Below are 59,833 nucleotides of genomic sequence, written 5' to 3' on the forward strand. Positions count from 1 at the left end.
CCCACGGGCTGCATGGCAGGCGAGGAAGGTGACATCTCGCCACCGCATCGACATCATCATCATCGTCATCCATAAAGGCCTTGTTACCCCCCCCCCCCCCCCACATCGGCCTCTTACCCCATCCTACGGTTGTCTTGCCACGAGTTTTCTTCAGGGCAGATCAAGCCCCAGTCACACACGAATGGCATGACATAGCGACTTGTAATGTTTCGTCTCGCGCAGGTAGCAGTGACGATGAGGTTGGACACTGCTGTCAGTGAACGGTGACAGATTAGACGGCGTTGGCGGCGTGGGACGGGGAGACCCAGATAGGGACATTGCAGAACGAGCTTATTAAACACCTGGGTTCAACTGCAAAATAACAATTCTCATGATCCATTTGTGATGAATTAAATGCGCACTTCGCCTTTTCTATTACGTGATTGGGTTTTCGGAGACAAATTCACGATTTGCACTCGGCCTTTCGAGAACATTGTTTGCAATGTCCATGTTAAGTTATGTACATTGCAAATCGGAGATGCGTGTGATGATATGGGGAGCGGTGGTGTAGCGGTTCGCGCGCTGCGGTACATACCTGGCCATCCGAGTTCGATTCACGCTCACGACCAACACCGATGACGATTATCTGAATCAGTCCTGGGCCTCCCCTAGGTCGACTCAGCCTCAAATGAGTACCTGGTGCGGTGTGTAAACATCGCCACTGGGGAGACAAAGGCGGCCGGGCGTGGTGCTGGCCACCCACCCCCTCGTGTGCCGTGCCGGCCTTTATAGGTGCTCGCTAACAGCACTTGCCCCAGCAGTCTGTTAAGGCTACACGGGGTATCTTTGTCTTTGTGATGATGCGCGTGTGATGATGTCACCGAGGCGCGATGGTGCACGCGGAGACGCGGGTTTGATTCACTGCTCCGCTTCCGCGAGGTGTTATACCTCTCCAGATGTGATCATTTTCAACCGCGCCTGCCAATTAGCCTCAAGCGGTCGCTTGCGCAATGTAACGATGATTGTGAACGTCTGGAAGGGCAGGATTCATTATTAATATATCGTTTCCACGGATGATGTGGAAACGCTGATATATAGCCGCCGGCTGCACGTACCTGCAGAACGTAACGATGCCGCATTCGCAGGCTACAGTGTATCGCGTGAGCGCAATTAGCTGCATGGCGAATGTACGGTACCCGATTTGCCTAATGTGCGATGTGTGCGTCATGTGCAATGCGTCACTTTGGAGATGCCACGTCGAGTCTGCATCCGTGCCAAAGACGCGTCTGGAATATGCATCCCTGCAAAAGCTGCTTCTATAGCAGCGACACGTTCTCAACATTACACTCAACGCGTTCGTCAAGAGGACCGTGTGGCCTCATGAAGAAACATACAATAGGCGACGTTTCGGGCAATTAACCTTCTCCACAGCACACACATTTAGAGAGGTCGTCTCTTTTTGTGTGTGTCTCTGGCCCCTCTACTTTGGGTGACAATCTCCAGATCAATTTTTTGTAAAGTTGGCATCCGGCCTTCAAGGTTCGGCTCTTACAAAACCGTGGCAGCAAGAAGCGCCTGGGTTCGATCCCTGGCCTGGGCAGGCGCCGTTCTGTATGAAGTTTGTTCTCCCCTGTTCTGCGTTGCTTCTCCAGTTGCCCCTCGTAGCTAATAGCTAAATAAATAGATACACAGTAATGTGACAGTATATATATGCAATGTAACCGGTATTGACCGTGCATTAAAATGCTGAATAATTGCCTGCAAATTATTCAATTGGGATTTCACACGGCAGCAGCAACACCCCTCCCCCTCCTGCAACAAAAAACAACAATAACAACAACAACACTTGGCAGGTCACACCTGAAGAATCCTCGTGACTCAGAGAGGCTTCTCTGAGTAAAACCAGCGTAGCTATAATAATATAATATAATCCCGGGCTGCTGAATTCTAGGCGCCACTCCAACTCCCGTCTTGGTAACCTGCCCTTTAAATATTTTAATGTTTTAGTTCATAAAAAATATTTACTTTGCATTCTACATTATTTACACAGCTCCAGTTCCCTGTTTCTCTACACGGATCTGCGCAATGCGGTGCGCCCATTAAAGCACGTGCCGCCCTCCGTAGTCGTATTTGCCTTTCCAAGGAGGACAAGCAATTAAAGCGAGAAATGTCCCATGGCCAGCGGATCTCATTGTTTCGTCTGCGACACCGTCTCTGGACAGACGTGGAATTTGCTGTTGCGTATTCGAGTGGGTTTGGTCCGAGGCAGAGTGTCGATCTTGAACAACGCGGACAAGACCAGAGCCGTGGCGAGAAACACCACGTTTCACCCTCCACCCCCCCTAGAAAAACTCCTCCACATGCAGTGCCGGATGAAGCTAGTGCAGGGCCTCTAGCATATTTTATAAAACACACAAATATTCAAACACATTTTAAACTTGCATAGTTAAGTTATTGTATTTTTGCATTTGCTATACAGCCAGATAATACGACAAATCGCTAACACCCGGTCGTTCGTAAAATTTGAAGGCGGTATCGTACTATAGTAATAGAGCAAGTGCAGAATCACTGAACCGGAATTGATAGCTTGAAAGCATTTAGCGCGGGGCCCTTGAAAGTAGATACCACGAAAGTAGCTACCAGATATGTAGCTACCACATATGTAGTAGCCGCTGTCGCTACGAGGATAATCCGCCAGTGCTCACGTTTCGTTCGACACAGCCGTTGCACCTCGGAGCCTCCACCCCGAGAGAGCCGCTACCGCCTGCCGGTTCTCGCGGTGACAATCCGGACTACGTATTTTGACGCTGCGGGTCCGCTCCTCGCTGTGGAGCCGTTTGCCCCGCCTCTGGAATTCGTAGAGCGCATCGGCAGCTGACCTTTACGGTTCATTTTCCCTTTTACATTTCATAATAGCGCCGTCAAACGTTTCCCCGAGCGGTTAACGCTTCCGCAAAGGTCAACAAAGCAATCCCATTGCCCTGTGACCTTGCGATGTGCATTCTGGTTGTAATAAGCCCGCGGCTTGGCCAACATTTGGTATTTTATGCTGCAATGCAAGGCGTGGCATAAAAAAACCAAAATACAGTCTATATATACACCCTCTGTAGTCTCTTATATATACACACACACACTCTCTAGTTTATTTATACATACACACACTCTGTCGTCTCTTTATACCGGAGGAATCCGATGAGCTATGAAGCTCTTTCTCACAGATGTCCAGCAGTCTTATAGATTGTTGGGCCACGTGGTGTTAGCGAGCACCTGTAAAGGCCGTCACGGGGCACGTGGTGGTGATGATGTGGCCATCATCACCACCACGCGTTTCGGTGCTCCAACACCCGCCCCTTGTCAACGGTTCCACTGCGTCTCCAACAGACGTCCTCTTCACACTGCGTCTCCGTGCTCCACGAAGACGCAGTGTGAAGAACCTTGGTGACAGTCGATGTTCGGACAGGCAACTGTTTTGAGACTACATGTCTTCCCAAACAAACCGTCCATGTTACCTTTCCAGCAGGAGGTCGGGACTTGAATTAGTTTCTTGTCTCGAGCATCTGCGTGCGTCCGACTCGCGCTCTGCAGCTCCGCAACAACGCGTCCCAGATTTGCCAGTAGAAAAATATGCTAATTGTTTTTTTACCCTTTTTATCTGGCAACAAAATTGACACCTTTTTTAAAGGAAAGCTGTCTCGGGTGTGGACCAATCAACTTCAAGGACAGTGCATACATTATCAGAGTTATGTTTTTTGTTTGCATTACGACTGCAGGTATTGTGGTCTATGCAAACATGACTCCTTGTAAAAAAGGTGTCAGTTTTGTTGCCAGATAAAAAGGGTAAAAAACCAATTATCAACGCGTCCCATCTGCATTGGTGGGCGATAGCACGAGACGACACACGCGAACCCTGCTCACATGAAGGCCTTTCACCGCGTGACTACAGGGACACACACACACACGCGCCTCTTCGACGTTCAACTTGTCCCGATGATTTATTGAATTCACTGCGCCCACACGCATCCCTCTTGCAGCTGACGCGTGCGCTCTTACTTCCTTCCTCGCCTGTCATCCAAAACCAACCTCTCAACACGAGTGACATTGGCAGGAGCTGAAGCCTCAGACGCCCGAGTACTTTATATCCTGATGGCAGCCACTCCGCCACTGCGTGAACGCTCCCCAGCTTCATCGCTGTCACCAATTGGCAGCGTCACTCTTCGGGAGGCGGGGGCAAGGGGGGGGCAAGGGGGGGGGGGCAAGGGGGGGGGGCAAGGGGGGGGGCAATGGATTCCGTGTTGCCGTTGTGCTCCTCGCCAATTCCCGCGCCGCCCCTCTGGTTCTAGTCGATGTTACATCCACCGGTGACCGAACGTCGTGAAGTCCATCTCTCAAACGCACACGCTAAACAACCAACCCCCACCCCCCCCAACCAAATCAAATCTACACATTTTACTTATTAAAAGCCTCAGATGTCATTGTATAAACTTGTCGATTTTCTCATGTGCAGTTGTGCAAGGGTGACGCAGTTCTTTATCACGTGCCGCGTCTGCCATCTAGCGGCAAACTATGGGGATGCAACACAAACGGGTCGCACGCGAATCAAGGGCCTGCTGGGTCGTGACGCATGCACGAAGCATTCTTCTGCTCGAATTGACAAACGTCGTCGTCAGCCATGGTCAACCCACTGCTAGATGAAGGCACCCTCTCAAGCCGCTGCCACTTCTCGCGACCCCGTGATGCATAGGTTCTAGAACTATTCAAGGCGTATTTTGCCCTCATGTAACACCCTAGTCACCTCGTGTGTGTGTGTGTCTATATGTAGTATGCAAACACTTGCAACATCGAGTAAAACGCGCTCATAATTTGTGTGCGGTTCTGGCATCACTCGCCACTTGGGAGACAAAGGCGGTCGGGCGTGGTGCTGGCCACCCACCCCTTCGTGTACCGTGCCGGTCTTCATAGGGAACAGCACTTGCCCCGCAAGTATATTAAGGCTATACGGGGGATCTTTGTATTTGTGTGTGAACGGTGGCGTAGTGATTGGTGTACTGCGCTACGAACCCGACGGCCTGAGTTCGATTCCCGGCCAAGGCGAACATCAGTAACGAGTGATATCACAACTGGGTTCTGGTCTCCCGTAGGTCGACTCAGCCTGAAGTGAATACCTGGCGCTGTGCGTAAACATCAGTACGAGGTAGACAAAGCAGGCTGGCCGGGCTGGTTCTGCCCGCGCCACTCCCCTCGTCAGCCGTTCCGGCCTTAATAGGTGCTCGCTGACAGCCGCGTCCCCGAGACTCTGTTAAAGGCGTGCACGGAGGATCTCTGTTGACGTGTGCGCGCATGCTTACTCCCACTCATCGGCGACGAATGCCTGAACCGCTTCCCCTAGGTCAACTCAGCCTTAAAGAGTACCTAGAGCGGTGTGTAAAGATAAGCACTGCGGGAAGACAAAGGCGGACGGGCGTCGTGTCGGCCACCCATCCCGCCGCGCGCCGTTCCGGTCTTAATAGGTGCTCGCGAACAGCACTCGCCCCAGCAACAGCGTGTCAAGGGCTGTAGGGTGACATCTCTACACAGTGTGCGCGCGCGTCATCTCACGGTTGCGTACACAGTCGGCATCCGCACGTGTTGCTCCTCATGCAGCAGCAGCAGCGGCGGTGTGAGCACGGCGTGTTGGGCCAGTCCATTGCCTCTGCTCCCTATCCCCCGTATAAACACGCACACACACGCGCAGACACATACGCGCGCAGACACGCACGCACACGCAGACACGCACACACGCACGCACACACACGCAGGGGTAGGAGCGCAGCGCGACCGTGCGCTCAGAGATCGCCTCTCCTCCTCCTCCACGCGGCGGATGGAGCCAAGCGCAGTGATGAGCGGTAAGCAGCATTTGGCTTCCACGCGACATGGGCGGGCAAGCGATACGATGCAATCAAGTTCATAGAATATTCACACGGACTAAATTGAAATATCACCGCCGTAATCTCGCGTCGCAATTTTTATTTTTTTGCGTTTAAACTTTCGTTTAGCAGGTTGCTAGAGCGTGTTAAATCACGCGGAGCGGTGGCGCAGTGGTTAGCGCACTGCCGACATGCGTTCGGGGCTCGATGCCGCTCGCTGGTGCCAAGTTCATGACAAATCGGAACCGGCCCCGGATCGCCGCCCGGTTTAACCAAGCCGCGCTGACCAGCGTGGTGAAGTATGGCCAACTCAGTCCGCTTCCCCTGGGACGCACTCTACTCATCCAGCAGTGGATTGACGAAGGGCTGTAAATGATTCACATTGGTACTGTTTAGAGTGTCTCGTCGCTACAGCGGCGTTAACACTCGCTCGCTACTCCGCGCGCCACTGAAGCGTGGCGTGACGTGAGCCACGCGCGCGTGTAGCACACGTGTGTAATACGCGTGTGTGTAGCACACTTCTGTAGCACACGTGTGTAACACGCGTGTGTGTAGCACACGCGCCGCGTGCAATGGATGGAGCGCGGGTTTTGTCAAGCGCACGGGAGTGTGTCTAGGCGTGCACGCTCTCTGCTTGTAGAACGTACAGCGATGCGCTTGTTTGTGATGCGCGAGTTTGCGGGGACTGTCGGTGTTGTGCAGCGCCCCGCGGCGAGCGGAGGCGCGCTGTGGTCAGCGCACTGCGCTACAAACTCAGCCACCAACATCGGTGACAAATATCTACACCGGTCCTGGGCCTCCCCTGGGTCGACTCAGCCTTAAATGAGTACGTGGAGCGGTGCGATGCGTAAACATTCGCACGAGGGAGACAAAGGCGGCAGGGCGTGGTGCTGGCCACCCATCCCCTCGTGTGCCGTGGCGCACCTTCACAGGTGCTCGCAAACAGCACTTGCCCCTACAGTCTGTTAAAGGCTACACGGGGGGTCTTTGTCTTCGCGTACTGCCCGTGCACTCTGGCGCGCGGAGAGTTTACGAGCCGAGAGGACACCGCGCATCCACGCGTGCGCGTACATTGTGGACATGCATTTGCGTAATGCTCGCTCTGCGTTCAACTAACAAGGGCCATCGCCCGAAACGTCGCCTATTATATATTTGAGTAATTTCAAGCCGACAACAGCGTTATTGGCGAGTGCTGTCGAGTTGTTTTTGCGGCTGTGAGCCACTTGCTGGAGCAGCAGCAGCAGCAGCAGAGGCAGCAGCGGCAGCAGCAGCGGCAGCAGTAGCAGCGGCATCGCCCAATGCGACCACGCCGCATGCTGCGGGGATGCGCGTGCGTGCACGCGACGTGGGGAGCGGTGGCGCAGCGGTTGGCGCTACGCTGCGCTATGAACCCGGCGGCCCGAGTTCGATTCACGCTCACGGCCACCAACACCACAGTGATGATTATCTGAACCGGTCCTAATCGTCCCCTAGGTCGACTCAGCCTCAAATGAGTGCCTGGTGCGATGTGTCGTAAACATCGCTACTGGGGAGACAAAGGCGGTCGGGCGTGGTGCTGGCCACCCACCCCCTCGTGTGCCGTGCCGGCTTTCAGAGGTGCTCGCTAACAGCACTTGCCCCAACCGTCTGTTAAGGCTATACGGGGGATCTTTGTCTTTGTATAAATGTCTACTCGTGCTGGTGCGTCAGTTAATGGATATACACGTGTATGTACGTCGTGAACGAGCACATCAGCACATGCACGGCGCGGTGTGTAAACACGAGCACTGGTGAGACAAAGGCGGTGGTCTTGACACCGCAGGGAACCGCTCTGGTCGTCATCTCTTGGTCCGCATCATCGTATACAGAACAGCTGGGGGGGGGGGGGGGGGGGGGGGGGGGAGCGGTGGCGGAGTGGTTAGCACGCTGAGCCTGTGCGTGGTCTCATTTCGTGCGACAAGGTGACGTCAGCAACGCTCTATGCGGACATGGTGAAGTATGGTCAAACCTCGGCTACCATGACCGACTTGGCACGGGTTGTCAAAGGGCTGTGCGTTGTTACGTCGGAGAGGGCTCAACATCCCCGCGGCAGTGACACGCGGTGCCCCTTCAAGCCGGGGGATTTGGCCGGTATGGTCAGATAACCACATTCATCATGTCGGGGGTCGGGGGGCAGTGGTTATTGCTGCGCTTTGTAGCCTGAGTTCAACTCCTGGCCACGAATTAACGTTGGTGACGAGTGACGTCTGAAGCCGTACCGGCACGGGGACATTGGGAGGCCTTCATCCAGCAGTGGACTGACGTCGTGGTAATTAGTGCAGCTCCAGTCATCAAGAAAATCTGACAGTCACCGATCTGCGGTCGCAATTCTCAACCCGTTGGACCACGCGGTCACTCGGCTGCCACATTCGCGTCTCCGATTTCGCACGGATGGATACGTCAGGCGCGACAGAAGTTCAAGATTCAAACACAGAGCGTCGACTATTCGCCTATGGGTGGGGTCTATGTAAGGCCATGGGTGTCTTGGCAAATGTCAGAATTTCCACGTGTAAGTCCGTATCCCAAACCACGCGCGGACTGCATCGTAACGCCGCAGCTCACTGAGCATTCGGTGAAGATCGGGAACGATCTTCACCGGGCTCCTCGTGAAGCCGTCCACTGACTCACCAATCTCGACGTGAGCACTTCGCCACGAGTGATCAAACCTCGCAGCCATATAAAACAAGAATACGATTGCCGTGTTTTCCAGCAGGTGTGAAATAACCTTGCCCCCTTAGCCAGGGAGCCACTGGATATGCTGCAGAATTAATGAACAGGCTGTGACACGGATTCCGTGCAGGAGAAACTTCGAATGTGCGCGCGTGGAACCTCGGGGACACATTGCGGTGACAAAGCGCGCTGGTGCACAACGCGAAACGAGTTGCATCCTCACGGCAGAAGGCCATGAACAACACGGCGAGAGCCACGCGGCCTTACGAACACCGCCTTGGCTCGAGGCGTGGACGTGGGATCATCTGCCCGTGCATCGAGGCCCTATTCGTAACACGTGCTATGAAGAATGGTCATTGAACGAAACGTCGCCTACGTAATACTCTTCCTTTCACGGCAGTGTTGTTCATGAACGTGTTTAGCTATTGGTGACCTGGGGGAGGGCAGTTGAGAAGCACCGTGACATGAACTCGAGATTCGCCGCGAGGCGACACTCGGTTCGCGGGTACTTCCACAGACGCAGCCGGCTTCAGGCGAGATTGTCTCTGCGGATGTGAATCCCGAGGTTCAACTACAAGCAAAAGAAACCGCGGAGAGAGAGAAAGACGGCGAGAGAAAGAGAGCGAGAAAGAGAGAGAGGGAGATGGGGCCACACACACAGAACTCTCATCTCTGAATCTGATAAAATATTTATACCGCCCGCCGTCCATTGCCGGATTAATTGCTCCAATTAGGGGGTCACGTGTGTGGCTCGGCCGCTCCGCGTGGCCCTGACTCGGGTGCAGAGGAGCGTGCGCAGTGCTCCATTGTTCAGCGCGGAGCTCATCCGCGCCCGAGCGTGCGTCTGGGTATGCACGCGTACGTGTGTGCGTGTGTCTGTGTGTGTGTGTGTCTGTGTGTGTGTGTCTGTGTGTGTGTGCTTCATAACGTGCGTGTGTCTGTGTGTGTGCTTTATTACGTGTGTCTGTGCGTGTGTTTTATTACGTGCGTGTACGTGTGTCTGTGTGTCTGTGTGTGATGGGGAGCGGTGGAGCAGTAATTCGCGCGCGCCGCGCTATGTAGCCGGCGACCCGAGTTCGATTCCCGTTCACGGCCACCAACACCGGCGACGATTATCTGAACCGTCCTGGGCCTGCCCTAGGTCGACTCAGCCTCAAATGAGTACCTAGTGCGGCCACCCTCCCCCGCGTGTGCTGTGGTGCTGGCCTTCAAAGAACTCGCTTAGAGCACTTGCCGTAAAAGTCTATTCAGGCTATACGGGGGATCTTTATCTGTGTACGTATCGATGTGTGTGTGTGTATGAATCGTGTGCCCTGGATTACAGGCAGCCACACGCGTATCCACCACACATGCCGTTATAACATCAAACGATCCAGGTTTTACATGACGCAGTCATCCCACGGAATATTCCCACAATACTCTGCAGCTTGCTGGGCCACAATGTCCCTCCATTCCATCTCCACGGAGGGGCGGGTCCCGGCGGCGAGGCCTCGACTCGCGCGCGCGCTTCCCCGGAGCGAGCGCGCAGACCACAGAGAGGGTCACCCGCCTCGCTACGGCGCTAGAGTCGGGGATTCATCTCAGCCGGAGCTGCCCGGGGTCGGGTCCCGGCTAGGAGGCACCTCGTGGACACGCTCCATGGGCAATGTGGCCCGGGCTGTAATTGTCTTCAATCTACGCAGCCCCCTCCCCCCACTGGCTACTACTGACTCAGGAACGAGTCGCCTGTCCATGTGTTGCTGCGTTACATGCACTGCATCGTCAGAATCAGAATAATTATTTGTACTGAAGGAGGAATCCGATGAGCTATGAAGCTCTTTTTCGCAGGTGCCCAGTAGGGGTAGGGTCAGAACGTTGCCAACAACAAACAGTACAACAACACGATCGGAGTGCAAAGAATGTTGAAATGTAATTAAATAATTAAAACAATATACAGATAAAACGACACTTCATATAAATGTCGCTTCTTATTTTCACGTGAAACTTCTAGCGGCCAAACAACCGCCATTTGTCATCACCTTCTTGAATGGGAGAGAAAAATGTCGCGGTCTCAACGATATGATCAAGATTTTGGTGCAACATTTAGTCGGTGTCTCTTAGCCATAGCTGGGCCCACTCTCAGCCAAGGCAGCCACAGGTGTTTGTGCTCCCTGGAGGTTGGATTGTGCAGTAGATGCTGTGTCCACCATGGGCTGTGAAAGAGATGCAGTGTCCACCATGGACTGTGCAGGAGATGCAGGTGCCCATCACTGCCTCCACCAGTGTCGCAGTGCGTGCGTGTGGAGGAGTATTCACTCGCTTCAGTCGACTGTGCTAACTTGCTTCATTTTAGACACCCAGCACTCCGCTCGTTGTTGTGAGCGTCGCTCCTCTGCCCTACGTTGTTGCTGGAGGGCGACTGCCTCCAACTGGCCAGCAGCAGCAGCGTCCTTCACGAGCCTCCTCCACTGAGACCGATCTTGACACCGCTAGTAACAGTCATTTGGCAAGCCCACTGAGCTCCACGTCCTCTTGTACCACGTCACTCCGTCTTTTCTCTAGCCCGTGCCGCGCCCGTTTAGCCCCCTCTATACGGCTAAACAAACATACGCTGCTTGGGCATGCGGTGGCTGGGCATGCGGTGGCTGGGCAAGCGGTGGCTGGGCATGCGGTGGCTGGGGCATGCGGTGGCTGGGGCATGCGGTGGCTGGGGCATGCGGTGGTTGGGCATGCGGTGGTTGGGCATGCGGTGGTTGGGCATGCGGTGGCTGGGCACGGGGTAGCTGGGCATGCGGTGGCTGGGCATGCGGTGGCTGGGCACGGGGTAGCTGGGCAAGCGGTGGCTGGGCATGCGGTGGTTGGGGCATGCGGTGGCTGGGCATGCGGTGGTTGGGCATGCGGTGGCTGGGGCACGCGGTGGCTGGGCATGCGGTGGTTGGGCATGCGGTGGCTGGGCATGCGGTGGTTGGGCATGCGGTGGCTGGGGCACGCGGTGGTTGGGCATGTGGTGGTTGGGCATGCGGTGGCTGGGCATGCGGTGGTTGGGGCATGCGGTGGCTGGGCATGCGGTGGTTGGGCATGCGGTGGCTGGGGCACGCGGTGGCTGGGCATGCGGTGGTTGGGCATGCGGTGGCTGGGCATGCGGTGGTTGGGCATGCGGTGGCTGGGGCACGCGGTGGCTGGGCATGCGGTGGTTGGGCATGCGGTGGTTGGGCATGCGGTGGTTGGGCATGCGGTGGCTGGGGCATGCGGTGGCTGGGCATGCGGTGGCTGGGGCACGCGGTGGCTGGGCATGCGGTGGTTGGGCATGCGGTGGTTGGGCATGCGGTGGTTGGGCATGCGGTGGCTGGGGCACGCGGTGGCTGGGCATGCGGTGGTTGGGCATGCGGTGGTTGGGCATGCGGTGGTTGGGCATGCGGTGGCTGGGGCATGCGGTGGCTGGGCATGCGGTGGCTGGGGCACGCGGTGGCTGGGCATGCGGTGGTTGGGCATGCGGTGGTTGGGCATGCGGTGGTTGGGCATGCGGTGGCTGGGGCACGCGGTGGCTGGGCATGCGGTGGTTGGGCATGCGGTGGCTGGGCACGCGGTGGTTGGGCATGCGGTGGCTGGGGCACGCGGTGGCTGGGCACGCGGTGGCTGGGCATGCGGTGGTTGGGCAAGCGGTGGCTGGGCATGCGGTGGCTGGGCACGCGGTGGCTGGGGCATGCGGTGGCTGGGGCATGCGGTGGCTGGGCATGCGGTGGCTGGGGCACGCGGTGGCTGGGGCACGCGGTGGTTGGGCATGCGGTGGCTGGGCATGCGGTGGCTGGGCATGCGGTGGCTGGGCATGCGGTGGCTGGGCATGCGGTGGCTGGGCAAGCGTTGGCTGGGGCATGCGGTGGCTGGGCATGCGGTGGCTGGGCATGCGGTGGCTGGGCATGCGGTGGCTGGGCATGCGGTGGCTGGGGCATGCGGTGGCTGGGCATGAGGTGGCTGGGCACGCGGTGGCTGGGGCATGCGGTGGCTGGGGCACGCGGTGGCTGGGCATGCGGTGGCTGGGCATGCGGTGGCTGGGCAAGCGTTGGCTGGGGCATGCGGTGGCTGGGCATGCGGTGGCTGGGCATGCGGTGGCTGGGCATGCGGTGGCTGGGCATGCGGTGGCTGGGGCATGCGGTGGCTGGGGCACGCGGTGGCTGGGCATGCGGTGGCTGGGCATGCGGTGGCTGGGGCATGCGGTGGCTGGGGCACGCGGTGGCTGGGCATGCGGTGGCTGGGCATGCGGTGGCTGGGCATGCGGTGGCTGGGGCACGCGGTGGCTGGGCATGCGTTGGCTGGGCATGCGGTGGCTGGGCATGCGGTGGCTGGGGCATGCGTTGGCTGGGCATGCGGTGGCTGGGCATGCGGTGGCTGGGCATGCGGGCTACGCAACCCAGCCAACGCAGCCTCCATCGGCTGCGGGAGGAGCTCGCCGAGTTGGGGGGACTGTGTCCAGATCGCGTCCCCTTTCGTAGCGATATTTTCGGATTCCACGCGGGGGGCAGTAGAGTAAGTAGGTTATGACATCGTGTTTGGGTGCGCTACGCGCAGTGTGCGTTTCGTGGGTTTGCATCCGGCCGTGCCGGCAATTAATCCCGGTACAGAAAACAGCGCGCGTGTTATGCTGTGTAATGACTTAGAGCTAGCTCCCTGTTGACCGGCGTGAGAGGAGAGAGAGAGAAGGGGGCTGATATCGCAATAATAATAATAATGAACACGTGTAGATCGCGGCGGTGGTGTCGCGCGCGAGGATTTAAGGAAAGAATTAAAACGGCGCTGGCGTATTTACTGCTAAATAATTTATATCTCGACGCAATTTACGGTGGCTGCCAGCGCGGGCTCCTCTGGGCGCGCTATGCGAGTCCATAAACGCGGGGCGCCGATGCACTCGACATCGACCCGCTCCTTTGTCACCCGCTCCGAGCCTTGTGTGCTCGGCCTCGCAGGCAGATGCGTTTGTTTTTATCACGCGCGTTATTTACGCGCGCACGGGCACGCCGACGACGTCTTTGTCACCGTTTGGCGGCTGCTGGTTGAGATTCGACTTTGGCTGCCGGTGGGTTGGGCCGACGGATCTCGTTCCTGCTGCGGGGATGCCCACGCCGCGGTGCTGCAGTGGGTTCGGCGGCATCCGCTGGACTTGCACTCAATCCAGATGCCGTAGATTCGAACTCTCGACTTGGTTCATACTTGACAAATAAAATAATGAAAAATCACGACGTTTCACAGCCAGATTTGCTGTGACGGTCCCACCTGATGACGGAGACTTGTGTTGCCTTCGAAACGTCGTGGTTTATTTTATTTTATTTTTATTAATTTTAATTTCATTTTATACATACGTGACTTTACCGAAAAAACTAAGAGTATGAATCCTTGCAGTCACGAAAGCTTCAAATCTAGAATTCTCGACTTGGTTGTTGAAATAATGGTGCAGGTTTTTATTTGTATCTCCCTCCTCCCCACCCCGCCCAACGCCCCTGTGTACACCCAGCACTATGCATGTGTACACCTGCAAGTCGCGAGCAATTCGTGTGTGGTGGGGTAAAGCGTGGGTACTCATTACGCTTTCGGCGTGGACGAGGAGGTGAAATGACCGTCGGGAGGGACACTTCGCTTGAGCTCCTCGAGTGGAGACCCTTCTGCCAGCAGTGGTGTGAAGCGGGCAATTGCAGGGCTGAGCCTCTACCTCTACTCTGCGTTATTCCTCGAAGCCAGTGGTTCTCCTTAGCCCCCTTTGCGTGCACCCCCAGAGGTTGCGAGATGCCCTTTCTGGGGGTGCGGGACACGGCCAGATTTGTTTAAAAGGTAATTAATCGAATGTCAGCACGGGCACGTTCGTAACAACGACTTTGTGTCATCAACCCCCGATGCATTTATTGACATTATTAAAATGAAAACAATTACGTTTAAGAAACCAAATGGGTGCAAGGCTGCAGTGAAGGCGAAGAGCCACTGCTCTGGATGTGTGTCACGAGTCACGTCCGTGGCGTTCCACCCCTTTGTGAACCCGTCGCTGGATGCACGACCATACTTCACCAAACTGGCGAGTGGCGGGTTGCTGGGGAGAGAGGTTCTGACATCTCCCGCTGCGACAGTTCGCCATGGCTGGGAAGCAAACTCGAGTGGTGGCCGAGTGAACGCTACGCGTACAGTGTCATCGTTGTTATTATTATGTATTCATTATTCCGACTCACAACGCGGCATTGCCTCCTTTCTCGCAGCGAGCCACCGGTGAGGGAGGAGAGCAAAGGAGCTGCGGTGCCGTGCGGGAGAGGAGGAGGCGGCGGCGGCGGCGACGGCGCGGGGAGAAGAATCCGCCGCGGTTCCTCCCGCGGACCCCACGGGCCCCTCCAGGCCCCGCTTGTCCTCCCCGCCCTCCCCAGCGGCCCGAACCACCGCCACCACCGCAACCACCAGCACCACCAGCACCAGCACCACCACCAGCACCATCACCAGCACTTTCACCACCACCATGGCACCGCCACAGCGCCAGCTGCGCTCTGGGGCGACGCGCCACCTCTCCGCGGGAGCGCCTCTCCATCCTAATCCACCACCACCACCGCCACCACCGCCGCCGCCGCAGTTGCAGCTGCTGCTGCTGTTGTCGCTATCCATCGCCGTGGTCCTGGCGCCGCTGTTGCCGTCGGCGCTGGCCCAGAACGACACGGAGCCCATCGTGCTGGAGGGCAAGTGCCTCGTGGTGTGCGACTCCAACCCCTCGGCCGACTCGGCGGAGGCGCCGTCGCCCTTCTCGGGGCCCTCGTCGCTGGGATTCTCGGTGCGCTCGGGCGGCGCCAAAGTGGCGTTCTCGGTGGTGCGCAGCACCAACCACGAGCCGCCCGAGATGAGCAACCGCACCAGGGTCATCTACTTCGACCAGGTGACCACCACGACGATCACGACGATCACGATGCTGCTGCTGCGTTGTATGGTGTATGGTGGCGGCAGGTGGGGGTGGAAGGAGGCCTCCGCCGTGAACTTTGGTCAAAGGGATTTCTTGCGCACACGAGACAATACCACTGCGAGTAAAGTTGAATGTTGGTAGTGTTGTTGTTGGTGGTGTTGTTGTTGGTAGTGTTGTTTGTGGTGTTGGTGGTGGTGTTGGTGTTGTTGGTGGTGGGGTTGTTGGTGGTGATGTTGGTGGTGTTGGTGGTGGTGGTGTTGGTGGTGGTGTTGTTGGTGATGGTGTTGGTGTTGTTGGTGTTGTTGTTGGTGGTGTTGGTGTTGGTGGTGTTGTTGTGGGGAGATTGGAGAATTTCCCATACATGGGCAGTGTGCTTATGACCGGCTCCAGTTTAACAGCAGAGGTCTCACTCAGAATCAGTCGAGCGGCATTATATTTTCATCGGTTGCGTAACGTTGTGTGGAAGCTACCTGGTCTGTCGCTCCACACGGAACTTCAGGTCTTCTCTGCCACAGTCATTCTCTCCCTGCTCTACGCTTGCGAAACGTGGACCCCCCTAGTGGAACATCTTCGCCGGTTAGAAACATTTAGGCTGGCCTGCCTACGATCCATCCTGGGTTTAACCAGGCTGGATTGTGTGAGGAGCTCACAAATCCTTGAAAGATCTGGGCAAAAGTCCCATCGGTGAGCTCCTCCGGCAGGCAAGGCTGCGTTGGCTGGGTCATGTAGCCCGCATGCCCAGCCACCGCATGCCTAAACAGCTTTTGTTCGGCCGGATGGAGGGGGCTAAACGGGCGCGGCACGGGCTAGAGAAGAGATGGAATGATGTGGTACAGGAGGAGGTGGAGTTGAGAGGACTTGCCCATGACTGGTACCAGCGGTGCCAAGATCGGCCTCTGTGGAGGAGGCTCGTGAAGGGCGCTACTGGGCAGTTGGAGGCAGTCGCCCTCCAACAACAACGGAGGGCGGAGGAGCGACGCTCACAACAACGAGCGGAGCGCCGGGTGGCTAAAGCACAGCAAGTTGGTACAGTAGGGGGCACAGGTGGTGCATCAGCCAGTCATCTCGGTCATCTCAATCAGTCGACCCGTGGCAACTGGGTCTGCCCCGTGACCTCCTGCCAGCGGGCGTTCGACACTTCACGTGGCCTCAAGGTGTACATGGCCTGGCACAAGCGTCGTGGTGACGTCACCGCCACTTAGTGGCGAATGGCGGTTGTTGTTGTTGGTGTTGTTGTTGTTGTTGCGAGTAGCGCCCTGACGCTGCACCACGTGGGTGGGGGGCTCACGGACGTCGGTGTCGCGGGGTCTTTAACGTTCCATTTTGCAGCCCCAGACAGAAGTCGAAGCATCGATTGTCCTGCCCAGCAAAGAGCGCTCAGGCACATCCAATAGTGGGAATTCCACATTACCATGGCGGGAGGAAGCCTCTCCATAGGATAACCACTGTCGAGCTCCCCGCGAAGTGGTCCTCGTTTTATTGTCCCCGGAGTGTGGTGGGATGATGTGCTGACTCAACCCCCTCCAACCTCCCTCCCTTCTGGTTGCGAGTTCTCCTCTGGCGCGCCACGTGGCGGCCGGTCGTGAAGCGTCACTTGTAGACACACGTGATGAAGAGCCGCTGAGCGGAACGAGTCACGAGTCGCCGCCGTCTCCTGCTGCTGCTGCTTCTGATCTGGCGCTCAGCCCCCACCCCCGTGTGTACGCCAGAGGTCGCAAACGGGTTTTGATTCCTTACCCGTACCCGGCCGCACCAGCGTCGCAAACGGGTACGGGTATCGGGTACCTGATTGCGACCTCTGGGATGAAGCCATGTTGCAGGCGCGGGTTGGTTGATTCTAGGAACTTGAATTGTGAGAAGAGACAAGACGTTGGGAAATGAGTGACTCACGGCCTACCCGTACCCGGCCTCACCAGGGTCGCAAACGGGTACCCGTACCCGGCCGGGTACGGGTAGCCGGGTATCGGATTGGGTACGGGTATCGGGTACCCGGTTGCGACCTCTGGTGTACGCGCGAATTCCGCGACGGCCATCATTTAATCGTAGTCCACTTTTGCATTTTTTTAAACCCAGCTCCTTCCAACTGCCTTAGGCAGCTTCTGCATCGCGAGTAGAGGGGGATGTTGCGGCAGTTGAGTCAGCGTGCGTGCGTGTCGCCACCACGATGTGCGGCTACAGTGCACGGATATTGCTTGCAGTTGTCCATGCGGATTTAAAGCCGGGTTTGGGTTGAAGTTCAGAGGTTATGAAATGGCTTGTTGGAGGACAGGGGTCAGAGGCGAGGCCTCATTAGTGGATATAGGTCAGTGGGTTGCGTCGTTAGAATGGCACTGTTTCAATAACGCCAGTTTGACAATAACAGCGACGCGCCTGTGGCCTGTGTACAAATCGCGTGGCTATTCGAGACGAATAGACAACGTTTGAGACATCGCCCGTGGTGAACTCTTATTTTGTTTCAGACCATATCTCCTCGTAAAATATTAACGAAGCATCAACAACCACAACCTCAAACGCGTGGGCCCTGGAGGCCGTTATTGTGGTTCGGCATTGATTTTGTTTCAGATCTCAAGACTCAAATGTGTGGAGGGCATCTTCGCATTGCTGGCGACTGCCTGATGACGCTGGTTGCAGCTACGAGCTGGGGGGTGGGTGGAGGACAGGCAGACGGAGACTCCCCAGACACTCGGTCTATGTCGCTGTTGGCCAGCAGCCCTGCGGGGGAGGCCGTCACGTGGTGCTGCCGCTCGTTGTCTGTGAGACGACAACGACGTCGTGCAAGGCTCAACGCGACCGCCTGCATGTTGCGCAAGGCGGGGGGCTCGTCACGAGCTGTCGTGTTCAGCTTGGTGTCCTTCCCACCGTCCCTACCCCCCCCCCCCCGATTAGCATGGTTTGGCTACGTACGGTGCGTAAGAAGTTCGACACACATACTGAGTACGTACATCCAGCCCTGTTAAGAGCGTGTCTTGCTGGGTCCCGACCCCAAGCTGTGGGCTGTAGCCAGGCTGTGCCACGCATCGCGCGGGTGCCTCTGTGCCCAGGAGTCATCCCTGTGCCCAAAGGTCTCCTCTGTGCCCAGATGGGTCCCTGTGTCCAGGAGGGGTTCCTGTGCCCAGGGGTCATCCCTGTGTCCAGGGGTCTCCTCTGTGTCCAGGAGTCATCCCTGTGTCCAGGAGTCATCCCTGTGTCCAGGAGTCATCCCTGTGTCCAGGAGTCATCCCTGTGTCCAGGAGGGGTCCCTGTGCCCAGGAGGGGTCCCTGTGCCCAGGAGTCATCCCTGTGTCCAGGAGTCATCCCTGTGTCCAGGAGTCATCCCTGTGCCCAGGAGTCATCCCTGTGTCCAGGAGGGGTCCCTGTGCCCAGGGGTCGTCCCAGCTGCGTGGTTCCACTCATGGCATCTCTGGCCGAGGTCGACGTTGAAACGAGAAAACGTGCTGGACGATGACAACGCGAGTGGATGTTTGGCTCGGGGTAGCGTCAGCCAAGGCGAGCCACGCGGTTCGCTGGAGGCGTATGAACGTTCGGATTTGTCCTCACAAGTATTTCACGAGCAGCACGGAAGCTGACGGGAAGTTGTTGGGATGAGCAAGTTCTCGTTGCTCTGTATTGGGTCTCCAGGATTTTTAGGAGAACCCTGAAACATCTGACCGGTGTTAGATTGGGCAAAGTCCTGAAGAGCAACACAGAGAGCTCGTGTACACACACGTCTAGACACACATAGACCACGTGCACACACGTCTAGACACACACAGACCACGTGCACACACGTCTAGACACACACAGACCACATGCACACACGTCTAGACACACACAGGGCACATGTACACACACGTCTAGACACGTCTAGACACACAGACCTCGTGTACACACACGTCTAGACACACGTCTTGACACACGTCTTGACACACGGGGCTAATGCACTGACTCTCTTCGCCATGGGGCTGATGCGAAGCATTAAAAACCTTTTTGTCATTTCTCTACGGCCGCTGGCAGTGGGGCGAGTCGAGATCAAGGATGAGCTCAGGGGGCCCTGCAGGGCACGCTTCGTGGTCTGCTTTCAACACGCTGTCGTGGAAATTGCAGAATCTAGGCCACAGCAGAGACAATTCGATCCACAGCTGGGCACGGCCGAGATTGGATTTGATGCAAGGCCCGTGGAGATTCCGCGGCATTTAAAGCGAGAGCCCAGTGAATGCAAATTCGTTTGTCTCGTCCGGCAGCAGCGCCGCTCGTGCCAGGCGAGACCGCGTGGGCTAATGGTGGGACGGGAAGCCTACGGGGCCGTGAGATGTCCCTCCGTACGACTGAACTCGCTGGCACGGCGCCTCGCTAGTGTTGACATCAACACAGTTCTTCGTCGGGGTTTGTGTGTGTGTCTGTGTGTGTCTCAAGGTGCACTTGGCCTGGCACAAGCGTCGTGGTGACGTCACCGCCACTTAGTGGCGAATGGCGGTTGTTGTTGTTGTGTCTGTGTCAGTCGACCCGTGGCATCTGGGTCTGCCCCGTGACCTCCTGCCAGCGGGCGTTCGACACTTCACGTGGCCTCAAGGTGCACATGGCCTGGCACAAGCGTCGTGGTGACGTCACCGCCACTTAGTGGCGAATTGCGGTTTTTGTTTGTGTGTGTGTGTTGTTCTTGTTGTTGCTGTTGGTGCATTTTCACTGAAATCCCGCAGCGGCGAAATTTATGTCCCCAGCCACTGTCGGCATGAAGCAAAATACAAAAATAAAACATCGCCAAAGTTGCTGAAACGCAGGAAGCGCCTCACCCCGCTTATCTCGCCACTTTTGGCTGGGAAGATTGGGTCTCGAAGGTTACGACTCGGTCGGTTTTGGCGCAGCCCAAAGAGCAACACCCTGACAATAACCAACCACTCGCTCATCCACCTCTGCTCAGTCGACTGCTGTAGCAAGCGAGGGTTGCAACCCTGTAGCAAGCGAGGGATGTAACCCTGCCCTGGGGAGTTTCTTGTTCTTCCCCCGACTGAGATCCACCCACCAGCCTGGCACATCTTCGGTGGACGTCAAAGTGTCCAGGGGTCTCGTGTTTGTTCTGTTTGTTTCGAGTTGCGTGATTAATAACCTTCTCAAGACGAGACTCTGTAAGGACCGTGGCCATTTAGAGACGTCGTTGTCAGCGTTGGCACGTGTCTCTCTGCTGCACGTCTGTGTCCATAGCCGCCACGGGCAGAGTTTGGGCACATTTATGATTTTATTCGAACCAGTTTACAAAAATAGCTATAAAAGAGGAGATCTATTATGTATTTATACCCCCCCCACGAGATTCCCCCAAATACAGAAGTCAAACTCCGCCCGTGGACTTGCTGCGTACGCGCGTCTGCGACGCTCAACGTTGACCCGATCGGTGCGTCGCTTGCCGCGGGTTGGCGGCCTCATCGTTGCCGCAAGGTGCGGAGTGCTGGGGGTGGTGGCGGCGAGGGGGCTGATCCACCACAACGATTGTCAGCCCCCTTCATGAAGCGCTCAGAGTCGGGGCTTTTGCTCGCAGCCGTGCTGCTGAACTTGCCGGCAGTTAGGCGCGAGGAGTCTGTCTTGGAGATGGGGGTCCTGCTGTGACGCGATGCCGGCTTCGCTTGGCCTACTCCCGCTGAACAACGCCACGGGGCCTTGAACGCCCACCCCACCCCCGGTGAAGCGGACAGCGCACGCGTTCGTGGTTAAGGCATCCGCAGTGTTGGCCAGGGTGGCCGCCAGGCGGAACCGCAATCCTCTGGCTACGGCGAGGCTGCGTCACAGCCCCCGATGGGGATTTTAACTGGAAACCTTCAGAGTGTGAGTCGGGTCCGAGTCGTCGAGTTCGCTGACCACCGCCATGTCGCGCGGCTGCATCCGCAGCGCTGACGAAGCTCTCCGTGGTCACATCTACCCCGCGCCTCTCTCCTCGCCTGTGCACGCGATGCTCTTTTCTTCGCTGGAATTCATCACCATTGCGGATCGCGTCCCCAGGAGGCGGGTGCCTGCAAGTAGAATTAATGAGCGCGAGTTGTTCCAAGGTTGCCGCGCTCCATCGGGACGAGATGCGCGCGCCTTCGAGCGCACCTCACGTGCACTCGCGCGCGTCCCACGCCTCCGAGTTTCACGTCAAGGAGCATCCCCACCTCGCGTTCAGTATTTAGCCGCTCTCTGTAGCACGAAGGGAGATGATTGTAGGGATGCGTAAAAAAAAAGTTGATTAGAATCCCATCGAGGTATTTGAGTCTTCTCCCAACCGCCGCATTGTTGTCACCCCCGATGTGACATCGACGTGGCGTCGTGACGGGTCACGTGGCCCACGGGGCAGCAGCGTCTCTCCTTGTCAGGGGACGGCTCGCGAAGTGACCGCCGATCGGGGGGTGGGGGCGGGCAGCCCTTCCCTGCCCAGCTGCGCACACGACGGTGATGCTCGTCGCATGGCGATGTTCGTGAATGCTCGCCGCCACGTGGGATTACATCGCTCCTCGTGCCGCGGTCAGACAATGGATGGCGCACACGCTCCAGGCGGCAGCCACAACGTAGCCACGGGTGTAGCGAGACCACAGCATGCGTGGCACACGTTGACATTGTGATGTTGTATTACTTACGACATGAAGCACCGACGTCGTCGTTTTAAATCACGTTCTCGTGAACTTTACTCGTGAATTGCTCCGCCCATGTGTCGACACAACTGACTGTTTGGTCTCATCAGTGCTGTGGTTAACCACCACACTGCAGGACACAACAACGCACTCACTCACCCACTCACCCACCCAACTACACACTCAACCAACGACTCACTCACTCACTCACCCACTGACGTACTCACCCACCTACCCACTCACTAAACCACTCACATAACCACTCACTCACCCACTCACCCACCCACCCACCTACTCACCCACCCACCCACTCTTCCAACGACTCACTCACGTACTCACCCACCTACCCACTCACTAAATCATTCACATAACCACTCAATCACCCACCCACTCACGTACCCACCCACCCACTCATCCAAACAATCACTCACCCACTCACGCACCCATCTACCCACTCATCCACATACTCACTCACCCACCAACTTACCCACCCACCCACCCACTCATCCACCACCACCACAACAACAACAACCGCCATTCGCCATTAAGTGGCGGTGACGTCACCACGACGCTTGTGCCAGGCTATGTTCACGTTCATCCACCTACTCACCCACGCACACATCCACTCACCCACCCACCTACCTACTCATCCACCCACTCACTCAAAAACGCACGCACCCATTCACTCACCCACTCACCCACCCACGCACCCACCCACCCACGCACCCACCCACGCACCCACTCACCCACCCACGCACGCACCCACCTACCCACTCACTCAACCACACACGCATCTATGCACTCACCCACTCACTCATGCACTCACTTACCCACCCACCCACCACTTACCCACCCACCCACCCACGCACCCACTCACCCACCCACTCACTCACTCACCCACCCACCTACGAACCCACCCACTCACCCACCCACCCACACCCACCCACACCCACTCACCCACCCACTCACTCACTCACCCACCCACTCACTCACTCACCCACCCACCTACGAACCCACCCACTCACCCACCCACGCACCCACTCACCCACCCACTCACTCACTCACCCACCCACCTACGAACCCACCCACTCACCCACCCACCCACACCCACCCACACCCACTCACCCACCCACCTACCTACTCATCCACCCAGTCACTTAAAAATGCACGCATCTATTCACTCACCCACTCACTCATACACTCACTCACCCACTTACCCACCCACTCACCCCCCCACCCACCACACTGCACTTTTGCCACCGCTTCATCCCTCCCACTGCTCCACTGCGAAGTCACCTCGCGTTGTTGCTTCTTTCTCAAGTTCCACGACCTCTTGGCTCAACTGCAGCAACGTCACCTCGTAAGCAGCGTACCCTCAACATTGGGCTCCCTGGGCCCTGTACTCAGCAACCGTTTCATTTTATTTACATTTTACGCAGCGTTATCGACGAACGTGCTGAGTTGTGTGTGTTTTTGCAGCTCTGGCAACGAAGCGTCGCCCAATAATTCACTTTAATTCCGAAGCCGAATGGTTGGTGTTTGAGGCTGCAAGGGACAGTCCAGGAAGATTATGTTGACTTTGTATTCCGGCGGGAGAAAAAAAAATGTTCGGCCAGATGATGGCGATGATGTCGGCTGTTGACTTGTCAAGAGCTGTGCGATCTGGCAAGTAGGATGGCCACGGTGACCTCTTGACCTCGGTGTGTGTCGTGTCTTTGATATTCTTGGTTAAAAAACGAGACGCCGTGGCTTACAGACGTGCGATCCGGAGATGTTAACTACCTCTCTCGGTACACAGGAGGTCGTGGGTTCGATCCAGACCCTGACGCCTGCTGCTGTATATTTGGAGTTTGCGTGTCTCTCTCCCCGTGGTCGCGTGGATTTTTCTCCGGGATTCTCCGGTTTTTCTGTCCACGTTAAGAATCAACAAGACGTGTTTCGAGTATTTGGCTGCTATGTATTTCCACGTGATGACAAGTCAACTTCGCCGGGCCATCATTTGTGGCCAGCTCGCTTTTGTTTAAGAGCTATTATACCTCGATGGGCCTTACCTGGTCAAGTAAAACTAATTGTGTTTTAGGGTTGATGGACCAAGCGACGATTTACAATGCGTGTGATGCACTCGGCTCAGATGCAGTGCAGCAAATAGGTTTGCCAAACCTCCTGAACGGATTGTCACCCCCCTACCCCCGCCAGTGTAAGTTGGTACGCAGGCTGGCCGCGTGTGGTGGGGTAAAGTGTGGGTACTCCTACTTCTTACAACGCCAACACGTCTCTCTTGCCAGCCTGGGAGAGGAGGCCAAACACCCCTTAGAAGGAGGGTTCTGCATCTACTTAGTGTGTATGCTGTTTACATGATGATCAAATTTTTACAAAAAAGGTAATGCTTGTTCTTTTAAACTTTCCATAGAATCATATTAATGAAGCATATTATATATTTAATAATAATATATAAATATGTATTGTTCTCTACCTGGTTAGCGTGCTACGCTATGAATCCGGCAACCAAAATTTGATTCTCACTCATGGCCACCAACACCAGTGACGATTATCTGAACCGGCCCTGGGTCTCCCCTAGGTCGACTCAGCTTCAAATGAGTACCTGGTGCGGTGCTGTAAACATCGCCACTGGGGAGACAAAAGCGGCCAGGCCACCCACCATTTCGTGTGCCGTGTCCGCCTTCATAGGTGCTCGCTAACAGCACTTGCCCAAAAATCACGCGCAGGCTATACGGGGGATCTTTGTCTTTGTTTATTTGTGAACCAGCTGTGAGACTCAGCCACGGCCAAGTGGTGTTTCGAGCTATTCTCGGGTTTCCCCTCGGGTCGACTCAACCTTCAGATACATTAATGGGACATTGCTTTTTGTATCGCATAGCTTATATTCTGCACAACGCTAATGATTTCTGGAGCGTATAATACAATTTTTGAGTCAAACTTTGACCGATATCTTAAAGGTTCCCTGCCTATAACATTTGGCAGTTCACCAAAATCGATCCGACTCCGCTGATGAGATACTCGATCGATACCGATCCAAGAGTTTGCTTGTCCTGAATCAATGCTGCTGCGATGCACTCCCAGAAGGCAGTGGGGCGATGGGTTGAGTAAAAACGACTTGAAATTTGCTTCAATGAGAGAGACAAATGGATGAATGAGGTGTATTGTCTGCTCATTTATTTTGTTATAATCTGGATAAAATTCAAACCCATTTGTGGCCGGATTTGTCCGGTTGCAATCAGTCCACAGCGGTTTTTGTACAAATTAATTCGGGTCAATCCTGCGACTGATAGACATTAGCGATAAATCTCATCACGTACAGATTTACCGTCTTCTATTAATTATAAGACGCGCTCCCCCCTCCCCCCTCCCTCCCTCCCTCCCTCTCCCCATCTCTCTCACTATATTTTGAGCAAAATTTGGCGGTGCCTTTTTATAATCCTGAAGACGTCTCTCTCCCGATTCTAAAACAGCGCGATCGTGATCATCTTCCGCAAGGCGGCTCGGCGTAGTACGGCACCGTATTCTCCAGATTATTAAACGACACTTCAGTATTATTATTATTTTAATCAAAACGTAACCCCCAAAAACATTCGGGTGCGTCTCACTTTGCGTGCGTGTCTCATGCGCCTCGAAACACGATTTAAAAACCATCCGGCTCCCTCCGCGAAACTCGTCCTCTGGGAACCTTCACTGGGCGGATTTCCCACGTGGGTAACGCTCATCTGTTCACGTGAAAATTGGGTCTCGAGTCAATTGCAAATTAGGGACAGATATATTCATCATGACTGTCAATGCAACCGCCGCCACCTGGGACACGCGGCGGTGCAACTTGCTTGAATATTTTTTGTGGAACATCGCACCAGTGTACTGCGGTTTTTGGCGAATTCCGCGAGTTGTTTTGTCCATGACGCTGCGACACGGAAAGGTATTGGCGTTCATCTTCTTGGTTCTTTCGGTAAAGTCACGTAGAATGGAAATAATAAAATAATAAACATAAAACATAATAAAATAATTCTCACGACGTTTCGGCCACAACGCAAGCAGCCGTCCTCAGGTGGAGAGCAGGTCTGTCGAGAAGACAGCGTCTGAATGAGTCTCATTCAGACGCTGTCTTCTCGACAGTCTCATTCAGACGCTGTCTTCTCGACAGACCTGAGGACGGCTGCTTGCGTTGTGGCCGAAACGTCGTCAGAATTATTTTATTGGTTTATTTTTTTTATTTTATTATTTCCATTCTACGTGACTTTACCGAAAGAACCAAGAAGATGGATCCCTGCAGTCACGAAAGCTTTAAATCGAAATTTAAGGTATTGGAGTTGTGTGCGACAGTCGCAACGATGGCTTTGCTCGCGCGCTCGATGGCAAGAAGTGGCAGCGCGCAAGTTGCTGACCCCCTCCGAATCGCCACTTGTCCGTGCGTGCATTTCCCCTGATAGGCGGTGTCCTCGATGTGCACTGTCAGTAGAAACCGCGGGGGCAATGTGACGGTGATATCGACCCCAACGTCTTCTTCACTCGATTACCTTTAGCTGCAAGCCGTGGGGGGGGGGGGGGGGCATAGGGGAACCAACGCGAGGCACGGAGTGGTGCTTGTGCTCGTAGCGACGCTGAGAGGCAGAGAGAAGGGCGCGCAGGGTGACGGCACCCGTGACACCGTGGGGAATACTGGGCTCGGGCAGGACACAGCGCGGCCTGGGGGTGACGTCATGGGGGTGACGTCATGGGGGATGACGTGTTGGGGGGTGACGTCCTGGGGGATGACGGTCTGGGGGATGACGTCCTGGGGGTGACGTCCTGGGGGTGACGTCCTGGGGGTGAGGCCTGGGGGTGACGTCCTGGGGGATGACGTCATGGGGGGTGACGTCATGGGGGGTGACGTTATGGGGGGTGACGTCCTGGGGGGTGACGGGACCCATGGGAGCAGGTCGTGTGCAGGGAGGTGCAGGTGGACAGTGACGTCGCAGGATCGTGAGAGATGGTGGCAGATTGGGGGAGGGCTTCATCCAGCAGTGGATTAACCACGGCCGATGATGATGATGACGATGATAAGTGAGTGCCCGTTAAGGCGCGAGATCGTGGGGTGTTCCAGGCTAGCCCAGCGGGCTGATACCCAAGCGCAGTCGACAGGGTCGAGATCCCGGACACGAATCCAGGCAGCCGCTCGTGACGAGCGCGTGCCGGATATTCGGAGCGCCGCGAGTTGTGGAGGAGGAGGTGGGCGGATGGCTCAGGTCGAGTCGGAGCGTTCAGATGGTGGGACCTGGGCAGGTGCCCGTGGCCAGAACATGGTCTCGTAGCAGGGTGTGGATGTGGCGCCTCTGCAGGGAAGGTTGGTGGGTCACACACAGATCCCGCCAGACTCTCTTCCTGTGCGTGTGGAGCAAGAGCGGTGCCCTGGCTCGCCGGGAGAATGCGGCACAGCAAAAACGCGGACGGATGTTACCTGTCCCTTCTGTGTGGGATAGAGTGGCGCTGCCCCCTCTCCCCCTCACACGCGTGGGTTCACTTCAGATGCGCCGGTTTCCTCCCACATTGGAAGCCGGTGGTGTGGTGGTGGTGGGCTCGCTGATGAGCCGTGTGTCGTGGAAGCTGGATGGTGTGTGGTGGTGGTGGTCTCGCTGATGAGCCGTGTGTCGTGGAAGCCAGGTGGTGTGGTGGTGGTCTCGCTGATGAGTGGTGTGTTGTGGAAGCCGGGTGGTGTGGTGGTGGTGGTCTCGCTGATGAGTCGTGTGTTGTGGAAGCCGGGTGGTGTGGTGGTGGTGGTCTCGCTGATGAGCTGTGTGTTGTGGAAGCCCGAAGAGACTGTCGGGAGAACCATTGTCTGTGTGTGTGTGCTGTGTGTGTGTGTGCTGTGTGTGTGTGCTGTGTGTGTGTGTGCTGTGTGTGTGTGCTGTGTGTGTGCTGTGCGTGTGTGCTGTGTGTGTGTGCTGTGTGTGCTGTGTGTGTGTGTGCTGTGTGTGTGTGCTGTGCGTGTGTGCTGTGTGTGTGTGCTGTGTGTGCTGTGTGTGCTGTGCGTGCACCGCGTGCGGCGCAGATCCTCGTGAACATGGGCAACAGCTTCGACGTGGAGTCGGGCACCTTCTCCGCGCCGCGCAAGGGCGTCTACAGCTTCAGCTTCCACGTGGTCAAGGTGTACAACAGGCAGACCATCGAGGTGCCCGCGACGCGACCACACAGCCACCACGCGCTGGGCTCCAAGCCCCTCCCCTCTCTCGGCCCCGCCCACTTCTCGATAACCACGCACACCCCCCCACGGCACCAACACCACGCCCGGCCGCCTTTGTCTCCCCCCAGTGGCGATGTTCACACACTGCAGCAGGTACTCGCTTGAGGCTGAGTCGACGTAGGGGAGGCCCAGGACCGGTTCAGATAATCGTCACTGACGGTGTTGGTGGCCGTGAACGGGAATCGAATTGTATTTGGTTGCCAGGTTCGTGGTGCAGCGTGCTAACCGCTACACGACCGCTCCCCGCTGATCCACGCGATTCATTTGTGCTGTCCGTGGCCGGGTGGCTAAAGCAGCTCATAATGCCCGCGTCGGGAGACGTGGTACTGAGAACGCTGAGTCCTGGGTTCGAGTCTAGGACTCGGCCACCCGTTTGGTGGAGTTAGTTGATGTGTGCGTGGCCACCAACCCCGTCTTGAGTCAAAATCGATGTTTGGTCCGGATCGCCGCTTGGGTAGAATTCCAAATGTGTGTCGTACATCCTACACCACGGGACACGCACGAATCAATACCGCAGTGGCGGTGATGATGGTGGTGATGGCGGTGATGGTAGTTGGTGGCGGTGATGGTGGTGATGGTGGTGATGGTAGTTGGTGGTGGTGATGGTGGTGATGGTCATTGTGCTGTTGGTGGTAGTTGGTGGTGGTGGTGGTAGTTGGTGGTGGTGATGGTCATTGTGCTCTTGGTGGTAGTTGGTGGTGGTGATGTTGTCACGGAATATGTTAGCCACAATTTATGTCTTCGTCCAGAAAGGAATGTTCAATAATCGCCCTAGAAACCATTACTTCGTAATATTAGTTCATATTCGGAATATTTGTACCCCCATATTTATTCTGAAAAATTCAATATTCATTTCGCATGTAAATATATTCTCATGCAAGTTCAAATACAATGTTCATGGAAGCCCACGCTCCAAACTGATTTGTCGACAGAGCGGCTTAGTTTGCTTTGAGCAGTTTTAGTTGTCTGGTCCCAACGTTGTCTGGACGAGTGGCAGCCCCGCCTGACACCCCTTGGACACCGCGTGGTTCGCTCACGTGGGAGCGTCCAACATGAAATCCTCCCCCTCACCTCTGCCCGCCCAGCAGTCACAACATTTGCCCGTCACAGCGAGTCGATCGGCGGCAGGCCACGTGTGTTGGTGCTGCTGGCGGGGTGGCTAACTCCGAGGCCTCTGGCCTGCGTGGCAGATTCGGCCACGATCGCCTCTGCTCGGCCACTCGAAAAGATCCCTCGCTAGTGGAGGTCCTTCCATCAGCAGGGGTGTCAACAGGCAATTGCAGGGCTGTACCTTTATTACGGATATTCTGAGCATATAAGTAAACCCTCACTGGTTAGGTAATATGGGCAAATGGTATGTTAAGTAAATACGTTAAAATGCATGTGGTGTGTATTCTAGTTTTAAAATTGGGTATTTAAAACTGTAAATACATTCTAAAAAAAGTTTTTATTTTTAAATTACATTTTATTTGGTGACGCAGGTGAGTGGCATTCAGCTGCTTTGCAAGAAATATCCGCGGAGTATCTTATACGAGAAGTTACATCGTTAGCATACAGAACAACACGTAATTACAAACAGAACAACAACAACACTCATTAAAACAACATTTAAACCTAAGATATGCGCTTCAACATTGGAAGGTGTACAGTTAGGGGCAACGACACTTTACATGGCACAAGTAACAACAACAACAACGGCAGCAACAACAACAACAACAAAATAAATACGAATACAAATCTCTATGGGGACCCTTTGATTGCCAGTATCAATGGTATGTACGGTGAACTTCGTTCGCACCGTACGTAGCCAGCCACGCTCATCGGAGATGATGATGATGATGCCTTGTGCAGTCGTCGGTGTCTTCGATGCGGTGTTTGACCAAGTTAACGCCTCCTGTATTCTTACCGGGTAGGCTGGAGCCGAATGGTTTATTTTAGTTTCCCCCATCGAGAACGTGTCCTTGTGTGTGTCTGTTGAACTTCCATGGGGAGCGGTGGTGCAGCGATTAGCGCTACGCTGAGCTACGAACCTGGCGACCCGGGTTCGATTCCCGCTCACGGCCAACACTGGTGACGATTATCTGAACCGGTCCTGGGCCTCCCCTAGGTCGACTCAGTCTCAAATGAGTACCTGGTGCGATGTGTGAGCATTTCCACTTGGGAGACAAAGGCGGCCGGGCGTGGTGCTGGCCACCCACCCCCCTCGTGCGCCGTGCCGGTCTTCAAAGGTGCTGCTCGCTAACAGCACTTGCCCCAACAGTCTGTTAAGGCTACACGGGGGATCTTTGTCTTTGTGTGCCAATTGGGAGGCGCGAGAGAGCGACCAGTGGCCACACGGCCGCGCCTGACGAACGCGCGGCGCTGTGTGGGGTGCTGTGTGTGTGCCCACCCTCACCCACCCTCACCCTCACCCACCCTCACCCACCCACCCTCACCCACCCTCACCCACCCTCACCCTCACCCACCCTCACCCACCCACCCTCACCCATCCTCACCCACCCACCCCCACCCACCACCACCCACCACCACTCACCCACCACCACCACCAACGCACCCTCACCCATCTACCCTCACCCACCCACCCTCACCCACCCACCCTCACCCACCCACACCCACCCCCACCCACCCTCACCCACCCACCCTCACCCACCCACACCCACCCCCACCCACCCTCACCCACCCACCCACCCACCCTCACCCACCCACCCTCATCCACCCCCACCCATCCACCCTCACCCACCCTCACCCACCCTCACCCACCCCCACCCTGATCCACCCACCCACCCTCATCCACCCACCCCAACCCACCCTCACCCACCCACACCCACACCCACCCACCCACCCACCCACCCTCACCCACCCACCCACCCACCCCTACCCACCCACCCCCACCCACCCTCACCCACCCACCCACCCACCACCACCACCACCCACCCTCACCCACCACCACCACCACCAACGCACCCTCACCCATCTACCCTCACCCACCCACACTCACCCACCCTCACCCACCCACACCCACCCCCACCCACCCTCACCCACCCACCCACCCACCCCTACCCACCCACCAACCCACCCACCCTCACCCACCACCACCACCCACGCACCCTCACCCACCGCCCACGACAAAGGTGGCGCTCGTGATGAACGGCTGGGCGGTGATCTCGGCCTTCGCCGGAGACCAGGACGTGACCAGAGAGGCGGCGAGCAACGGGGTCCTCCTCTCCATGGACAAGGGCCACCGCGTGCACCTCAAGCTGGAGCGGGGCACGCTCACGGGCGGGTGGAAGTTCTCCACCTTCTCCGGGTTCCTCGTCTTCCCGCTGTGATGCGGACCCGGCACGCGAGCAGCAGCAGCAGCAGGAGCAGCAGGAGGAGGATGAGAGAGAAGACGTCCATTGGGCTGAGGGGCAGTGGCTCGTGGTTGGGATTGCGATCACGTAGTGGCAGCAGTGACGATGGAAGCGTTTTATGAATTGTCCATTAAATATTCAGCGTGTACATAATTGCGTGCTGTGTTAGGAGCCCCCAGCAGTGCCCACAGACGCACGCACACGCATGTCAACACGCGTGCGGTCACGATGCAGACATCCACAATTACACGCGTGTGCGCACACGTAGGCACACAATACATGTGAGCAACAGACAAAGGTCCCCCGTATAGCCTTGACAGGCTGTTGGGGCAAGTGCTGTTCGCGAGCACCTATGAAAGCCGGCACGGCACTCGAGGGGGTGGGGTGGCCAGTTCCACGCCCGGCCGCCTTTGTCTCCCCAACGCCGATGTTCAAGGATATTCAAGGACACAAACAACTTAGCCGTAGAGCTCATCGGAAGAAGTGCTTGTGACAGTCAACACTGACGAGGCACACAGACACAATGGTGGTGGAGGTGGTCGTGGTGGTGGTGGTCGTGGTGGTGGTCGTGGTGGTGGTGGTGGTGATGGTCGTGGTGGTGGTGGTCGTGGTGGTCGTGGTGATGGTGGTCGTGGTGGTGGTGGTCGTGGTGGTGGTGGTGGTCGTGGTGGTGGTGGTGGTGATGGTCGTGGTGGTGGTGGTGGTGGTGGTGGTGGTGGTGGTCGTGGTGGTCGTGGTGATGGTGGTCGTGGTGGTCGTGGTGGTGATGGTCATGGTGGTGGTGGTCGTGGTGGTGGTGGTCGTGGTGGTCGTGGTGATGGTGGTCGTGGTGGTGGTAGTCGTGGTGGTGGTGGTGGTCGTGGTGGTGGTGGTCGTGGTGGTGGTGATGGTCGTGGTGGGGTAGCGGCGAGCGCAGTGCGCCACGAAGCACGGCGACCCGGGGTTCGATTCCCGCTCGCGGGCAACACCTGTGACGATTATCTGAACTGGTCATGGGGCCCTCCCTTAGGTCGACTCAGCGTCAAATGAGTACCTAGTGCGGTGTTGTAAACGTCGCCACTGGGTGAGACAAAGGCGACCGGGCGCGGTGTTGGCCACCCGACCCCTCGTGCGCCGTGCCGGCCTTCACTAGGGGCTCGCTAACAGCACTTGCCCCGGCAGTCTCTTCAGACTATACCGGGGAGCTTTGTCTTTGGTGTTGTTGGAGTTGCCAGCAGGACCGAACGCCCCCCCTCCCTGTTGTTGATGTTCACAGATTATCATTTAAGGCTGAGTCTACCTATGAGTGGCCCGGGATAGGGCATGGGGGGGGGGGGTCAGATATTGATTACCAATTAAGTGGATTTCCTGGGAAGTGAAACTTCGAGGTCACGGCGTGTGTGAACTACGTGCCATCAACAATTCCCATACGCAGACAAAACCCAAAGCCACCAACGACGCCATCAAGAGCAGCGCCACTCTCACTGCCACGGGCGCCACGCGGCCTCCTGCAATGCCACCGGCACCTCGAGACGCCTTGACAACAGCGAGGCGGTCGCGGCCACTGCGTTAGGACGCTGGGAGAGCGAGGGTTGGGGCAGGGGCACCACGGTACGACTCGCAGATCATCATCACCATCACCACAAGGACGAGGTGAATGGGAAGCTGCTGTAGTGCTGGGCTCGGGAAACGCGCGCGCGCCGCTGCAGCGATGGACCAAGTTAGAGGCGCAGCCCTGAAACGTCTCGCTCGCGGCACTGCTGGCGGCAGGAGCCTGCGCCAGGTAGAGGGTGTTTTGGCCTCCTCTTCCACACCGACCGAGACGCGCTGGGACGTACGCTGCGTCCATTGTTCACGCCGCCGTCGTTCATTGCATCGCACGCAAACAAAACACACACGGACACACACGCGTCTAGGGGCACACACACAACACACACACAACACACACACACAACACACACACAACACGCACACACAACACACACACACAACACACACACAACACGCACACACAACACGCACACAACACACACACACAACACACACACAACACGCACACACAACACACACACAACACACACACAACACACACACACAACACGCACACAACACGCACAAAACGCACATACACAACACACACAACACACACAACACGCACACAACACACAACACACAACACGCACACACACACAACACGCACAACACACACACCACACACATACAACACACACAACACACACACAACACACACAACACGCACACAACACACAACACGCACACACAACACACACAACACACCACACACATACAACACACACAACACGCACACACACAACACACACACACAACACACACACAACACACACACACAACACGCACACAACCGCGCGCAGAAAGGGCACGGCGATCGAATTCCAATGGAGCCGCTATTGAACCGGCTTGTTGTTGTTGTTGTTGACATTTTCGCGGAGTCTGGCCGAGACGCGCGACGTCCTCTCTGATTGAGCAGCGCCACTTTTGTCGAATCCCGCACGCAAGCAGTTGAACCCGCACACACCGCACACAACGCACCCACCGCACAGCGCACACCGCACAGCGCACACACCGCACACACCGCACACATCGCACAGCGCACACCGCACAGCGCACACCGCACAGCGCAGACACCGCACACACCGCACAGCGCACCCCGCACACTGACTCCGCACACCAACTCCGCACACCGCACACCACCGCACACAGCGCACACAGCGCACACCGACTCCGCACACCGCACACCACCGCACACACCACACACACCGCACAACGTACACCACCGCACACAGCACACCGCACACAGCACACCGCACACGTGAGAGGCACGGGGTCAAAGGCGCAGCCCTGCAGGCGCTCGCTCTCGGCCACTGCCGGTGGAACGGTCTCCACGAAGAGGGAGCTCGCGAGTGCCTCCCCTCTCCCCTCTCCCCTCTCCCCCCCCCCCCCCGCTCTTCAGCTCTTCCTTCCACGCCTTTGAAGGGGTGAGGGGCAGCCACGCGTCGACCCCACCGCGCGCGAGCCGCCGATCGACTCGTGGTGGTGGTGGTGAAGAGAGATGCATCTTTGCTGGCGGACGGGAATGGGCGAGTTAACGACTGGAAGGCAGCAAGAGAGGAACGAGCGAACAGTTGCCACGCGTGAGCTTCACTCCGACTGCTGCGCCGACACAGAGGAGACGCAACGGAAGCGAGGCCGATCGCCGGATGGATGGCTCCGTCTGTCTCGTGAGCGTGGGAAGGAGCGATTGGAGGATTGTGAATCGAGAAACGGACATTTGCCACCGAGGCAGCTCCTCGTCATCCGTCCGGACGGCGCCGCTCGTGTCGGGGAAGTGCTCCACGCACGGTGGAGAGGCTGCGGGTTCACATCCCCGCTGGGGAAGAGGTGGGGGGGGGGGGAGATTTCCAGCCCTTCGTAATCAATCACCACCACCACCACCATCATCCCTAAGGTGGTCATTAAACAAGAGAGAGCCACTTAGCGGCGAGTCAAATCGACTGTTTGCCCTGCAGAGGGACTTGACTTCTGCCGAAGAAATGTGGAATTTCCAACCGAACGGAGCTGAGCACCGCTGCTCCCCGCGCTCGCGTCAGCGTGCCGGGAGATGACTGATTGTGACTGGCCGCCCTTTACCTCGGCAACACCCCCCACCCCATCGCCCCCCCCCAACCCCATCGCCCCCCCCCAACCCCATCACCCCCCCCCCAACCCCATCGCCCCCCCCCCAACCCCATCACCCCCCCCAACCCCATCACCCCCCCCCAACCCCATCGCCCCCCCCCCAACCCCATCGCCCCCCCCCAACCCCATCACCCCCCCCCAACCCCATCACCCCCCCCCAACCCCATCGCCCCCCCCCAACCCCATCGCCCCCCCCCCAACCCCATCGCCTCCCCCCAACCCCATCACCCCCCCCCAACCCCATCACCCCCCCCAACCCCATCACCCCCCCCCAACCCCATCGCCCCCCCCCAACCCCATCGCCCCCCCCCAACCCCATCGCCCCCCCCCAACCCCATCACCCCCCCCCAACCCCATCACCCCCCCCCAACCCCATCACCCCCCCCCAACCCCATCGCCCCCCCCAACCCCATCGCCCCCCCCCAACCCCATCGCCCCCCCCCAACCCCATCACCCCCCCCCAACCCCATCGCCCCCCCCCAACCCCATCGCCCCCCCCCAACCCCATCACCCCCCCCCAACCCCATCACCCCCCCCCCCCACGCGCTTGCGAATGTTGCCCATGTGGACACTGTCGCCTGCATGACGGCGCCGTGGTGGAGTGGCCGTCACCTCGCGAGTGCTGGTGGTGGATGTGGTGGAGTGGCCGCGTTTCGCGAGTGTTGGTGGTGGATGTGTGGAGTGGCCTCGCGAGTGCTGGTGGTGGATGTGGTGGAGTGGCCGCGTTTCGCGAGTGTTGGTGGTGGATGTGTGGAGTGGCCTCGCGAGTGCTGGTGGTGGATGTGGTGGAGTGGCCGCGTTTCGCGAGTGTTGGTGGTGGATGTGTGGAGTGGCCTCGCGAGTGCTGGTGGTGGATGTGGTGGAGTGGCCGCGTTTCGCGAGTGTTGGTGGTGGATGTGTGGAGTGGCCTCGCGAGTGCTGGTGGTGGATGTGGTGGAGTGGCCGCGTTTCGCGAGTGTTGGTGGTGGATGTGTGGAGTGGCCTCGCGAGTGCTGGTGGTGGATGTGGTGGAGTGGCCGCGTTTCGCGAGTGTTGGTGGTGGATGTGTGGAGTGGCCTCGCGAGTGCTGGTGGTGGATGTGGTGGAGTGGCCGCGTTTCGCGAGTGTTGGTGGTGGATGTGTGGAGTGGCCTCGCGAGTGCTGGTGGTGGATGTGGTGGAGTGGCCGCGTTTCGCGAGTGTTGGTGGTGGATGTGTGGAGTGGCCTCGTCTCGCGAGTGCTGCTGGTGGATGTGTGGAGTGGCCTCGCGAGTGTTGCTGGTGGATGTGTGGAGTGGCCTCGCGAGTGTTGCTGGTGGATGTGTGGAGTGGCCTCGCGAGTGTTGCTGGTGGATGTGTGGAGTGGCCTCGCGAGTGTTGCTGGTGGATGTGTGGAGTGGCCTCGCGAGTGTTGCTGGTGGATGTGTGGAGTGGCCTCGCGAGTGTTGCTGGTGGATGTGTGGAGTGGCCTCGCGAGTGTTGCTGGTGGATGTGTGGAGTGGCCTCGCGAGTGTTGCTGGTGGATGTGTGGAGTGGCCTCGCGAGTGTTGCTGGTGGATGTGTGGAGTGGCCTCGCGAGTGTTGCTGGTGGATGTGTGGAGTGGCCTCGCGAGTGTTGCTGGTGGATGTGTGGAGTGGCCTCGCGAGTGTTGCTGGTGGATGTGTGGAGTGGCCTCGCGAGTGTTGCTGGTGGATGTGTGGAGTGGCCTCGCGAGTGTTGCTGGTGGATGTGTGGAGTGGCCTCGCGAGTGTTGCTGGTGGATGTGTGGAGTGGCCTCGCGAGTGTTGCTGGTGGATGTGTGGAGTGGCCTCGCGAGTGTTGCTGGTGGATGTGTGGAGTGGCCTCGCGAGTGTTGCTGGTGGATGTGTGGAGTGGCCTCGCGAGTGTTGCTGGTGGTGGAGTGGCCATGCCGGGCTCTCGCGACCTCGCCCCGGCGCCTCGGGACAATTCTCGCCGCTTCAAGACGCCGCCGCCGTCCGCCCGGTGCGGTCGGGCTGCAGACGGGACGCGGAAAGTTGTCCGCGCGTTGACCACGCGAGTTGGGGCGTCTCAGGGCCGCGTCTTGCGTAACACCACAGGCGGCGGTGGCCGAGGACCGAGCGACGTCGAGCACCACGAGGATGGCCCCCGGGGGGAGGGGGAGGGGGGACGCGTCACCGAGTCGCGGGGTCACCGCGCGCGTGCTCGACGCGGCGTGCGCGTGATCGCTCCGCGTCGGAACTCGAGAAGCTCCCGTGGCACGTGCGACGAAACGTCGGACGTCAACTCGAACTCTCAATTTTCAACTCGAACTCTCACGCGCCTCCAATGGAGAAGAGCAACGCGCAGCGAGGATTCGGTGGTGGGAGAAACACTTCGAGTGCGCGAGCGGTCGTGGTCGCTCGCTAGGATTATGGGGGGGGGGGGCGGTTATTAGATTAGATGAAGATTCAAGATAGAAGTTCAAGTTGTCATCTTCAACTATTACTCGGAATAATAAAAACATTGATTCGTGTCGGTTGGGATTTCGACTGAATCTCGTAACGCATTTTTGTGGGTAATGAAAGATCAAAATTCACCCCTCCCTCGCGAAAAAATCATCACGCGAATGCCACCACCGCTTGGCCATTTGCGTCTTTCCTTCTGCCACATCACGTCACCGCGCCACAGCGTAAAACACGACCTCCGCCAGCGTTCAAAACTGTCTCATCGTCATCATCATCATGATCGCCACCAGCGACTTGCTCCCGAGGCCCCTTCCCCGTGGGTCGCAGCGGACAGCTGGCTGCTCCTGCGAGGCGGCTGTCCCCATTGAAGCTGTTCACACAGAGACACACACAGACACACACACACAGACACACACACACAGACACACACACACACACACAGACACACACAGACACACACACACATACACACACACAGACAAACACACAGACAGACACAGACACACACAGACACACACACACATAGACACACACAGACACACACACATATACATACACAGACACACACACAGACACAAACACACACACAGACACACACACAGAGATACACACACACAGACACACAGACCACACACAGACACACAGACACACACACATACACACACACAGACACACACACACATACACACGCACAGACACACACAGACACACACACAGACACACACACACAGACACACACACAGACACACACACAGACACACACAGACACACACACACATACACACACAGACACACACACAGACAGACACAGACACACACAGGCAGACACACACACACAGACACACACAGACACACGTCCCACCCATCGCAACCACCTTCTCTTGGTGACATTTGCCACAAGAATGCATCGCCCCATGTCCTATAAAAAATGCCCAAATTGCTTACCCGATGCTGCGGCAATATTAGGGTCACGCTCGCGGTCGTTATCAATGGCGAGAGAATTTCACGTTGCTTTGGATCTCACGGTGTCGGAAACTGAATAAGAATGATCATCATCATCATCCTTGAGTGGTAATTCCGCGTGCAAACCGTGGCTGTAATACTCGGAGCGAGTTGTCCACCAGCCCTCGGCTGTGTAACTGCTGTGCATCGTGCGCGTGTGCCTCTACCCACCGCTCTTGAACGTATGCAAGTGTGGCGTGCGACTGGAGGTGTTTTCATTGCGACAGACAAACTGCGCGCGCGTGTGTCGGGTATCCAAGTGCAGAGTGTGCGCATGCAGCCTGTGGCGCGCGAACGCGAGAGTGCGACGGGGCGAAGCAAGAATACACACGTGCGTACATGTGTGTAATTTCTTTAGCACCGTACGCAGAGTTGGGGCGGGGAGGGGGGGTGATCGCATGATCTGGGTTGTGTGGTCACATGATCTGGGCTGTGTGGTCACATGATCTTGGTTGTGTGGTCACATGATCTGGGCTGTGTGGTCACATGATCTGGGCTGTGTGGTCACATGATCTGGGTTGTGTGGTCACATGATCTGGGTTGTGTGGTCACATGATCTGGGTTGTGTGGTCACATGATCTGGGCTGTGTGGTCACATGATCTGGGTTGTGTGGTCACATGATCTGGGTTGTGTGGTCACATGATCTGGGCTGGGTGGTCACATGATCTGGGCTGTGTGGTCACGTGATCTGGGTTGTGTGGTCACGTGATCTGGGCTGTGTGGTCACATGATCTGGGCTGTGTGGTCACATGATCTGGGTTGTGTGGTCGCATGATCTGGATTGTGTGGTCACATGATCTGGGCTGGGTGGTCACATGATCTGGGCTGTGTGGTCACATGATCTGGGTTGTGTGGTCACATGATCTGGATTATGTGGTCACATGATCTGGGTTGTGTGGTCACATGATCTGGGTTGTGTGGTCACATGATCTGGGTTGTGTGGTCGCATGATCTGGGTTGTGTGGTCACATGATGTGGGTTGTGTGTTCGCATGATCTGGGCTGTGTGGTCACATGATCTGGGTTGTGTGGTCACATGATGTGGGTTGTGTGGTCACATGATGTGGGTTGTGTGGTCACATGATCTGGGTTGTGTGGTCGCATGATCTGGGTTGTGTGGTCACATGATGTGGGTTGTGTGGTCACATGATCTGGGTTATGTGGTCACATGATCTGGGTTGTGTGGTCACATGATGTGGGTTGTGTGGTCACATGATCTGGGTTGTGTGGTCACATGATCTGGGTTGTGTGGTCACATGATCTGGGTTATGTGGTCACATGATCTGGGTTGTGTGGTCACATGATCTGGGTCGTGTGGTCACATGATCTGGGCCGTGTGGTCACATGATCTGGGTTGTGTGATCACATGATCTGGGTTGTGTGATCACATAATCTGGGTTGTGTGGTCACATGATGTGGGTTGTGTGTTCGCATGATCTGGGCTGTGTGGTCACATGATCTGGGTTGTGTGTTCGCATGATCTGGGTTGTGTGTTCGCATGATCTGGGTTGTGTGTTCGCATGATCTGGGCTGTGTGGTCACATGATCTGGGTTGTGTGGTCGCATGATCTGGGTTGTGTGTTCGCATGATCTGGGTTGTGTGGTCACATGATCTGGGTTGTGTGTTCGCATGATCTGGGCTGTGTGGTCACATGATCTGGGTTGTGTGGTCACATGATCTGGGTTGTGTGTTCGCATGATCTGGGCTGTGTGGTCACATGATCTGGGTTGTGTGGTCACATGATCTGGGTTGTGTGGTCACATGATCTGGGTTGTGTGGTCACATGATCTGGGTTGTGTGGTCACATGATCTGGGTTGTGTGTTCGCATGATCTGGGCTGTGTGGTCACATGATCTGGGTTGTGTGGTCACATGATCTGGGTTGTGTGTTCGCATGATCTGGGCTGTGTGGTCACATGATCTGGGTTGTGTGGTCACATGATCTGGGTTGTGTGGTCACATGATCTGGGTTGTATGGTCGCATGATCTGGGTTGTGTGTTCGCATGATCTGGGTTGTGTGGTCACATGATCTGGGTTGTGTGGTCACATGATCTGGGCTGTGTGGTCACATGATCTGGGTTGTATGGTCACATGATCTGGGTTGTGTGTTCGCATGATCTGGGCTGTGTGGTCACATGATCTGGGTTGTGTGGTCACATGATCTGGGTTGTGTGGTCACATGATCTGGGCTGTGTGGTCACATGATCTGGGTTGTGTGGTCACATGATCTGGATTGGGTTTTAATTCTCAACTCGCCGGGAAAAACCCAAAAGGTGGGGACCCTCGTTGATGCTCGCTTTGCCGACCGAGAACAGAGATTGAGATTGTTCAGTCGCTCGCACGTTTAGCCTCGTCGAGGTCAAGAGGTCAGAATGGCCGGTGCCGTTGATGCCCCTCATCGATTCCCTCCTCCTACGAATCCTTCAATTGCCGGAAGATTGACCTGTGAACCCCAGCGACCCCTGCGAGGGTATTCCAACAGCGTCGCTTTACCCCTTGGGTCTTCCCCTTTGCTGCCACTGTGTTTTGGTTTTCGCGCGTTGTGCCTTATGGGCTCTCCGGATGTGGTCATACCGCGGGTTGTTCGGTGCGACGGATGTCCGACGTTTCGCTCCACGTGCTGGGAGCCTTATTTGGGTGAACGTCGGGCAATGCGGAAGCCATCCCACAGGACGTACAGCGAAACGTCGGACAACACGCGGCACGTCGTGCGTGGCGGTCACAGGCACCGTAACCACGACTACCATTCCAAACCCATCGCTCCCCACCCACAGCGCCCTCCTCAACGACGCATGCTCGCAACATCGCTTCTCTTGAAGCATCGCTAATAAACATCGCTTATCATCACAGCCGCCCCCCCCTCCCCCACCCCCCACCCGGGCCACATTTCCACGATGCATGTCGCTTAACCGTGCCACGCGATGGAGTCGCTAACTTCCTCTGCATGCGCCTCAATTCGAAGGCCACAGGAAGCTTGTCTCCTACTTTAAAGTCCGACTTTCTGGGCCGCATGAGGGACAGATGTGACCCCCTTACTCTGAGCTCCACCAGAATCACCGCTCGCCACACCCGATGCGAGAAAACCACTCTCTCACGATCACCGCGGGTGCCGCGTCGTGTCCAAATCTCACCCGGCGGTCGTGAGGCCCGTGGGTCCAAGGGGGACGGAATGCAGAAGAGAGATTTCACGCAACTTGCGATGACATCTCGTTGAGACGAGTCTACAGCTATACAATAAGGGGAGCACTTTTCCAATACTCTGCCATGAGGTCGATGTTTGCCATATGACGCTCAAACAGATGATTTAATGCTGACAGATGAAACTTAGTCAAAGCAAGAATCCATATTCCGTGTGAGTTGAGCGTGTGTGTAGAACATTGGCGGGGGAGCGGTGGTGTAGTGGTTAGCGCACTGCGCCACCAACACGGCCACCTGACTTCGATATTCGCAATAACAGTTTCGAATATCTGAGGCGGTCCTAGGCCTCCCCTAGGTCGACTCAGCCTTAAACGAGTGCCTGGTGCGGTGTGTAAGCATCAGCTCTGGGGAGACAAAGGCGGCCAGGCGCGGTGTTGGTCACCCACCCCCCAGTGTTGCGGTGCCGGACTTCATAGGTGCTCGCTAACAGCACTTGCCTCGACAGTTTGCTAAAGGCTTTGCGGGGGATCTTTGTCTTTGTAAGGAATTCGCGGCCACGAAGTCGCAACATTTTGAGAATCCGGTTTTAGTCAAGGGCGGATGAAATCCAGATTCGGTCCCAGGATCTCAGCGCCCTGACCTCTGAACCGACGGGGTCACCTCGGGATTGACAGGCCGGAGGTTCCGCGAGCAATGCAGCGTTGTTTTATGAGTCTAAAACTCGACTTTCGAACCACCTCCTCGTCACCTCCTTGAAGGAGCGTGGCAACTCGTCGCATTGCGACCCGAGGTGGCATTGTGCCAGGCGTGGAGGATGGTGTTCGGACGTAAGTCGCCGGGATGTTTAGCGAATGTCTAGCAGCGTGTAAGCAAATTGTGTTCAACTCTCTCTCTCTTTTTATTGCCTCCTGACCCTTCACCGACCACATGTTTAGTTTTGAAAACCGAATTGAGTTATTTATTTCGGACCAGAATTCGTGTTCAAATATAGCATTATTTGAAAATTGATATCACTATAAATGTAAAAAAATATATATTACTGTATACAGAACAATAAACGAATACTGATTGAAAAAAAAGACCGCGTTCTAAATCTGTGTTTTGTTTTTCTGTTAAAGAAAAGTTACAGCCAAACCCGCATTAGGAAAGACACTACGAGACTAATAAAAAAGTGTCGGCGTGACAACATTATAGGGCACAATTTAACAAACCACATATAACACTAGATTTGAAGCTTTCGTGACTGCAAGGATTCATATTCTTAGGTTTTTTCGGTAAAGTTACGTAGGTAAAAAATTAAAATTTATAAAAGTAAAATAAAAATAAAATAAAATATTTTATTTTTATTTTACTTTTATTGATTTTAATTTTTTACCTACGTGACTTTACCGAAAAAACCTAAGAATACACATATAACACTTTGGCCTGTGTTAACGACGTCGTTGTCCTATGAAGAGACCGGCCTCGGCCACGGGAACGTGGAATTCCCATCACTCGTCCAATCGGGCAGTGTGTCATGGAAGACGAGAGCCTGCCGACGTGTCACGCCATGCGTGCGAGGTTTTTGTTATCGGATGCCGTGGGGCTCCGTGGCGGATGGAGCTCCGTGCTGGTCCCATGCTCCCGTTGTCGAAGTTGGCAGCCTTCGCCAACCCGACGCAGACAATCTTGCGCGAAGCTCATGGGCAACCCTGCACCGCATCCGCACTGGGCGCCTCGGTGGCGAGGAGATGTTCACTACCTCGCCTGGTATGCAGGATGTCGTAGGTTTGATCCCGGCCTCATTATTTGGAGTTCGCGTGTCTCTCTCTCCGTGGTCGCGTTGATTTGTCTCCGGGCTCTCCGGTTTTCCCCTTCACATTTAGAATCAGCGTCACGCTTTTCGGGTATTTGACTGCTCCACATTTCCACGTGACGAGCCAATGGGCTATCATTTGTGGCCAAGTCGCTTCTGGAATAGAGCTCGAAAGCTCAGTGGGCCTCACCTGGCAAAATAAAATAATTTAGTTTTAGTTTATATTCCAAGTTTTAAATATATTTACGTAAAAAAAAACACCTCTAACACCTCGAGGTGTTAAATCCAGTGTGAAAAACAGAAAGGGCGACACGAGTGAGTTAATGAGCTCGATGTAGCGCACACTTTCGTACCAGCTCAGAACGAGATTCTTGTTAACAAACTCGTAGCCACTCAGGTTCAAGGAGGAGTTGTGTAAAGGGATGCTACAGATGTTTCTAAGTCATCAAAAAGTCGTCATCGTAAACTAGAAGCAACATCAATCTGCGTGTTTTTTATTTTATTTTAAAGATGAATGATTAAAGTGTCACAGACAGACGAGACGAGGAACAGGAATGCATTACCGATGGCCGCCACGGCACACAGCAAACACATTGACAGTATTAATAATTCAAAAAGGGCAAGTTAGATTATTTGTTGGACTTGTCATGAGAAAACAATAAAAATGTTGAGGCTGGGATAATTATAGGCATCACAAGAAGTCGGCGAAGACAGCGGTAAGCAGGTTGAACACGGTCAGCCGATTGAACAATTGGATACAGCTGGGAGGAGTATGTAATGCAACGTGGCATCAATGAGTGTGAGTTTAACCTTGATAGATTATAACATTGCCAATCTATAAGAAGGATAGTATTATTCGGGGCTAACCACGGCTGGAAATATTGTGCAGTCCTGAAGTTATTTTGTGGGAATTGCTGGAGACTCAAAGAGACAAACTAAAAACTAAACTAAACTTCATGAGATCTACTTTGCCAGTACCAAAATATGAGAATAGGCTTTTCCCCTTTTTCTGGCAACAAAACAGGTGTTAAGATGTTAAAACACCAAACTGAAACATTTTATAAGGAATCATGTCTGCATTAACCACAATGCTTGTGGTCAGAATGCAAACAAAAAACATATCAAGGACAATGCATTATATTATCAGAGTGTGCTATTATCACTAAACTAATCTCTTTTTATTTTAACAGGTAAGGCCCACTAAGCTGTAAAGTTTTACTCAGAAGCGACCTGGCCACAAATGATAGCTCAACAAAGTGGTTTATTAGCACGAAATTTTTTTACAGCAGCCAAAATACTTTAAGCGCGTGACGTTGATTCTAAATGTGGAGGATCCGGGGGAAAAAAAACCACGCGACCACGGGGAGAGAGAGACACGCAAACTCCAAATATACCTTAGGCGTCAGAGGGTCGTGGTCGGACCAACGACCTCCTGCATACCAGGCGAGGTAGTTAACATCTCCTAGCCACCGTGATGATGATGAGAGAGAGACACGCAAACTCCAAATATACCGCAGGCGTCAGAGGGTCGGGGTCGAGCCAACGACCTCCTGCATACCAGGCGAGGTAGTTAACATCTCGCCACTGTGGCGCCACGAACTGAAACGGTACAGAGACACAATGCCGAGTTGATTTCCATACTTGTATGTATACCACGTGGGTAACAGCAGCAACTACATCCCCTCAACACGTTGGGCAATCGCACTGCCTATGTTAGAGGCCACTTGTCCGAAACGTCGCCTCCAGGGTCACAGCGTTGTTGACGATCGTGTTGAGTCTTTGTTGTTTTTGTTGTTGTTGTTTGTGTGCCACTGCCAACGCAGCAGCAGCAGCACACACAAGACATAACACGGATGAGTTTAGAACTGTGAGTGGGCAATGTCAGGTGCTCCTGCTCTCTGGGATGCTGCACGTCAGCCGGCATCAGGTGCGGGGGGTGGTGACGGTGGCTCTCGGTCGCGACTCCGAGCCGCGTGAAGCCACGCTGCTAGCAATTGCCACGGCGACGATAATTGCTGGCGAAGTGTTCTCAGGCTGCGAACTTCCACGGCGTGTGTTTTAATTTATTCCGCGTGAGTAGCTCCGCTTTGCTCGCCTAAGACGTCGCCGGTGCGCTGACAGGCCGATAAAAAGCCGCTTGAGTTGTCAGCGTTTGCACATTGCCGAGGAAATACCAGCAGCAGCAGCAGCGGCAGCAAAAACAAATATTCAACAAAAGTTAAAGCCACAGGGTCTCCACGCACACTCGTGGACCGGTTTAGATATCACTCACCACTGACATCACTGATATCACTCACCACTGACATCACTGATATCACTCACCACTGACATCACTCACCACTGACACCACTCACCACTGACACCACTCACCACTGACATCACTCACCACTGACACCACTCACCACTGACACCACTTACTACTGACGTCACTCACCACTGACACCACTCACCACTGACATCACTCACCACTGACACCACTCACCACTGACATCACTCACCACTGACGTCACTCACCACTGACACCACTCACTACTGACGTCACTCACCACTGACAACACTCACCACTGACATCACTCACCACTGACACCACTCACCACTGACATCACTCACCACTGACGTCACTCACCACTGATATCACTCACCACTGACACCACTCACCACTGACATCACTCACCACTGACACCACTCACCACTGACACCACTCACCACTGACATCACTCACCACTGACGTCACTCACCACTGATATCACTCACCACTGACACCACTCACCACTGACATCACTCACCACTGACACCACTCACTACTGACGTCACTCACCACTGACACCACTCACCACTGACATCACTCACCACTGACATCACTCACCACTGACATCACTCACCACTGACACCTCTCACCACTGACATCACTCACCACTGACATCACTCACCACTGACATCACTCACCACTGACATCACTCACCACTGACGTCACTCACCACCGATATCACTCACCACTGACATCACTCACCACTGACACCACTCACCACTGACGTCACTCACCACTGACATCACTCACCACTGACACCACTCACCACTGACATCACTCACCACTGACATCACTCACCACAGATATCACTCACTACTGACACCACTCACCACTGACACCACTCACCACTGACATTCCTCACCACTGACGTCACTCATCACTGACATCACTCACCACTGACATCACTCACCACTGACACCACTCACCACTGACGTCACTCACCACTGACATCACTCACCACTGACACCACTCACCACTGACATCACTCACCACTGACACCACTCACCACTGATATCACTCACCACTGACTTCACTCACCACTGACACCACTCACCACTGACACCACTCATCACTGACATCACTCACCACTGACATCACTCACCACTGATATCACTCACCACTAACTTCACTCACCACTGACATCACTCACCACTGACATCACTCACCACTGACGTCACTCACCACTGACGTCACTCACCACTGACATCACTCACCACTGACGTCACTCACCACTGACGTCACTCACCACTGACATCACTCACCACTGACATCACTCACCACTGACATCACGCACCACTGACGTCACTCACCACTGATATCACTCACCACTGACGTCACTCACCACTGACACCACTCACCACTGATATCACTCACCACTGACGTCACTCACCACTGACATCACTCACCACTGACACCACTCACCACTGACACCACTCACCACTGACATCACTCACCACTGACATCACTCACCACTGACATCACTCACCACTGACATCACTCACCACTGACACCACTCACCACTGATACCACTCACCACTGACATCACTCACCACTGACATCACTCACCACTGATATCACTCACCACTGATATCACTCACCACTGACATCACTCACTACTGACGTCACTCACAGCTGATATCACTCACCACTGACACCACTCACCACTGATACCACTCACCACTGACACCACTCACCACTGATACCACTCACCACTGACATCACTCACCACTGACATCACTCACCACTGATATCACTCACCACTGATATCACTCACCACTGACATCACTCACTACTGACGTCACTCACAGCTGATATCACTCCGTTTAGCACGGTTGGCTATGTGCGGTGCGAAAGAAGGTCAGCATACATTCATTAATTAATTCCATGTTTGCCAAACTCATGCGGAGGGGTAATTTGTAGCAAGCTGTTGAGACTCAATTAAAAACGGAACGGCGAGCGCCCGGGTTGATAACCCGCCTGGGTCGCCTCGCCCCCACTCCAATTGGCGGTGTCAGCGAGGCAGAATGGGCTCCACTGAAAGGAGAAACCGGTAATTACAACTTCAATAAGCAACAAATAATGACGGTCGAACAATAAACTCAGATTTGCAATCGGTGTTACTGTTTGGCGCGTGAATACAGAATGCCTCGCGGGGCTGAGAGTACGTTCGCTGATTAATATCCGCACAGAGAGAGGGGCTCCAATTATAACCCGGAGAGCTCCTCGTTTGTATACTCAGTTCTTGTTACTTGTGTTCAGGTGAGAATCCGTTGAGATCTATTTTGTTAATTTGTCAATGGGAATCTAAAACAAGAGCGTACACAGACTCGTGTTGTCTGCCACAATTAATTCGTGGGGCATTTTATTTTCTCAACAAGTTCTCTCTTCAATTCTCAGAGGTCGGCGCCCAGGATAGAAGGCGCAGCCCAGCAAGTGCCGGTTCACACCACTGCTGGCGGAAGGGTTTCGGCCAGAGAAAGCTCAAGAGAGCACCTCCATGAAGGGTGTTTGGCCTACTCTTCCACGCTGGCCAGACGTCTTGGAAGAGGTGGAAGCACCCACACTTTACCCCACCGCCACGCGACCTGCCCATCGCCTAACTGCGGTCGTGTGCCCGCGTGTGGCACCACTGGGGGTTGTGCATCGAAAGGCGCGCCGCGCTGGAAAGGCTCCATCTCCGTCGTGGGCCGAGCTTGTTGTGCGCCGTGAAGCTCATCCCCACCGAAGCCGTTCATGCCACCACTCCTCGCTGAAGCCACCCCCCCCCGCTCTCCCCACCATCTCCCACAGTGGACACGCAGCGACCCCCAAGATCTGGCTCCTATAACAATCGGTGGGCTCGCGGGCCAACCCACAGCGCAGAGCGTCACTGGTGAAGAGAGCAGACACGCAATTACCAATACCCACACAGGTGCGTGTGTATACATTTATGTTACACGATTATTTCGTGAGATTTGTTTAAATATAAAACGTGGGTGGTGCCGAGGCTGCTGTCTGCGCTTCGCAACTACTCGGGGTGGGGGGTTATCGCGACTCACGTAAAAAGGTATTTTTAAGAAGGCTTTTTTATCATTGGGGTTTTAATAAAGGCACGGCATTGATTTTTTTTAGAGTTTCATTATGTTTATGGGAAGCCATCGGTGCTTTATTAAGTCATGGGGCAATTAACTGACCTTTAAAGAAGAGAGACGCATGGGTGGATGTATTCGTAGATTATCCCAACGATTTCTGGGCAATTCCTGCTGAGAAAAATCTCATCGCTCGAATTTATACCGCAAGACGCTCTTCATATGAGTCACGCGTTTCGGAGAACTTCACATTCCGCATTCATGATAAAATATAACTCACACACACACAGACCTCCCGAAGCACACACACACAGATCAGCTGAAACACACACATAGACCTGTTGAAACACACAACAACAACCGCCATTCGCCACTATGTGGCGGTGACGTCACCACGACGCTTGTGCCAGGCCATGTGCACCTTGAGGCCACGTGAAGTGTCGAACGCCCGCTGGCAGGAGGAGGTCACGGGGCAGACCCTGCAGGTGCCACGGGTCGACTGACTGAGATGACTGCTGGCCGATGCACCACCTGTGTCTCCTACTGTGCCAACTTGCTGTGCTTTATCCACCCGGCGCTCCGCTCGTTGTTGTGAGCGTCGCTCCTCCACCCTCCGTTGTTGTTGGAGGGCGACTGCCTCCAACTGCCCAGTAGCGTCCTTCACGAGCCTCCTCCACAGAGGCCGATTTTGACACCGCTGGTACCAATCATCGGCAAATCCACACACACACGGACACACACACACACGGACACACACACACACGGACACACACACATGGACACACACACACATGTACACTGGCCAGGCGCATGTGCTCAATTTTCATTGTCGCGTCGTACGCATCGGTCACTGAGCTCTGGGAAACTCCTGCGCCGCCGCTCGGTTTGCGTTCAACGCCGTGGCCACGCGCACGGTCACGCGCCACGCGTGGCCACGCCGCGTCGAGGCTTGCGTCCTCCACCCGCCCCCGTGGATCCGGCGTGAATGTGCACCTGGCGTTATTGTCCGCCGTGTGGGTAAATGCGCGTCCCTTGTGCGGGAAAGTCTCATCACGCGGCGTCGGGACCCGTCTTAAGTGGCCGCTCTATTGACAGACGCATTCACTGCGCGGCTTTGTTGCGCGACGCGAGCGGCGCGTGAATTTGTCGATGGCACGAAGGCTCGCGCGGCTGAGTGTACCCCCCAATCGCACGATCCTGCGTATTTACAATTCACTGAAACATGCTCGAAAGAAGAGAATTTTCATTTTTGGGGTAATTTATGCCACGTTTTTAGTTTACCAATTATGCTATTGGAATTTTGCCACGAGGCAGAAAATATATTCAGCCTCGTGGCAATATATTGTGATAGAGAACGTCCGAAGCAGAGAGGGCGTCACTTGCCCAATCGCTCGGCACGTGAGAGAAATGCTCATCGCGTGACAAACAGCGCTAGAATTCGTGCAACTGAAGTGTCGAGACACATTTTTTTTAAATTTCCAATACATCTAAAAACTAAATATGAATTAGTGACGTATATATCAACTTGGAAACATTCAGTGCGTCATAGTTCAGCAAGGAGTTCGGGAAACGTGGTGTCTCTGACTCAAGGTGGGGCCACCCCCCTGATATAACACGAGTGGGAGCAGCCAGTGCGCTCACAGGCCGTGGTGCACACACTTCAGGCTGGTGGCAAGGGCCATTCCTTGTCCCGGTGCCCACACACGCAACATGCCATCAGCCACGACCGCGTGGAGATGCAGATTTGGCGGCCCCCTCTTCTAGAGGAGGCTGCTGCTGCTGCTGGCAGTGTCTGCAGTTCGAAAGTGTACGTTCAAACTTCGTTGGCACCGTACGTAGCCAACGTTGAGAACACCGGGACGAGCAGGCCGCTCATTGGGCCCCACTCGCGCGATCCTCCATTCCACGGGAGAGCGAAGGTGCGGGGTGTGGGGTTGACTTCTCGCACACAAAGGCCGCGTTGTTGATGCACCGTTCGGGAAATCAGAGGCGCTCCCACGCCTGGCAAACGCCCGCTGCACAGCTAATTAACTCGGGCGCAAAAGGCGAAACGGAACACTAAAAAAGCGCCCCTTTAATGCCGAGTCGAGCAAAACTACGGCGCTCAAACGAGAATCCCGCTCCGGCGTGAGCGACACGCGGCTGCTTCCCGCGATCAGCTCCGTTCGCCCCCCCCCCCTTCCCAAGCGACTCATCCGCCTTGGCGCCATGAACGCGCCCGGGCAGCGACGAGTCCCAGGGTCTTTCTTTGAGATTCGCGCGGCGGCGTCGGCTCTCTCCGTGACACCGCCGCGCCGCCTTATTTGCGGGCGAGCGGTGAGTGATGAATTATGGATGCGCTGGAAAATACAGATGTGATGTTCCTTCCTCCTCCCGCCACCTCCCCCCTCCCCTCCCTCCTCCAGAAGTCTCGGTGGAGAGATGTCCTCGGCGTGAGTAGCCACGGCGGTCCGGACGCTCGTTTCTCTTCATTCCCGTTCGTTCTTTGGCATGCGTCCGTCTCCCTCCCGCACGCATCCATCGGGCCGTGAGTGAAGCCATTCGGCGGCGGGGTCACGCAGCCGCGTTCGCGCTCCACTTCGCGTGGGAAGGCTGGAAGCCGCCGGTGTCCTCATCGCGGGACCAATCAATGACTCGAGTTGCCATCGGCACTGCAATCGCCACAGCCACCATTATCATCATCATCGCAATCACCATCATCATCACCATCATCACCACTATCATCATCACAATCACCACCATCATCATCATCACAATCACCAACTTCATCATCACCACATTCACCACCATCATCATCGCAATCACCAACTTCATCATTATCATCACAACCACCATCATCATCATCACAATCATCACCATCATCACAACCACCATCTTCACCACTTGCTCCATTATCACCATCACAATCACCATCTTCATCATCATCATCATCACACTTACCACCATCATCATCATCATCATCACAATCACCATCATCATCATCATCATCACAATCACCATCATCATCGCAATCACCAACTTCTTCACCATCATCATCACCACATTCACCATCTTCACCATCATCATCACCACATTCACCATCTTCACCATCATCATCACAATCACCATCATCATCATCATCACAATCACCACAATCATCATCGCAATCATCAACTTCATCATCATCATCATCATCACCACATTCACCATCTTCACCACCTGCTCCATTATCATCATCACAATCATCATCTTCACTACCACCATCATCATCATCACATTTATAAGAATTCAACAGTGGCTATCCTGTAGATAGTCCGGTTCCCACCACAGAAATGTGGAATTCCCACCACATGTTTAGTTTAGGACCACCAATTAGGCACCGACTTTGACGTGACCGCTTGTTCATTTAGCACCTGAATGTGATTGTGTCCTAGGTGATAATTCAATGAATGAATGCATTATTTCATCCATTCACCCAGTCCTCATTAGTTAATTTGCCGTACCCTGTGCTTGAGTCATTCATCAGCGTACACTCATTCATTCATTCATCGATCACCAACAATTCTTTTTCAATACTCAAGTTTGGGCTGCGAGGAAAATCGATTTGCATTGTCTCGGTCTGGGTGTGCTCACACGCACATCAAGCATTACTTTAATTTATTATTATTATTATTATTATCATTTTTATCGATGCACCCAGGTTATGTAATGTAAACAAGGTGGAAATTGCAGTGCGTTAGGGAGTCTGCTCGTTATGGAATGTCACGGGCGGGGGGGGGGGGGGAGATTAACGCCTCGTAGCAGGAGGAGGCTTTCGCGACAAATATCATCCATGGTCGAGGTTCGTTGGGTTAGATCGCATAAATATATAAATGTGCCGTTAAACCCGCCACCACCCGACACGGCCAACTAGTAAGGGTTGTCACGTAAACAGAACGTGGCCAATTCGTAACTAGTACAGCACTAGTGTGTAGTGTATAGTGTAGTGTATAGTGTCGTATACTAGTACAGCACTAGTGTATATAGTAGTGTATAGTGTAGTATACTAGTACAGCACTAGTGTGTAGTGTATAGTGTAGTGTATAGTGTAGTATACTAGTACAGCACTAGTGTGTAGTGCATAGTGTAGTATACTAGTACAGCACTAGTGTGTAGTGTATAGTGTAGTATACTAGTACAGCACTAGTGTGTAGTGTATAGTGTAGTGTATAGTGTAGTATACTAGTACAGCACTAGTGTGTAGTGTATAGTGTAGTCTATAGTAGTGTATAGTGTAGTATACTAGTACAGCACTAGTGTATAGTGTAGTGCATAGTGTAGTATACTAGTACAGCACTAGTGTGTAGTGTATAGTGTAGTTTATAGTAGTGTAGTGTATAGTGTAGTATACTAGTACAGCACTAACCGGTGTGTTGGAGAGCCAAGCCACAATATTTAGAATCTGAGTACGACGTTTCGCCAGTAATTACAACCAGCTTCATCAGGCGACAGCCAGACTTGTGGATAAGTCTACCTGTTTCGTTCCTTACATCGAGCCGTAGATGTGGTGACCACGCTTCTGCGCTCTTCTTGTGCAAAGTGTGTGGTGTGTGTGGGGGGGGGGGGATTAATGACTCGGCGCAAGTGGTGGGTGCCTATTGATGGTGCCGTCCTCTGGAGCGGACCTGAGCAGAAGCGATGCTCGGAGTGAGAGGGAACGAGAGAGGAGAATGGAGGCAAGAGATGCAGATGTCGTGAGATGAGAGGGATGTCGATGAGAGGCGGAGTGAGACGACAGGAGAGATTGACGCTCTCCCTCGCTGTGTGCGGGTTCGTCTTGTGCGGTATCACGCTGGCTATGCGGCGAACCGATTTATACCCAAAATGTGCTCCGCTGTGCCGTTTTAATTAACTTGACGTGCGGCTATGCGGTTGGACGTGGAACAACGTTGTGTGTGTACTTTGTGTGTGTATTGTGTGTGTACTGTGTGTCTACTCTGTGTGTATTGTGTGTGTACTGTGTGTCTACTCTGTGTGTATTGTGTGTGTACTGTGTGTCTACTCTGTGTGTATTGTGTGTGTATTGTGTATGTACTGTGTGTGTACTGTAAGGCTGTAATTATAATGTATATTGGGGGACACCCCCCCCCCCAATATTCAAATATGCTCAAAATGACCCCCCCCCCAATATATTGCTATAAACGATTTAAAAAAAAGAATAATTGTTATGCTATGTAAATTAAACAACAATTTGCTAAACCTTGGCCACAGAGTCTGCCTGTCTTTCCGACGGACCTGTTCTTCACCTGAGGACGGCTGCTTGCGTTGTGGCCGAAACGTCGTGAGAATTATTTTATTATGTTTTATTTTTATTATTTTATTATTTCCCTTCTACGTGACTTTACCGAAAGAACAAAGAATATGAATCCCTGCAGTCACGAAAGCTTTACATACAAATTTAAGTAGAACGTGTTGTCTACATTCATTTAAAGTTGCGCATTTTGATGTGACGTCACATTTCTCAAACCCCCCCTCCCCCCATTGTCACACATCGTCACAAATGTCTGACCCCCCCCCTAGGTGCGTGACGTCATTTATGAACTAACCTCCCCTCCCCTTGACAGCTCCACGACTGAGACGCCGCCTTTGTGTGTCGAGGCCGAGGTGGCACCCATCGCGGCCAGTAAACAAACCGTGCACGAGATGGGGGCATTTGTGGCTGCGGGGAGGCCACGCGATGGGACGGCGTCTCTCCCGACGGAGACTCGAGCGCCTGCTCCTGCCACGAGGCATCGCACCCCACCCGACCTCCCACGTGCCCTGCTGACCCGTCAGTAGCACTCCCCCCCCCCGCCCCTACCACGCACGCCTCGTGGATGTTGTATTTCCACACGCGGCGTTGTCATATCTGCGCAGTAGCATCGCCATCCGTCAGCGAGGCCGTTCGATAAATGGGGCAGCGATCGGCCGAGCGATGCAGACTCGGCTGGAAATGGCATTTGGTTTCACTCGCTCACTCGCTCGTTCGCTCGCTCGCTCGCCGAGGTCAGGAGTTCAAGTGCCGGCCAAGATCAAATTGGCCTCTTCATCGTGGCGGAGATTGATGAAGAGCTTCATCAAGCATCCAACAATGATCGTTATCATCAAATAAGGCTATAAATCATCATTAATCGCCGATCAATCGTCGTCATCATTAATGGTCATTACTACGTGTGAATAATTATCATAATACATTGATAGTAATTATCAGTGAATCGTATTAATGATCATGTTAATGATCATCTATCAATAATAGTTATCATGATCAATAATCAAATCATCATCATCAACGAATATGATCAGTGCCAATGTAAATCGTGAGTCTGCAGGGATATCAGCAAAATTCCACAGTTCTATGGCGAGAGCCAGTCTACTCTATGGTGATCATGGTAACGACCAATGTGATGATTGGGATGCTAGTGATGGTCGTTGTGATGGTGGTTGCAATAGTCGTGGTGGTGATGGTAATTTTGGTGGTGGTTCGGGTGGTGATGATGTTGATGATCATGATAATGAAGAAGGCAGTGGTGATGTTGAAGATGATGCTGTAGGTAACGATGATGGTGATTGTGGTAATAATGATGGTAATGATGGTGAGGATGATGGGGGTTAGTGGTGGTTGATGATGGTGGTGATGTTGGGCGATAATGAAGGGATGGAGAGTTTTCCCTGCTGCTCGCTTTGCCAACCAAGTGGATTCCCTGACAAAGTAAAGTGCAGGTAACAATATGTAACACACGTTTTGCTCCTGGGTAGTAAGTGTTATTTCGTAATTGCTTATGCCTAAAAAGTACATAAAATGGCTATTATTCCCCACAAACTTTGCTTTTCTGACCAGGAGAGTGATATTTTGAAGTTTACCTATTAAATCCTTTATATTAAGTTCGCGTGCTTGCTTGCGTGCTTGCTTGCTTAGGACCGTGCAAATCTTTCGATCGTTTTTTAACCCATTTCCCGTGATCCAATCGAGCTGACATTTTCCACACAGACTCGTTGTGCCAGACAATTATTGTTCGTGAAAAAAAATTCCCAAATTTTTACACTTTTTAGGCAAAAAAAAATAATTTTACATATATTCAAATAGAACGCATTCATGGCTTTGGCTGAACGTCAGAGTGTAAGAGCCCAGAGCGTAACCCCTCCACAGGCCGTGGCAGAGTAGCGCAGTTGGTAGTGCCCTCGCTTCCCATGCCAAAGGTCGCGGGATCGATCCCCGCGTCCTCCACAGGCGAATATATTTTTAAATCCTTTATATTAAGTTCGCTTGCTTGCGTGCTTGCTTGCTTGCATACGACCGTGCAAACCTTTCGGTCGTTTTTTAACCCACTTCCCGTGATCCAATCGAGCTGACATTTTGCACACAGACTCGTTGTGCGAGACAATTAATGTTCGTGAAAATTTTTTTCCAAAATTTTACACTGTTTAGGGAAAACAAATTAAATATTTAATTACCAATTGCTTAATACTGGCAGACAATCATCTGACCCATAGATTGCAGCCATCTCAAGCCAGAGGACGAGAGGACTCTAGCCGCCACGCATATAAAGGATTTATAGTGAAAAACTTTGTTTTTACGGGTTTACTTATTTTCAATGAGAAAACGGGCGAATTTGTGTCTTTTCGTTCACATAAAGTCAGAAAAAACAACGTATGAATCAAAATTAACATGTATTTATACTAAAGTAATAAAAAAATGGCTACAAAATATTTAGAAGTGAGTAGTTTTTCGAGATTTACGATTATACTGTAAACCATTTTCACGAATCAGCCCCCAAATGTAGTCTCCCATCATGTTCTCGTTATACTGTCCTTGGTAGCGGCGTTCAGCGTCCAGTATATCCTGGTGAAACCGCTTGCCTTGCTCCTCCGAGTACGCTCCCATGTTCTCCTTGAATTTATCAAGATGAGCATCAAGAATATGGACTTTGAGGGACATCCTACAGCCCATTGTGCCGTAGTTCTTCACCAGAGTCTCAACCAGCTCCATATAGTTTTCGACCATTTCATTTCCCAGGAAGCCACGAACACTGCGACAAAGCTGTCCCAAGCCGCTTTCTCCTTACTCGTGAGCTTCATGGGGAATTCATTGCACTCCAAGATCTTCTTTATCTGTGGTCCGACGAAGACACCGGCTTTGACCTTTGCCTCAGACAGCTTAGGGAAGAAGTATTGAAGGTACTTGAAGGCTGCCGACTCCGTATCTACAGCTCTGACAAATTGTTTCACGAGGCCCAATTTGATGTGCGGTGTTGGCATCAGCACCTCCCGGGGTCCACCAGTGGCTCCCACTTGGCGTTGTTCCTCCCCACAGAGAACTCGGTCCATTGTGGCCATTCCCGCCTGTGGTAGTGCGCCTTGGTGTCCCTGCTGTCCCAAAGGCAAGGATAGCTGGGAAACTTGGTAAAACCGCCTTGGCGACCCATCAGGAATGCCACCATTTAGAAGTCTCCGACGACCTCCCAGCCGTACTCATCATACTTTAAGGGGTCCAGCAAGGTCTTGATGCTGTTGTAATCCTCTTTGAGGTGCACCGAGTGAGCCAGGGGAAAAGACGGGTACTTGTTACCATTATGGAGCAGCACGGCTTTGAGGCTCCTGGATGAGCTGTCAATGAAGAGGCGCCACTCATTCTGGTTACAGGCGATTCCGATTGCCTCGAACAGACTGGTCACATTGTGTCAGAAGGAGAGCCCATCTTGATGGGTAAAGAAGCTGCAAAAATGTTGATGACGCTTCCTCTGATCTGCGACTTGCACACTTTCATCCAACAAGTTCCACTGCTTGAGCCTAGACGTCAAAAGCTCGGCATTGGACTTGGTAAGACCAAGATCTCTGATCAAGTCGTTGAGGTCTTTTTGGTTGGGGCAGTATGGGCTTCTCTCCTCAGCTCCACCTCTGAAATTGTCATCTGGATCTACAACGTCTTCCTCGCTCTCTGACTTGCTGCTCTCTTCTGAAGACGGCTGTTCTCTCTCCGGAGGAGTGGGTACGGGGAGCTCATGGCAGTGTGGCACCGGGGCGATGGATGAAGGAAGGTCTGGATACTTGATAGCAGGTGCATTCTTGCCAGTCCGGCGTTTGGAAGGGTCCACCATGCAGAAGTAGCAGTTGCTTGAGTGGTCAGTGGGTTCCCGCCAAATTCTTGGGATAGCGAACTTCATGGCTCTCTTTTCCCCTCTGTACCATCCTACAAAAACACATTTATTTCACCCATGACTAATTTATAAGAGATTCTCGCAACATTTTTCATATATGATATATTTTTAATAACATTGAAAATTGAAAAAAAAAGAATTTACAATTTTTTTTGCTACAAATCTTATAACATAAAATTCCGAGCAGCAATTGTCCATCTTACTTTCCAGAGTTTGTTTGCATTGCTCGCAGGTGAAATGAGGTGCCCAGGGTTTGTCTTGATCCCCGACAGGCATGCCAAATATGCCTTGTAGGCCTCACATATCTTAGCAGATGCTTCCACAGAGTACTTTTTCGCTCTTGTCTTGATTAATTGGTCGCAGACATCGCAAAATGCGTCTGCCGGATGCTTGCAGCCTCTTGATGCCATCTCAGAAAAATGCAGATATGTATCCACTTAGGCAGATGGAACTAAACTGAACTGATGGGCTTAAGGCCCCTGTATTTATACTACTATTTATATTACTGGAAAGTTCGAGAATATTCTAAAAGTTACTACACGTTTACTCAGCACTGAATCTATCTGGAATGTTCTGTAAAATAGGTACATTTCAAAATATCACTGTCCTGGTCACAAAAGCAAAGTTTGTAGGGAATAATATCCATTTTCTGTACTTTTGAGGCATAAGCAGTTAGGAAATAACACTTACTACCCAGGAACATTGTTTTTATTACACAGTGTAATCACATGATTTGTGAATGTGTCAGTAAACTCCTGAATCAATTACACGGATGAACGCGTTACCATGATCCGACATTACATTAAAAAAACACCCATAAGGGCGCCGATATTAACGCATGGAGTGGTTCTTCATTGAATGAATCCATTCCATACGAAAGAGTGCATATGGTCTCATTAACGCCAATGAAGGCGTTAATTCATTAAGGCAAGCATGAAACAATTACACATTTACTCATTAATTAATTTCAAGCTGAACAAATGGAAAAACTAAAAAAAAAACAGGAAATCTAAATGCATTCATCAAATTTACAGAGAGTGTATTTGTTAAGGCACAAATGAACGGGTTAACTTTAGTGAGTAAACACCACGGATGCAAATGTCTACACTCACAGAACAAAGACACTGGCTGGAATTGAACTCGGCTCCTGATATTGGTGCAGTGTGTGACCCACTGCACCAGTTCTCTGCACCGATGCACACAAAGATGCCCCTCATAGCCTTCGACAGACTGTTGAGGCAAGTGCGCCTCTTAGCGCACACACGTGTACAAATATCCCCCGTGTAGTCTCTTACCAGACCGTTGGGGCAAGTGCTGTGAGTGGCTTCCTGTGAAGGCCGGCACGGCACACGAGGGGGTGACACCCCCGGCCGCCTTTGTCTCCTTAAAGCTGATGTTTTATACACCGCAAAAGGTACGGTTTTAAGGCCGAGTTGATCTAGGGGCAGACCCAGGACCTGGTTAGACATTTGTCACTGGCATATTAGCCATGAGCGGCAACATCGATTTCAGGTCGCCGGGGTGTTCGTAGTACGGTGCGCTAACCACTGCGCCACTGCTCTCCCGCACGCACACACACACGCACACACACGCACACACACACGCACACACACGGCACACACACGCGCACACGCACACACACGCGC

The 59,833-nt window shown here is 54.3% G+C and overlaps 1 protein-coding gene across 2 annotated transcripts; it reads left to right on the forward strand.

The window, feature by feature from the left end:
- The first annotated feature begins 5,638 nt into the window (after nt 1-5,638).
- Nucleotides 5,639-35,294, forward strand: LOC133355958 (cerebellin-1-like). 2 transcript variants are annotated; one of them, XR_009756804.1, is made up of 5 exons: nt 5,639-5,861; nt 14,786-15,444; nt 28,078-28,197; nt 31,401-33,384; nt 34,594-35,294. XR_009756804.1 is itself a non-coding variant. In XM_061573417.1 (4 exons), exons 2-4 carry the CDS (start codon nt 15,037-15,039, stop codon nt 31,596-31,598), a joined length of 726 nt encoding a protein of 241 aa, XP_061429401.1. In that variant the 5' UTR covers nt 5,639-5,861; nt 14,786-15,036; the 3' UTR covers nt 31,599-35,294. The 2 variants fall into 2 exon arrangements, 1 of the variants encoding a protein (XP_061429401.1); XM_061573417.1 differs by having other exon boundaries at nt 31,401-35,294.
- The last annotated feature ends 24,539 nt before the right edge of the window (nt 35,295-59,833 follow it).

Source organism: Lethenteron reissneri, chromosome 52 (genome assembly GCF_015708825.2).
Source record: "Lethenteron reissneri isolate LAM-NWPU_2019-01 chromosome 52, ASM1570882v1, whole genome shotgun sequence".
NCBI lineage: Eukaryota > Metazoa > Chordata > Hyperoartia > Petromyzontiformes > Petromyzontidae > Lethenteron > Lethenteron reissneri.

Bases quoted from the DNA above. Each gene is read 5' to 3' on its own strand.
- LOC133355958 (XM_061573417.1), top strand. From the start codon at position 15,037: ATGGCACCGCCACAGCGCCAGCTGCGCTCTGGGGCGACGCGCCACCTC. The intron at 15,445-28,077 runs GTGACCACCACG...CGTGCGGCGCAG, and splicing joins GGGTCATCTACTTCGACCAG to ATCCTCGTGAACATGGGCAA. The intron at 28,198-31,400 runs GTGCCCGCGACG...CCCACGACAAAG, and splicing joins ACAACAGGCAGACCATCGAG to GTGGCGCTCGTGATGAACGG.